This window comes from Bos grunniens, chromosome 10, assembly GCF_055505025.1.
Source record: "Bos grunniens cultivar Pamir isolate PY7600 chromosome 10, Bosgru_T2T1.0, whole genome shotgun sequence".
NCBI classification, from domain to species: Eukaryota; Metazoa; Chordata; class Mammalia; order Artiodactyla; family Bovidae; genus Bos; species Bos grunniens.
This window is the reverse complement of record NC_141174.1, coordinates 9,372,403-9,444,491: the sequence shown is the minus strand read 5'-3', so window position 1 is coordinate 9,444,491 and position 72,089 is coordinate 9,372,403. Positions and strand designations below refer to the sequence as shown.

Sequence of the window (72,089 nt, the reverse complement as noted above, 5' to 3'; positions counted from 1 at the left end):
TCAGCACCATCCACCTCTGCAGTGACTCATCTCATATTATCAGACAATTCTTTCGTATGGATACATTGAATATTATCCAAATAATCCTCTCATTTTAATTACTTAGATGGAGTCCAATCATTTGCATGGGATCTTAACTGACCAGGAATGCAACCCATGCCCCCTTCAGTGGAAGGGCAGAGTCCCAACCACTGCACTGCCTGGGAATTCCCCAGGAATTCTTTGTTCTTGAACCAACATTATTGTCTTTTGTAAGAGAAGCTGAGTCATTTGCAGTAACTAAAACAGTCACAAAGCCCATAATAAGTGTGTGTCATCTGGCTTATCTGTTGCGATCTCAATTCATATGTGTTTCTAAGTAGGAAAAACTGTGCTTTCAAGAATCATTTCTCCCGTGTTGTCTCAAGTTTAGAGTTTACCAATAAATGGACAACAGACCAGAGGCTGGTTTCCATTTGGAAATCTATGGAGTGGGAATGTGACTGACCATTTGCCTTGGGCATCAGGGATACTGGAACATTTGTTATTAACTTTCAGTGTGTTTCAGAATCACCGGGAGGGCTACAAAAGCAGATTGCCAAGCATACCCCCCAGAGTCTCCAATTCAGCAGACTTGGGGTGGGTTCTGAGAGCATGTATTTTTAACAGATTCTCAGGTAATGCTGTTGCTGCTGGTCCTGAGATTGCATATTAAGAACCTCTGTTTTTGATGAACCAGAGCTTAGTTCTTTCAGAATGGCAGGGGGGGGAGTAAAGAAAATAAAACCTTCCCAAGTCTATTTCTGTGAGTAGTTTTTTACAGGAACTTTATAGAGTCAGCATTTTCTCCATGCAACAATAATTATTTGAGCTATTTCACTTGTCTTTATATCTCTAAATAGGTGGCAAATACTTGGACCATCAGTCTGATGGCTGTCTTTTGCTTTTTTCCTTCCTTGAGGAAGCTTTAGTGATCATGTGGATAAACTAACACTGCTGAATCAGATGATCTCCATATCTACTGGGCCACTGGTCTGTGACAGAGACTGCTTTTTTCCCTACTAGCTTGTTCCAACCATCAGATGGTTAGCTTATCACTGATGCTTAACACTTTAAATGATCCACCTGTCAAGTAGGGCTATTAATCTTCATGGCTTAAGAGAGGATTCCAGACATCAAAAAGTAGGAGAAACATCTGATCACTGAAACTACAGCACAACACTTTTCACTTCTGCATTTTGGCCATTTCATTGGCTTATAGAACAGAACTGCTTAGTTCAGAGTGTGGGAGGGTAAATTTTAGCGACATTCATTGGAAAGACTGATGCTGAAGCTCCAATACTTTGGCCACCTGATGTGAAGAGCCAACTCATTAGAAAAGATCCTGATGCTGGGAAAGATTGAAGGTGGGAGGAGAAGGGGATGATGGAGGATGAGATGATTGGATGGCATCACTGACTCGATGGACATGAATTTGAGCAAGCTCCAGGAGTTGGTGATGGACAGGGAAGCCTGGCGTGTTACAGTCCACGGGGTCACAAAGAATCAGGCATGACTGAGTGACTGAAATGATCAAGACTACAAAGTATTCATTTGCAAGAGCAACTGCCTTTCAGCAGATCTTTCTCTGACATTTTATATTGCAAAACTACTCACAAAACTTTTTTTTTTTTAATGTCACTTTCCCATTAAGAAGACTACAATGTCATTCTTATTGTCCTCTGGATCAAAGTGAATTTTTCTGTTATTATTCTGCCAAATTAGGATTTGGTGTTGGAATGGGTATCTCATTTCAGTCATCAATACCAGCTACTTCTACAGTGACTCATAACACTTAATAACACAAAACAGATATTTGTGCTTATTTTTAGTCCAATCTTTATCTTTTGAAGCATGTGGTATTATACAAAAATGATCATTTGTTTTACTTATGGCATATCTTAGGGAAGGAGGAGAAGAAGCCCACAGAGGATGAGATGGTTGGATGGCATCACTGACTCAATGAACAAGAGTTTGAGCAAACTCTGGGAGATAGTGAAGGGCAAGAAAGCCTGGTGTGCTGCAGTCCATGGGGTCACAATGAGTTGGACATGACTCAGTGACTGAACAACAATACCAATCTCCTGCAGAGAATAAAGAGATAGTTACCTATATAAATGAATCAAAAATCTTTGTACTTTCTGGTTAAAACTCACCTGTTTTAGGTATGACTTTGCCAAGAAAATATATAAAGTACCCTTTATAATATCATATGTAATCATATGCTCCATACTCTGGGAGGGCCAGTGCATGAAAAGGAAAACTGTGTTGGCAACTGTGAAATTTTGTTGGACAAAAATCCTCAGAGAAGTAAATCATAGGTTTCTAATTCAGATCTTTTAATCAAGTAAGTTTTACTTTCTGTATCTTCATGCTCTGTACTTTTTTAATGTAAATTCACATTAGGCACTTGCCCTGAAAGTGAGGTTAAGTCACAGTCATCCTGTGTTTCCAGGCCTAAGAATTACTGCAGTTCACTGGTATGACCAAGATAGAAAATCATCATAGCTTTGCTTTTAAAAAATGTAAACAGGTCACAGTAGTAGTGACAGTTATTAGCATCTGGCAGATTCCCTGGAGGCATTGGAAGAGTGTCTGAGTATGAGTGGCCTGAGGGACAGCAGCTGAATCAGGAAACCGTGGATACCACCTTCCACGCTCCAATAAACCTGTGTTGAGATTGTCGGGCTGGGACAAGTCTCCCTGGGAGAGGCTCTCTGGCAGGCACTGCATCTGCTACCATGCAACCATAATCAATATATTTAATTCAAAGGGAAAGCAATAATAATTGTCATACACACTTGGTGCCAATTATTTGAGTTTATTGAGAGTTTAGGTCAACTTCTATTTCTATCATATCCTTCTTAAAATTTGAGTTGATTCTTTCTTAGAATGTTTCAAAACACCATCCTCATAAGAATGACCTTTCTGATACAATGTTTAATTGGGCAAGCCCTTTATGTTGTCCCATCACAAGTTACTCACAGCTCTGGAGTCAGATATCTGGGGATAGAGACCTCTGTATTGCTGTTTACTAAGCTCTCTGGCCTTAGACAAATAACTTAAATCTCCTGATTTGTGTCTTTAGCGTACAGTATTTGGAGGATAAGATGAGGTAATGAAGGAACCACACACAGCAGGTACCTAATGCAAGTCAGGTACTATGTAAATATAGCCAGTATTATTAGATCACAATAAATCTTTTTATCTAAACCTGTGTAAGGTTATATACATGAGATCGATGAACGTATCTTTCTCATTGAGCAGTTGTTTACACAATAAAGTTGCTTTGGTTAGAAGAAATTATCTCTGATTAGCATGTAGATGAAACTGCAGATATAAAACTTTGGTATCAGTTATGTATTCTCTAAGATAGTTTTTGTCATAATTTCTGATAGCAGAAAGAGCTAAGAACACATGTTTTTCAAGGGAAAGAAATATCTTGAAACTGTCTGCACAATGATTTGGTACATAGTTAAGCAAACTGTTTTTGCTTTAGTCATTTATCTAGTATAGAATTATTGAGTGACTGTTAATGTGCTAGTCAAGCAAGCAAGTCATCGAGGGTAAAACCGTAGTCATTGCACGCTAATGCCTGTCCCCATGCACTTGTGTTCTGCTTCAAACCTTTTCCAAAGCGCTGTCCCCAGTTGAATATGACAACTCTAATTTCCACTAAAGCTGTGAGTTGTACATTGTCTGTTGTAATTGTCAGAAAGGCTTGACGTAGGATTTTTTTTAAAAGGAAATTGAATGAATGCTCTTATTTATGTGATAAATACATCACCACTTATTCTCTGCTATTTTAAAAATGTAAATTGTATTTTCATAACAAGCATATTTACTAGGTATTATTATTCTTCTCATTTTATAGATTGGAAACTGAAACACTGAAAGTTTAAGTAAGGTTAAGTAACTTGCCAAAAGTCAAACAGCCAGAAGTGATAGGCACAAGATTCTAATCTGGGGAATTTGACTTGAGAGTTTGGGATCTGAACCATTCAGTTTGTTCAGGCAATGTTATTCTTGACTGTAGCAGGAACTAAAAATGTTGGTGTGAGAAAGATGAATGACATCTGTTCAATGTCATGAGGGATTTCACCTTCATTTCTAGGATCCTGTCTTGTTCTGACTGTATATCCTCATTCTTTAGACAAGTACCATTGGTTGACACTGTGCTTATTTCTGCATTTCTTTTCCTTATGCCCCAAACAACCTCTATAGGAATATGTGAGATTTGCTTGAATGTTGACATGCATGACCTTTTCAACATTAGTTTTGACCTCGACTTCTAAGTTATTCCAAACTTTTCTTCTTTCGTCTTCCTTCTTAACAGCCCCGAAACAGCTTGTTTTCATTTGCATTATAGGAAGAGACAGCTTGATATGCTGGGATATTAATAGCTAATACACAGGGATTTTTTTTTACCTTATATTGTCACTAGAAAAGGTGCTGGATCCATATTATCTTATTTAATTCTCAAAATAATTCACTAAGTTTGGATTTGCTTTTATTCACATTTTATGAGATATAAAACCAAGACTTTTAAAACAGAAATGTAGGCCAAAACATTCAACAAAGTTTCTGGTGTGTAGAATGGAATATTGACATGTCAGAATTTGAGTACAAGTTCATGAGATGTCAAAGTCCAAACTCTTAACCAACGATGATACTTAAAAAGAAAGACCTGGCTCGACGCCTGAGTCCTAACCAGGCATTGCGTTCTTAAGCGAGTTACTCAGAGTACTTGCCCTTCAGTTTAGTGATCTTTAAAGTACAAAGCATTCCTTCATTAATTATACATTTATTCATCGTAACTCTATGCCAAAACCTATGGTATAAATAGACTGTACAAGGATGAATAAAATATCTTTCATTAATGACCTTGGAAAGTAATGGTAATATAGTGTTTACATCATAGAGTTATGTAAAGATTGAATAAATCAACAGATAAGCTCTTCAGAATAAAATCCATGTTATAATGATACATGCACATGCATTATTAATGTATTGGTAAAGACTAAGGGTGGTAATAATGTGTGTGTATGTGTGAGGGTCTAAAATAGAAAAGAGCCTCTCTCTGTGTGTTTGCCTTCTAAGTATAGGGCAGAAATTCATGCCAAGGAGAATATTGTGAATGATACAGAAGGTCAGTTTTGAAAATGCTTTTCTTCATGGATGCTGCCATGAAGTCACCTACCTACAAAGAAATGATACTTTGTACTTCCCAACTATTAGTACATTTCATGGAGGATGTAGAGAGATAGGAGGAAATGTATGCCAGGTTGCATGCTGTGTAGTTTTAGTTTGCTAGTCAAATTTATAGCCTACACAAGTAACTAAGATTCTTAAGTGACTTAAATATTTTTATGACTTTTGCAGTGTTAATAATGAGTTATGAATGATTAAGCATGCATTAAGGTAGCTATTTTGTGTTTGGAGACATGTTAGTAACTGAGGACCACTTACTAGATATTATAGCATCATTCACAAAGAATACTAAACATTTGACAAAATAAAGATATCTGAATCATCTCTTCAGAGACTTGAAATGATTATGTTAAGAAGTGCTGCAGAGAAATCTAAGTTCCATGAGTGACTAATGAAATGAAAGGCTTCTTTGCATACAGATATTAATGTAAATATCATTTTCCTTAAGAAACATTCCACAAAATTATATCACTTATGTTAAATTTAGATAACTTTTGGCCTGTACTAACAAACCCCGTGGATGGAGGAGCCTGGAAGGCTGCAGTCCATGGGGTTGCTAAGAATCTGACACGACTGAGTGACTTCACTTTCACTTTTCACTTGCATGCATTGGAGAAGGAAATGGCAACCCACTCCAGTGTTCTTGCCTGGAGAATCCCAGGGACAGAGAAGCCTGGTGGGCTGCCGTCTATGGGGTCGCACAGAGTCGGACATGACTGAAGTGACTTAGCAGCAGTAGCAGCAACAATATCTAAATTGGCATTTCAAAACTGTCCTTAAAACTAACACTTTCTTTTTTTTTCCTTTTAAATATAAATTTATTTATTTTAATTGGAGGTTAAATACTTTACAATATGTATTGGTTTTGCCATACATCAACGTGAATCTGCCACAGGTATACACGTGGTCCCCATCCCAAACCCCCCTCCCTCCTCCCTCCCAGTGCACCAGCCCCAAGCAACCAGTATCACGAATCGAACTTGGACTGGCGATTCGTTTCACCGAAGAAACCAGAATTGAAAGAGACACGTGTACCCCAATGTTCATCGCAGCACTGTTTATAATAGCCAGGACATGGAAGCAACCTAGATGTCCATTAGCAGATGAATGGATAAAACTAACACTTTCTATACCACCATAAGGCAGTGTCACACGAGAATTGCAAAGAAAGAATTGACATTTATTTTAAAAAAATACCCATAGCTTTGATTTAAAACAATAAAACAATGGGTGACATTTTCCTCTGAGATCTGATTTATTTTTGGTTTGGTAGCTGATTCTATTACTACTTTCTATCATGTACTTGGTTTTGACCTTTGGACTTCATTCCCTTTCAGTTCATTGTTTAATTACAGGACCTGGAATCTTCTGGGCTTTATCCTCAGCTTCTGCAGTTCCCTCCTCTCTTGACCTCACTAACTAACTCAGAGCTCCATTTTCTCATCTTGACCTTGAGTTGGAGAGATTAGCAACAGAAGCCCACCTCTCTCGGGCTTAGCATCTTTTCAATTATGCTGCTAGTGTGGTCCTGCCTGGTCCCACCTCCTTTCTAATCCTTCTGATTCTGGGTCCTGTCCAGTTGCATCAGTTTCTCTTTTTCTCTGCATCTGAGTCCCTTTTTAAATGTGGTAAGGCAAAGCAATGTTTCTCAAACTTTATTTTGCCACTCGCATGATTTTTTGCTATTCAAGCTCCACTTATATTGTTGTTAAATGGTACACTATTTTTAAATTAAAAGAATTCACTTTTTTCTTTACTTTTTAAAGACTCACACTGGTTTAGAAATCCTTAAATCCTTCATATCCGTCTGTTATATGGAAAAGAAATATCCCTTATCTTTAAAAAAGAGTGACTATAGAATGAAATTTAATGAAGACAAAAATCGTGGGGTTGAACTCTCTCCAGATACTGTTTCAGGTCTGAGGACTAGTCTCTGAGACTAGCAAGAGGCGGAGTGAAGTTATTGAGCTTAGTGACAGTAAACTGAGCTTTCTTTCCACAACCAGAAAGACTAAAAGATAATCAAGATCTGACTAAGGTGATAAATTGCGACAACAGTGCAGAGTTGCCCTGTTGTCAGTCACCACTAGCAAGTAAGCCAGGAAAGGGGCATGAGAATGCAATCAGCTCATGATGGGGGCAGGCAGGAGGCAGGGTGCAGGAGACTCGGGAGCAGGGCAGAAAGGTGCGGAAGAATTTAATTCTAAATTAAATCCTTCCCCTAATGCTGGTCCCCAGAAGCCACAGTGATGAGATGATGCTCCTTAGTTTCTGATATGGACAAAATATTAAAAAATAGATATTAAAAAACTGTTCCATTTTAAGGGGAGAATGATTCCTAGTTTATGACTATGTATGATATATTTTATATAGGGTGTTCTGGCTAGCTTTCAGCATTTTTTTGTTTTTGCAATGCAACTTCATAAAATATAAAAATATATATTTTTAAAATATATATATTTTTTAAAATTATATTTTAAAAATATATTTATATACAAAATATAAAAATTCTTAAGGTAAGTCCTGGTCAAAAGGAAGGTTATGTACCAACCATTTCCATGATTAATTGAAAAGTCTTCAAACTACAGAATGCTTGCCTTTGTGGTCTCTGAAGTTCATTTTAATTTATGTACCCTAAACTATGCTCAGGTTCAGTTATAGAATCCCTCAGTAAACAGAGTTGCCAAAACTTTACACTATTCAAAAGGAAGTCCTTCCAAGCTGAAATGCTACAAAGCCTGTCTTATAGGTGATGATATATTAAATAAAAGGTTACTTTAATAATATTTTTTTTGCCAGCACAGCTTCAATACCATATAAATGTTTCCTATTCAATTACCTGCTCACATTTTTCATCCTCACTGATTTTGCAGTGATCAGAATATTTCTCTTAAATCCCACCATGTTAATCCATCAGAGTGCTTTTTTCATTAGGTGATGAAGTTTCCCACCCAGAATATTACCAGGAAGGATGATTGCATCTCCTATTGTTCTGCCTCTAGACTGTTAACTTGTGAGGATATTTTTATTCCTCCAACCTCCTCTTATTCAGGAAATATAAGGGGTTTACTATGCAGAAGGGAAAATTGGAAACCAACTAGAATCAGACTCCTTAAATCCTTCAAAGGAAACTTTTCTTGGAAATCAGCCTCTTGCTGATTAATTATGGCTTACTTTATCACCTTTTCATTGATTATTCAATGCATTTAGTAACTGGAATGTTCATTTAATGCAGAGTTAAGCTCAAAATTAAAAAATAAAAATAAACAGTCCACATTGTGGTAGGCATCAGGACCTCAAGCAAAACAGATATCAAAAACTCCTCTAAGAAGGTGAATGGCTGAAAAGGATAAATAAAATCTCTTGAAAGACCGGACTCAACCAGACAGCCCCTTATACCAGAATGTAGGCAAAGAACATTCATGTCTTTGATGTAACTTTCAAGTTGTTGGTTTCTTCTTTTGTTTATTAAAAGTTATCTTAATATTTAGATGACACAGAGTTAACTGATTTTCTAGTAACATCCACAAGGATCCATCAAAAGAAAGAATTGTAAACAACTGCAGCAGACTGCTATTCTGGACTGGCACCGAGATCAATGGCCTCTGTATTGAATTGAGAATAAATAAAAGAAAACTCTTTCCAAAAATCTTTTTTTTTTAATTTAATTTTATTTTTTAACTTTACAATATTGTATTGGTTTTGCCATATATCAACATGAATCCACCACAGGTATACACGTGTTCCCTATCCTGAACCCTCCTCCCTCCTCCCTCTCTGTACCATCCCTCTGGGTTTCTTTTTGCCTCCTAAGACTCCTGTAAGGGCTTCCCAGGTGGTGCTGGTGGTAAAGAACCTGTCTGCCAAAGCAGGAGAAGTAAGAGATGCAGGTTCCATCCCTGTGATGGGAAGATCCCTGGAGGACAGCAGGGCAACTCACTCTAGTACTTCTGCCTGGAGAATCCCATGGACAGTTAAGCCTGGTGGGCTATAGTCCATACAGTCACAAAGAGTAAGACATGACTGAAGAGACTTGGCATGAATGTACACTATATGACAAATGTTCGTATAGTCAGAGCTATGGTTTTTGTAGTAGTCATGTGTGGATGTGAGAATTGGACTATAAAGAAAGTTGAGCACTGAAGAACTGATACTTTTGAACTGTGATGCTGGAGAAAAATCTTAAGAGTCCCTTGGACTGCAAGGACATTAAACCAGTCAATCCTAAAGGAAATCAGTCTTGACTGTTCATTGGAAGGACTGATGCTGAAGCTCCAATACTTTGGCCACCTGACGCAGAGAGCTGACTCACTGGAAAGACCTTGATGATGGGAAAGATTGAGGGCAGGAGGAGAAGGGGATGATTGAGGATGAGGTGGTTAGATGGCATCACCGACTCGACGGACATGAGTTTGAGCAAACTCAGGGAGATAGTGAAGGACAGGGAAGCCTGGAGTGTTGCAGTCTGTGAGGTCACAAAGAATCGGACACTACAGAGCGACTGAAAATGGACGTGAATAAGAATATTTGCATCATTCCCTCTTTATTATATTATTGAAAGTTATACAGTTTGACCTTTGGACACACTGGAAGAGCACTTGATTGGGGGCATAATATGGTTTGAGCAATTTATTATTTTGAAAAAGTAAGAAAGTGGGAAGCATAAGGTCATAGGACATCTGAAGTACTGCATCATCTATTTTCCAGTTTAGTTTAGACTAGTTCTGTTAATGGAACAGTTCTTCAAATAGTAGGTATTTACTAAGTTCTGTATTGGAAGGTCGACTATTGAAGAAAGGAGCCTTCTTTCTCTACAACAATATGCTTTAGTTGAGAGAATGTATAAATAAAAGATGATGTACTGCTGAGTAAGATGGTGACTCTTCATGCAAAGGAGGTTTTGAAAGGGAAAGTTCAACATGAGCTAAAACAGGCAGAGATACTTCCTTGGAAAACTACCAGTTAAACAGACCCTGGAACATAGGCAGGGTTTTATAGGCAGGGGTTGTGTTTGGTTGAGAGGAACACAGAATGAGAAAATGAAAAAGAGCTAGGGGTCTAACAGTGGTTACAACTAGGCAGAGCAATTCTTGCTTTCTCAAGTCTGGATTTAATGCTTAAAGCCCTGCCTGAGTATGGAAGGAACGGGAAAAAAACTGAGCTTTAGACAGTTAATAAAAGACATTGTTCAATTTTATTCATTAGGTATACGTTCATTTGGTTAATAATTGTATATAGGTGGATATTCATGATTGGAGATGAAACAGGACCAGGGATGGCCCCAAACTTTATGCTCAACATATAATGAATGGCCTATTGGAATATGGTACATTTGTTGCTCTGAGCCTCAGAGTCTCCTAAGACTTGGTAGGTCTTCTGGGAAATTCTACAAATCTTCCCCTCTGCCCTGGGTTTATTTATTTATTTTTCTTCTGGGGCTTCTTGCAATATTAGAAGCCATTGTATTGAGGGTACTCAAGAACTTGAAAAAGAACTGGATTGCAATTGCAGATATTTGATACAAGAGATTAAACACAAATACACAAATCAAACATAAGACTAAATAAATGTGTACCAAGAGAACAACCAGTTCTCACAAGGCACATGCAAAATGCTGAGTTTGTTATAAAATACACACAAGGGCAAGCATGCCTTCTATGTTTAACACTGGGGATTATTAACAGGATAAAACTAGGGAGGAGTCCTCCTCCTGGGCCTTTAGGAAGCTTTTTCTGATTCCCAACACAAACTCTTAACCTTCACCACCCCTCTCTCCATTCAAAACCATCCTCTCTAGCATTTCTTCAAGAGGTATTTCTTCATGACAATGTCACTATGAAATGATTTCATTTATTGTCTTTCTTTCATAGTAGAATAAAACTCCATGAAAGCAGAGACTTTGATTACCTTGGTTACTATACTTAGAATAGGGTCAGTCACATTATGGGTGTTAATAAATATTTGTTGAGTCACAAGAGACTGAGCCAGACCTGCCTGTGTGTGTCTGAGCGTTTCCCGTGGAGGCAAGGGTCAGTGGTGGCCTGCCGCAGGAACAGGACCCCTGGCAGGAGTCCTGGGATGTGTGGCATGTGGCTTAAGTCCTCTCGGAGGAGGTCACCATTAGCCTCACCATCATAGAGCCACCAGGAGGGCGATTCACAAACCGGACAACAATTATACCAAAGAGGTATAACTTTCCACACTGTTGTGAAAGTTCTAGGTCCCATAATAGGCTTCCCGACCTGGGAATCCAGCAAAGGGACTGAGAATCCCCAGGAGACCTGCCTTTGAAGGTCAGCAGGGTTTGATTACAGAACTTCCACAGGCCTGGGGAAAAAGAGACTCCTGCAGGGCACAAACAAAAACTTGTGTGCACCAGGACCTAGGAGAAAGGAGCCATGACCCCACAAGAGACTTGGCCAGACTTGCCTGGGAGTGTCTGGGAGTCTCCTGTGGAGGCGTGGGTCAACAATGGCCCGCTGTGCAGTCAGCGGCACTGGTGGCATATGTAGAGGAGGTCCCCATCACCTCCACCATAGCTTAGCCTGAGGCCAAAGTACAGGCAGGGAGCACAGCCCCACCCATCTGCAGAAAACTGAATTAAAGATTTACTGAGCATGGCTCTGCCCATCAGAGCAAAACCCAGGTTTCCTCACAGCCAGTCCTTCCCATCAGGAAGCTTGAATAAGCCTTTTATCCTTATTCATCAGAGGGCAGACAGAATGAAAACTACAATCACAGAAAACTAACCAAAATAATGACATGGATCATAGCTTTGTGTAACTCAATGAAACTATGAGCCATGCCATGTAGGGCCACCCAAGATGGATGAGTTATGGTGGAGAGTTCTGACAAAAAGTGATCCACTAGAGAAGGGAATGGCAAAACACTTTGGAACTATTGCCTTGAGAACCCCACGAACAGTATGAAGAGACAAAAGGATATGACACAGAAAGATGAACCCCCTAGGTCAGTTGGTGCCCAATATGCTACTAGAGAAAAGCTGAGAAACAGTCTAAGAAGGAATGAAGAGTCTAAGCAAAAGCATAAGTTATGCCCAGTTGTGGATACGTCTGGTGATGAAAGTAAAGTTCGATGCTGTAAAGAGCAATATTGCATAGGAACCTAGAATGTTAATCTGTGAATCAAGGTAAATTGGAAGTGGTCAAGCAGGAGATGGCAAGAATAAACATCAACATTTTAGAAACCAGTGAACTAAAATGGATGGGAACGGGCAAATTTAATTCAGATGACCACTGTTTATCTACTATTGTGGGCAAGAATCAGTTAGATGAAACAGAGTAGCCCTCATAGCCAAAAAGAGAGTCTGAAATGCAATACTTGGGTGCAATCTCAAAAAAACGACAGAATGATCTCAAATCATTTCCAAGGCAAACTGTTTATTATCACGGTAATTCAAGTCTATGCCCCAACCACTAATGCTGAAGATGAAGATGAACAGTTCTATGAAGACCCACAAGTCCTTCTAGAACTATCACCAAAAAAAAAAAAAAAAAAGATGTCATTTTCATCAGAGGAGGCTGGAATGCGTAGGAAGTCAAGAGACACCTGGAGTAACAGACAAGTTTGGCCTTGAAGCTCAAAATGAAGCAGGGCAAAGACCAACATAGTTTTGTCAAGAGAACGCACTGGTCACAGCAAACATTTTTTTCCTAACAACACAAAAGGCAACTCTACATGGACATCACCAGAAGGTCAATACTAAAATCAGATTGATTACATTATTTGTAGCAGAAGATGGAGAAGCTTTATACAGTGACCAAAAAAAAAAGATTGGAACTGACCGTGGCTCAGATCATGAACTCCTTATTGCAAATTTCAGACTTAAATTGAACAAAGTAGGAAAAAACACTAGACCATTCAGGTATGACCTAAATCAAGTCCCTTATGATTATACAGTGGAGGTAACAAAAAGATTCCAGGGATTAGATCTGATAAGTGTGCCTGAAGAACTATGGACTGAGGTTTACAACATTGTACAGGGTACAGGAGGCAGTGATCAAAACCATTCAAGAAAAAGAAATGCAATAAGGCAAAATGTTTGTCTGAGGAGGCCTTACAAATAGCTCAGAAAAGATGAGAAGCCAAGGCCTGAGGAGAAAAGGAAAGATACCCATGTGAATGCAGAGTTCCAAAAATAGCAAGGAGAGAGAAGAAAATTTTCTTAAGTTAACAGTGCAAAGCAATAGAGGAAAACAGCAGAATGGGAAAGACTAGAGATGTCTTCAAGAAAATTAGAGATACCAAGGAACATTTCATTCAGAGATGGGTACAATAAAGGACAAAAACAGTAAAGACCTAACAGAAGCAGAAGATATTAAGAGGAGGTGGGAAGAATATACAAAAGAACTGTTAAAAAAAAAAAAAAAAGTCTTAATGACCCAGATAACCACGATGGTGTGATCACTCACTTAGAAACCACACATCCTGGAGTGTGAAGTCAAGTGGACTGTAGTAAGCATTATGACGAACAAAGCTAGTGGAGATGATGGAACTCCAGCTGAGCTATTTCAAATCCTAAAAGATGATGCTATGAAAGTGCTGCACTCAATATGTCAACAAATTTGGAAAACTCAGCAGTGGCCACAGGATTAGAAAAGGTCAGTTTTCATTCTGATCCAAAGAAAGGCAATGCCAAAGAATTTTCAAACTACTGAACAATTGCACTCATTTCACATGCTAGCAAGGTAATACTCAAAGTCCTTCAAGCTAAGTTTAAACACTATGTGAACTGATAACTTCCAGATGTACAAGATGGATTCATAAAAGGCAGAGGAACCAGAGATCAAATTGCCAACATCCATTGGATCATAAAAATAGCAAGAGAGTTCCAGAAAAAAAAAAAAATCTACTTCTGCTTCGTTGATTATGCTTAAGCCTTTGACTGCATGGATCACAACAAACTGTGGAAAAGTCTTCAAGATACTGGGATACCAGACCATCTGGCCTGCCTCCTGTGAAACCTGTATGCAGGTCAGCAAGCAACAGAACCAGACATGGAACAATGGACTGATTTAATATAGAGAAAGAATCATGTCAAAGTTATATATCGTTACCTGCTTATTTAACTTACATGCAGAGTATATCATGCAAAATGCTCAAATGGATGAAGCTCAAGCTGGAATCAAGATTGCTGGGAGAATATCAATAATCTCAAATATGCAGATGACACCACCATTATGGCAGAAAGTGAAGAGGAACAAACAGCCTCTTGATAAAGGTTAAAGAAGATAGTGAAAAAGCCAGCTTAAAACTCAACATTCAAAAAATGAAGTTCGTGGCATCGAGTCCCATCACTTCACGGCAAATATAAGGGGAAAAAGTGGAAATAGTGAGAGACTTTATTTTCTTGGGCTCCAAAATCACTGCAGAAGGTGACTGCAGTCATGAAATTAAAAGATGCTTGCTCCTTGATAGAAAAGCTATTATCAACCTAGACAGTGTATTAAAAAACAGAGACATCACTTTGCCAACAAAGGTCCATCTAGTCAAAATTATGGTTTTTCCAGTAATCATGTATGGAAATGAGAGTTGGACCATAATGTAGGCAGAGTGCCAAAGAATTGATGCTTTTGAACTATGGTATTGGAAAAGACTCTTGAGAGTCCCTTGAACTGCAAGCACATCCAACCATTCAATCCTAGGGGAACTCAGCCCTGATTGTTCATTGGAAAGACTGATGCTGAAGCCCCATACTTTGGCCTCCTGATGGGAAAAGCCAACTTATTTGCAAAGACCCTGAAGCTGGGAAAGATTGAAGACAGGAGGAAAAGGGTCAACAGAGGGTGAGCTGGTTGGATGGCATCACCCACTCGATGGACATGGGTTTGAGTAAACTCTGGGTGACAGTCAAAGACAGTGAGGCCTGGCGTGCGCAGTCCAAAGGGTCAGAAAGAGTCGGACACAACTGAGTGACTGAACAGCAACAAAGAGTTTACATTTTTTCCTGATCTCTTCCTTTAGAAAGAATGTGGAACAATAACTGAATTAGTAGTAACAACTTCTTGATGGTTCTTTACCATGAAAGTGAGATAGAAAAATAAGTATAGAGGATAAAGACATAATCTATTTTGGAAAAATAAGGAAGATGATTGATGACAATAATAGACACAAAGGAACTGAACAGCAGTAGAAAAGGGAAATTGATAGCTGCTCCTGCCCCATAGTAAGCACTCATTAAATGCATAAAGTCTTTACCATGTTTAACTTCAAAAGTTGTAGAGTGCCTTATAATGCCTGTCATAATATGTTAGATTCTTTTGCCCTTCATAAAAATCCTTAAAATGTTAGAATACAGTACCTAAAGATTTATTACAACATCTTCCCTAATAGAGAGAACTGGTACTGTCTTACCTAGGGTACAAACTAATATGAAGGGACTTTACCAATCTCATTCACCAAGTTTTACAAGTACTGTAAAGATTATCCGTGGTGGGCTACAGTTCATGGGGTTGCAAAGTCAGACACGAGTGAGCAACTAAACCACCAAAGATTATCTGACACAATGAAGGTCTTGATTTTGGTCAAATTAATAACAACAACAAAAAAACCATTAGTTATTCAGACTGTACACTTTGGTGCAGTTATGACATGAAATCTCCCAGTAGTGTAGGGAAAAGAGTCTAATAAATTAATTATATAATATTCTCCACATGCAAAAACTACATGATTTAGTTGTTTTTAAAACAGCATATTAAAAAGCAGAGACATTACTTTGCCAACAAAGGTCCATCTAGTCAAGGCTATGGTTTTTCCAGTGGTCATGTATGGATGTGAGAGTTGAACTGTGAAGAAAGCTGAGCGCCAAAGAATTGATGCTTTTGAACTGTGGTGTTGGAGAAGACTCTTGAGAGTCTCTTGGACTGCAAAGAGATCCAACCAGTCCATCCTAAAGGAGATCAGTCCTGGGTGTTCATTGGAAGGACTGATGCTAAAGCTGAAACTCCAATACTTTGGCCACCTCATGCGAAGAGGTGACTCATTGGAAAAGACCCTGAAGCTGGGAAAGATTGAGGGCAGGAGGAGAAGGGGAATGACAGAGGATGAGATGGTTGGATGTCATCATTGGTTTGATGGACATCGATTTGGGTGGACTCCGGGAGTTGGTGATGGACAGGGAGGCCTGGTGTGCTGAGGTTCATGGGGTCACAAAGAATCAGACACGACTGAGCATCTTAACTCAACTGAACTGAAACAGCATTATCACAATTTTAAAGGTAGACCTTGAGAACATCATGGAATCATGGAGGTAATAAGATTAATTAGTTAGATTTGACCTGACTTTCAATCAGTGACTTTGAGATAAATTATTTCCAGGTAAAAAATTAGCTTAAACAACTCTCCGGTGACTTAATTTTTTTTAGGTGATTGTTTTTATTTTCCTCATTTTCATTGCCAACTTTAGACTCTGGACAAAAATCTCAAAATTTACAACTGAAATTTTACAGGAAGGCTTAATATTACAAGGTTTATTGCTCAGTTTGTGAGATTTAAGAGTTGTGGACAGTTCGGATTAGGTTCTGCTAGAAAAGCATCAGTGAAAAAAAAAATCAAATAATTTTTTAAAGAAAAAAGCGACTTTTCTCCTATCAATAAAACTTCTAAAAGTCAGTACCTATGACTTTGTCTTCAAAAACAGACATTAAAAATGGCAGATATAGGGCCTGTTCAGGCAAAGACTGCAAACAGAAGATAAAGGAAATTGGCTGAAAGAGGAATGTTTCTCCAGTAGAACTGGCAATGAAACTGACCAGGCCCAGGGTAATGGTCCACACAGCTAAGATTTGTGTGTAGTGGGAGGGTCTCAGGAAACTAAAGAAAGGTTTAGAAAAGAGCAGGATTGGGCAGGGGAAGTTGAAGTGCAAAGCTATTGAAAAGGAGGCCTCAGACAATCCTATGGGGAGTTCCCAACCTGGCAGAACCCTTTAAGACTTGTTCCAGTTTGAGGTCAAGGCCCAGTCCCTTATTCGGCTGCATGAGGCAGCTATGAGATTAGGACTACCTTCTCAGGGGACATCACAGTGGGTCTGCCTGAAGATAAGACCTGAAGAGGGACTCAGTTCTAAGAGCCATCAGCTGCACCACCATCAGCTAAGGCAATAAACAACTTAGTTTTGGTAGAGAATCTGGGTCACATATCACAGGATCCAGGCAGAGAATATTATGTTATTGAAAATGATAGCACTTAAAAAAACCTTCTTTTGATTTTATTCAGGAAGCTCTAGTACACACAAAAAACACATGATGAAATAATAACATGCTGCCATTAAAAAAAAAGAAGAAGAAGAAAAAGAAAGAAAGAAAGGAAAGAGAAAGCACAACACAGAGAAAAGGAATTGCCTCGGTGTGAGATTCTTGAGATAAAGGGCCCTGCCTAGATAGTTCACCACTTACGAGTATTTGAAAATATTCTGACACATACATGTGTTCAAAACTTACCGTTTCACATAATCAATGCATTCATTATTCTTAGGCTGTTTTAAAATCAACAGAAACAGTTTTCCATGAAAACAATAGGTGGAAAAAATCTCCTTTGATTGCTTGGTTGATACTCTTGAAGCCTCCTTTCTGTAATGAACTACTTTTTTTTTCCTGTTGAAAGCAACCCAACCAACACAGCTGGCTCAGCGGTCTTCTCAAAAAAGAAAGGAAAGAATCATCTAAAGGGATCATTGTGGATTTTCTTTAGGTTCACGTTAACTTGCCCACTGCTCTGAGCAGTTTGGTTTCAAACTTGGGCTCAGTCACTTAAGAGCTCTGTGACCAAAAGCTAGCTTCTCAACCTATCTCAGTCTCAGTTACCAGATTTCAAAAGTGGAATGTTAGTACAAAGTTGCAGGCTTGCTGTTAACTTTTAATTAAAGCTTTTTTGCAGAGCTAAAAGGATACTTGGGAAATTTTGTTAATAATTCTATTGAAGTGGGAAATTTCTTTACACAAAGCACAGAACCTAGAAATCACAAAGGACAACTTTGTGTGTGGTATCTTTTTTAGTCTTGCAGAGAGATTCAATTTATAAAACAAGAAAATATTTGTAACATTTAACAGAAGGCCGATATTTTAAATACATCAAAGCATTCTGGGCTTCCCCAGTGGCTCAGTGGTAAAGAATCCACTTGCAATGCAGGATATCCAGGCTTGACGCCTAGGTTGGGAAGATCCTCTGGAGGAGGAAATGGCAACCCACTGCAGTATTCTTCCCTGGAGAATCCCATGGACAGAAGAGCCTACAGTCCATAACTTCACAAAGAATTGGACACGACTGAGCATACACACACACACACACACACACACACAAAGCATTTCATGAAATACTGAGGATAAAGCCAAGAACCCAATTGAAAGTTGAGTAAAGGACATACAGATGTAGTTCCAAGAAAACAAAATATAAATGATTCATAAATATGTGGCAAAGATTCAGTCTAGTGTCTCATTTAAAGATAAAATTTGCAATAATGATACAAGTTTTCACTTTTCAAAAAGCAAAATGTAAAAAAAGAAAGAGAAGGGACAGCATACACTGTGTCGTTGAAGGTCCAGCTATTCATGTTCATGGCTAGTAGAAGTGTAAATTAGTGTGATCTCATTGGAGAATAACTTGGAAATAGGTATTAAAATAAAGATAAACATTTTTTGACTCAGAAATTTAATCTCTAGGAATGTGTATTATTGATAAACTTATTCCTATATAAATATTTGTTGCAATATTATTTGCAGCAAGAAAAGACCAAAACAAACCTGTATTTATCTTAGGAAGACATTTATTCAATAACAATATATGTATATACTCACAGCACTTATATATATATATGTGTGTGTGTATATATATAATATATATATATATACACACATATATAAATTTATGTTCTGAAAACAATAAGTAACTTATTGTACATGTTCCTGTGGAAAGAATTTAAAATTAAATAAGAAATAAAAGCAACATATGGAAGACTGTAATATACTTCCAGTTACATAACTATATAAGAATATTCATATTTGTAGATAAATTATATTGAAAAGAAAAGAACTTGGAGGCTTATTTGCAAATATTCACCTCAAGGAGGAGACTGGGGGCTTGGGATGAGAAAGAGAGATACTTTTTCATTGTATACACTTTATACAGCTTGATTTGTGAACTATACATGTATTGTTTTTTAATATAAATTTATTTATTTTAATTGGAGGTTAATTACTTTACAATATTATATTGGTTTTGTTTTTAAATTTCAATTACAGCAACTCAAAATGAAAACTTTAGAGAGCACTTATCTAGTCTATTTCATTTAGTGCTATATGCTTACTACCTGAATCTCAGTCTGGCACATAGTAAACATTCAATATTGCTGCATTAATCCACATTGGAAAATTACATAGGAAATTTAGGATTCCCCCTTTATACCTCCAGCCCAGATTCTTCTCTTGAGCTTTCAAAAAGCATTTCAACTATGCTTTTGGAACCGCTACCTAAGTGTGCCATAGTTACCGCATTCTCAGCTCACTCAAGACCTTGGGTCCACAGTCACCTCTCCTCTAATATCTCCTGATCTCTTCAACTCTATCTCACTTAATGGTATGACCACCCACTGAAAACAGAAGCCAAGATTTTGATTCCTTTTTATCACTAATGTTACTGACATTGATTTAATTCACTTAAGCTGGTGCAATCGAATCTTTCCCCTCTTCTTTTGCATTATAGATTTATGTAGCCAGAGAAGGATTGCTAAAGCATAATTATCATCATATAATTCCTGAGTTTACAACTCTTTCATGATCTCCCACTAACTGCAAGATAAAGGCCCAACTATTACCTACGGCCTATGTGGTGCTTCGTGTTTGAGATCCTTCCCAACTGCAGCTTTACCTATGGGCACTCTCACAGATACTGTCCTACTTGTATTCTTCTGGTCACATGCTGTTTCACACTTATATACCTGTAACGCTCTCTCAACAGCCTCAGATATGGAGATGATACAACTCTAATGGCAGAAAGTGAAGAGGAACGGAGGAGTCTATTGATGAAGGTGAAAAGGGGGAGTGAAAAAGCTGGCATCAAACTCAACATTCAAAAAATTAAGATCATCACATCTGATCCCATCACACATGGCAATTAAATGGAGAAAACGTAGAAGCAGTGATGGATTTTCTTGGGCTCCAAAATCACTCTGGACAGTGATCCAGAAGACGCTTGATCCTTGGAAAGGAAGCTATGACAAACCTAGACAGCATGTTAAAAAGTAGAGACATCATTTTGCCGACAAAGGCCTGCATAGTCAAAGCTGTGGTTTTTCCACTAGTCATACAGATGTGAAAGTTGAACCATAAAGAAGGTTGAATGCTGAAGATTGATGCTTTCCAATTGTGGCACTGAAGAGGATTCTTGACAGTCTCTTGGATTGCAAGGAGTTCAGAGCAGTCCATCCTAAAGGAAATCAGTCCTGAATATTCATTGGAAGGACTGATGCTGAAGCTGAAGCTCCAATACTTTGGCCACTTGATGCAAAGAAGAACTGACTCATCAGAAAAGACCCTGATGCTCAGCTTCCCTGGTGGCTCAGGGGTAAAGAATTTGCCTGCAATATAGGAGATGCAGGTTCAATCCCTGGGTCAGAAAGATTCCCTGGAGAAGGAAATGGAAACCCACTCCAGTATTCTTGCCTGGGAAATCGCACGGACAGAGGAGCCTGGTGGGCTACAGTCCATGGGGTTGCAAATGTGTCAGACACAGCTGAGTCATTAAGCAACAAATAACAACTGATGCTGGGAAAGACTGAGGGCAGGAGGAGAAGGGGTTGAAAGAGGATGACATGGTTGGATGACTCAATGTACTTGAGTTTAAGGTAACTCTGGGAGATAATGAATGACAGGGAAGCCAGGCATGGTCTATGGGGCTGCAAAGAGTTGAACATGACTTAGTAAGTGAACAGCAACAATAGTATGCCTGTAGACACACTTCTCTCCGGCTAAATTACCCACTCCCTGTTTTATCCTAAAAAAATACTATCTCAACCCTTAAAGTACAGCAGAGGTGTCCTTTGAGAGGCCGTTAGTCAGACTAGCTGTTCTCACATTTCTCAAGTGGGCTTCTATAAATATATGTACAAAATAATCAGGTAATTCTCTGCCTGTCTGGTTCTTCACTAGACTATCATTTAGAGGGTTAACTAGTCCTGAGCTAAAAGCAAATAGGGAGACTACTGTAGGTGAACATCAGGCAGGCAAAATTGGAACGGATGGAATATGTGTTATAATTTACAGAAAGGAGTTAAAAATTTATTATCTACTATATGCAAGTCTTTGTGACATTCCTAAAACCTTCCCCAATTTTTGTTAATAGTATCTTTGTTGTTGCTAAGTTGCTAAGTCACTTCAGTCATGTCTGACTCTGTGCGACCCCATAGATGGCAGCCCACCAGGCTCCCCCGTCCCTGGGATTCTCCAGGCAAGAACACTGGAGTGGGTTGCCATTTCCTTCTCCAATGAATGAGAGTGAAAAGGGAAAGTGAAGTTGCTCAGTCATGTCTGACCCTCAGCGACCCCATGGACTGCAGCCTTCTAGGCTCCTCCGTCCATGGGATTTTCCAGTTAAATTACCCAACTTTGATGGAGCCATCTATTCTCTGCCTGTGGTGTGACTGATATGCAGTCTCACTCCTAGTTGGTGATTATGAGTTCATACTGCTAAACTCTGTTAAATTACTAATGTGTTTTCTCTAATTGATCTTATTAAAAAGAAAGTATTTGTGAGTGTTCTCACAGTTACTTTGTTTTGTATGACAGATTTTGTAAGAACTAGTTTATAAGTCAATTTTGGTACTTCTAAGGACAGTTTTGTAAAGAGTTGTTACTGATATTCTGGCATATAGGTTTAACCTTATTGAGGAACTGTCTCATCTTTCCTCTCACTTTTTACAGTCTCTGTCCTGTGTTCTTATCCTCAAAACCCACATCTTTATGTATCTTTATAAGAACAGACTTAATTATTCATCAATTTATTCACTTAAAACTATTTCCCCCATCTAATTTACATTATTGGCTATAAGCACTAAGTTCCTTTATCAGAATTCAGTCTCCTTCGTGTAAATCCAGTATCAAGAAAATTCTAAAAAGCAATTCATTCAAATTCAGTATTTCTGTTAATGATCTGCTAATATTTGATAAGAATTATTGATATAGAAATGGAGGACATTTTTTATTTACATTGATTACCAATCAAGCTATAATTACAAAACAAATTTTAATCAAAGAATTTTTATTGTTCCTGTTAATTCTAGGTGAGAATAACTGATTTTGTGGTTTATTCTCAATAATGTTGAAATATGGAAAACTAATGCTAAAATAATAAACAGTTTAAGTTAGCAAAAATAGAACTAAAAAAGAGAAACTATTCTATGCAATAAAGAGAATTAGATTTGTTTCTTTAATGGAAGAAAATTAATATCAGTTGAGCACATTAACTAGATATTGTTTAGTATTTTCATGTAGCATTTCATTTAATCAGCAGAGCAATTTTCTGAGAAAGTATTACTATTTTGCTTTTGTTGTTGATGGAAAGAATCATGGCTCAGAGAGATGTTGAATCTTGACAACAACCATATTCAGCAGGTCAGTACTCAAATCTCAGACCCTACATGTATTTGTTACCATAACTATCTGCTATAACAATTCCCAGATCCTGATTTTCCCTTTAAAAAAAAAAACAAAAAAAAAACGCTGGGCTATTTCTCTTTATCAACTTGTCTAGCTATTTGAAGTAGCTATGTATGTACGTAAGAATGAATGTATGGAAAACTGTCTGAAATGGTATTTATCTATTGTTAATCATGGATAGCTTATATGGTAGGTTTCAAATGACTTTTAAAATATTGTTCTTTATTCTGGTTAATACTGATTCTTTAAAAAAATGAGCATGCATTTCTTTTACAATTTCTCAACCCCAAATAACTAAAGAACACACTGCTTCTATACATATTTAGAAGGTCCCATAAAAGCAGAGATATTACTTTGCCAACAAAGTTCTGTCTAGTCAAGGCTATGGTGTTTCCTGTGGTCATGTATGGATGTGAGAGTTGTCCTGTGAAGAAAGCTGAGCTCTGAAGAATTGATGCTTTTGAACTGTGGTGTTGGAGAAGACTCTTGAGAGTCCCTTGGACTGCACAGAGATCCAACCAGTCCATCCTAAAGGAGATCAGTCCTGGGTGTTCATTGGAAGGACTGATGCTAAAGCTGAAACTCCAATACTTTGGCCACCTCATGAGAAGAGTTGACTCATTGGAAAAGACTCTGATGCTGGGAAGGATTGGGGGCAGGAGGAGAAGGGGATGACAGAGGATGAGATGGCTGGATGGCATCACCAACTCGATGGACATGAGTCTGAGTGAACTCCGGGAGTTGGTGATGGACAGGGAGGCCTGGCGTGCTGCAATTCATGGGGTCGCAAAGAGTCGGAAACGACTGAGCGACTGAACTGACTGACTGATACCGATGCTTCATCTTATGTAAAACTATGTTTGACCTGTCCTATTGTGGATTTTTTTTTCAGTTTTATTGATATATAATTGACATAAAACACTGTACTGTCCAAGTTTCCCAACAAGTAATTTGATATAAGCACACACTACAAAATGATCACCACAGTAAGTTTAGTTAACATCCATTACTTCACAGATATAAACTATTTTTTGTGATGATTATCTTTAAGATTTACTTGATTAGCAACTTTCAAATATATGATACACTGCTGTTAGCTGTAGTCACCATGCTATATATTAGTCTCCAGAACATATTTATCTTATAATAGAAGCTTTTATCTTTTGACTGCCTGCACCTATTTTCCCCAACCCTACCTTCCAGCTCTGGAGACAATCAATCTGTTTTCTGTGTCTGTAAGTTTGCTTCTTTAGATTCCACATATAAATTAGATCATATAGTATTTGTCTTTCTCTGATTATTTCACTAGCATAAAACCCTCAAGGAGATCATCCATGCTGTCACAGATTTCAGGATTCCCTTCTTTTATGGCTAAATAATATTCCATTATTATTCACATCTTTTTACCAATTCATCCAATAGACATCCAACTGTCAATTGTCAAGATACAGTTGCTTCCATATCTCGGCTTTTGTAAACAATGCTATAATAAACATGGGGGTGCGTACATCTTTGTGAGTTTGTGTTTTTATTTTCTTTGCATAAATATGCAGAAGTGAATTACTGGATCATGATAGTTTTGTTTTTAATTTTTTTTTTGAGGAAGCTCCACACTGGTTTTTGTAGTGGCAGCACCAATTTACATTCACACCAACAGTGCACAGGGGTTCTTTTCTACACCTCCTCACCAACACTGGTAGTATTTAAAATAAGAGCCAGTCTAACAAGTGGAGGTTCATATTTCACCCCCCTGCCGAGCAGTGATCTGAGCACTCATATATTTTGACCATCTGTATATATATTTTGAAAATGTATATTTAGATCCTCCACCTATTTTTAATCATTTTTTTGTTCTTGTTTTGTTTTGTTTTGTTTTGCTGTTGCTGTTGTTGAGTCGGATGAGTTCTTTATATATTTTGGATATTAACCCCTTGTCAGATATATGATTTACAAGTAATTTCTTTCATTTTATAGGTTGCTTTATCATTTTGTTGATGGTTTCCTTTGCTGTGTCAAAGGTCTTTAACTTGATGTAGTTCCTTTTTTTTTTTTTTTTTGCTTTTGTTGTCTTTATTTTTGGTGTCAATGTCCAATCTTGGTAGTTTGACTACATTTTTCATCTTGTTTATACTGTGAGTACAACTGGGATGCGGTGAGAAAAAAACCAAGCTGCCGCCCATTCTATGCAATCATGCAAGATTCCCAAAAGGAGGCGGTGCCGTATTTATTAATAACACGTGGCTGCATGGTCTCTTAGGACATCAACATCAGTTGGCAAAAATGGAGAGAGAGAGATAGAAGAGAAAGAATCACATGGGAGGTTTTATGGGCCAGGCTGACAGTGGTGCATGTCAAACCCATACACATCCTCTTGGCTAGAATTCAGTCACATGGTAATATTTAAATAAAAGAAGCCCTGAAGAATAAGTCTAGATATGTGCCCAGTGAAAAAGGGAAATGGATGCTGTGAACAGCTAATTGGTTTCTGCCATTAAAAAAAAAAAAAAAAATTTGGAGACCTTTACTAAAATTCATCTATAGTATCCTCTTATCCTCTTATAAGTTACCAACTTTACTGATAAACCACCAATTACATTAACATGTATTGAAGTAAGTGAAGTCCCTCAGTCGTGTCCAACTCTTTGCGACCCCACAAACTGTAGCCCACCAGGATCCTCCGTCCATGGGATTTTCCAGGCAAGAAGGCTGGAGTGGGCTGCCATTTCCTTCTCCAGAGGATCTTCCTGACGCAGGGATCAAATCCAGGTCTCCCACATTGTAGGCAGACACTTTACCGTCTGAGCCACCTAAGTCAAAAGGACTGTATCAAAATTAGGGTTTTTAAGAGTTTCCATGACTGACTGCTTTATTTTTGGCGGCAGAGTCTCTCTAATGATATGGATCTGCTATTTATCATTGCGTTAACTTCCTGTGAGGATGCGATAATGACTAGCATCGTTTCCAACTTTATCTATTACTTGTACTTTTTCAATAAATTCCATGTGAATACTATCTAGCAAACTCTGACCTATTTCTATCCCCAACCCTCAAGCCTAAGAATTTAATTTGCCTCAAGTATTTAAAAAAGTGAATCATTCTCCTAACCTATTTCAACAGCTTACTAGAATGAATACATTGGACAAAAATTATCTAAACCGCTGTCTTTTTCACACTCCTCAGTGCTTATCATGAAAATGGGATTACTACATAAAAAAAAACAAAAAAGGCACTTGGCAAAGTCCCCTTCAATGAAAACACCAACTTAGCCTCATTAAATAAATACACTTATCACATTTGTATTACAAACATCCATTTTATCACATGTGAAAAATATCAGGTATAAAAATAATAAATTTGCTGATCCTAGTAGGTTTAATAAAAATTTAAAGATATACTGGGGTATTTTCCATATAATATAAGTAATGATTTAACTTTTTGAAAGATTGAATTTTCAATCATGGCTATAAAAGAAAATATTAATCAATAAATATTCTAGCATTCAGGTTTATGATTTGGGCTTAAGATCTGAAAATGGATCCTGAATTAAGCAGGTCTTAAGGAATTTGATTCAAAATTTCTGAGGTAGGTAAGGTTCTACAACATCTGGGGCTTTTTTTTGTTGTTTTTTTCTTGTATTAACTGACCAGGGAAAATATGTTTTAGCCAAACATCTGCTTGGTTAACCCCAGGATTGAATTGGTTTCATTTTAGAGTCTAATTTTCTAGTAGAAGATAGTAATGAATCAACCATAGAAAACTAACTACCTATTGTATTTAATTTCCTAATTCTTAGGAAGAAAATATATAATTCTTTTTACAACTTTCTGATCTTAAATACATGTTTTGCTTTATATCAGCTTGCTGTGGTCCACATGGTAGAAATACTTATCTCAAAGTCCACTGAATCGAACCTGGGTCTCCCGCATTGCAGGCAGACGCTTTACCGTCTGAGCCACCAGGGAAGCCCAAATATAAAAATACAATGTCCAAATCTTTGTACTTAAACTTGTAAAGTCTGCTTTGAACAATACAAAATACAACAGGCAAGTTACAACAACTACACAAATATCGGTTATCTCAGAGTTGAATATATGTGAAAATTTTACTTGGTTTACTTCATCCTAGAGAAACAGAAATGGCTTCCTCATGAACAGAATTGTTTTCATAATAGAGCATTCTGCACTTACGGTACAAGACCTTTCAGTCAGACTGAGCACATTGTTATTGACAATTGAATGGTGACTTTCAAAAGGACTAAAACTGAAGGTCATTTTTGCCTTTCTCATTTTCTAGGACTTCACAAAAGTGCAGAAAATGTTGAGGCATTATTTTTTCCTACTGTACGTGTAGAAATTAAGCCAGAGAGCTAATGAGTTCATTGTCATATGAACTTCAAATTTAAAGAAATTAGAGTATCCTCTCGTTTTGTTTTTTTGCACTGACCAACACTAATAGAAAGGGCTTGACTGGTTTCTGAAAAGACATGAGTTTTTATAACTATCTAAGCATATGTCACTAAACTATGACCCATGGGCCACATATAGCCATCTACCTGTTTTTGTCTTAAGCAAATGGAACCATTTAAAAGCTTATTTAAAAGCTACATTATAGTTTATCAAAAAGAATAACACCTTTTGTCTTTTTTTTCATTCATAAAGGAGGGTTCAGCGCAGGACATGGAAATATGTGCTGTAAAATCAGAATGGGTATGACACTGTGTGCCCAGGTTACATAATTAAGAATGAGTTTGCATTTTACAGAAATGTTCTGTGCTAAGTCTCTCAACATTAGTCTCGTACTCACTCCTTATATATTCAACTTCTGAATGCTGATTCCTGAGGAAGTGTATGGAGAAGAGGAGGTGAAAGGACATAAAGATTACATCTGAAATGATGTCTAGAAATAATACAAACATATTCTCCAATAATAAAGTGAGCACATCCCAGGTGGTTATAATTACTTTTGATTTACAAAAAAATTACTGATTTGGTATAAAGGATCTTCATTTTATGACAGTGACAACTTGATACCCCTTCTTAGGGGAATACATAGTATATTTCATCTGCGAAACATGTATGAATTTTATAACAGTGTCAACAGTGATGCAGGAAGATGGTTAAGCAAAATCAAAAGAGATTACGCAAACATATAGGCACTGGAAAAAACTGCAAAGCTCATTACTTCTGTGGTTCTGTGATGTGGCTTAAATATATTCATCCATCATTGAAACCTATAGAACTTCCAGCGTTAATTTAGGCTTGCTGACAGTTGTGTGGGAGGACTAGTGTCAAAAACACAGCCGTATACTTTGCACCCCTTAGTTAAATGTCACTCACATTTTCCAATATGAACCTTTTATTGACTGAGATTTCACCTCGGAGGTGAAGACTGGCAGTGCAGAATGCTTGGTTGTTTTGAATTGGTTATTTGTTTGATGCAGAGTCAAATAAATGTCCAAGTCAATCAAGAGATTTCCAAATGCCTTTGAATTTTCAGGGCATAAATAAAGCTTTGCCTTTGAAAGGACAGCAAATTTAACTTCGTGTTACAAGACCTGCATCTATGTCACTAGAAGCACCATTTTTCAAATGGTTCCTAGGGAGAAGATTAAAAAAAGAAGTCAATCCCCCCAACATTCTGACATCTTCTTTCCTCAGGGATTTAGAACAAAATTGTCGCCATTAGTTCAGTGTGAATTGATGCCTCTGGATATTTTTAGGAAAAAGAAACTTTAAAATAAGTGAGACATTATATCCATCCAAAAGAGCTACAGGCAAAAGGTGTTATGCTTTGTGACAAATTGTGATATGGCTTTTGAATAAGTGACTCTCAATTTTCTGTTATAACTCTTTCTGTTATTATATATGCTGGGAATTATGGGTAAGTTGTCCCTAAAGAACATTGCTTATCATATTAGTACCCATGATGCAGGTAAACAAGTGGCTCATCTTTACACTTTAAACATAAACTATCTTAAAAATTTAAAAGTCTAGAAAAAAATTCTGAAAAATTTGGCTTACACCATAACTTGTTACCATCAAAAAGTAGATGTGAAAACAGTGGGTACTTATTGGAAAATGTCTTTTGAATAATACATTCATTTTTTTTAAAATTTTATTTTATTTTTAATCTTTACAATATTGTATTAGTTTTGCCAAATATCAAAATGAATCTGCCACAGGTATACCCCAATTGATACATTCAGAAATAAAATATAAGATTATTAAACAACATGATTCTAATAAATATTATTTTATCTAGTTTATTTTGATAAAACTGCTTTCATAGGCTTTTTTATTTAATGCTTGGTAAATGATCCCCAGTTGAATTATGAAAGTCCAGCTGTAACTCCTGTTAGTCAACCAGGCAGAATGATGTTGTGAAGATGGTGACAACTATGAGAAGGAAGCTACTATTACTAGCAGAAACATCAACTAACCTGCTATTGAGGGCTTACTATATGTCTGACCCAGTTCTACATAAATACTTATTAATATCCCTAATGTAAATACTATGAATAACCACATTTCACAGATGACAACTTTGATATTTAGAAAAGCTAAGAAGTACTGCTAAGTTTACATACTAGAAAATCGTATGGATATAAAGAATGACATGATCTGGCTAATCCAACATCTCGCATAACATAATCAATACACACTTCTCATGGATTTTAATAGTGATACGTTCTGGACTTATTATAAAACCATATACCACCAAAATTACATTTATAATTATATATTTACTGATAGAAGAAGATCCATTAGAAAGAACAAGTTCCAGATTTATCATGCATACTAGTCACTAATATTTTGACTTTCCCTAATACAACTGAGTTTGTCTTTTGGAATTCTAAGAATGATAGAAGTCCCATGTACCTTTATTAGCTTTGGGACATTAATTAATCTCTGAGTAAGTTTTTTGTCTTTCAAGTAAGCATAATGAAAACATCCACATCATATTCTTATGAGAATTAAAGAAGAAATGTAATTAGAATGAGCCTGGTAAGGTATAAAGTGCAAACAATTATATATTATTGTTAATAGACACAAAAATATCATATTCATAATTCTATATAACAGGAAATATGTGCTTAGTGGCTCAATGGTGTCTGACTCTCTGTGACTCCATGGACTATAGCCCACCAGGCTCCTCTGTCTATAGAATTTCCCAGGCAAGAACACTGGAGTGGGGTTGCCATTTCCTTCTTCAGGGGATCTTCCTGACCCAGGGATCAAACTCATATTTCTTGCATCTCCTGCATTGGCAGGTGGATTCTTTACCACTACCACCAGCTGGGAATGCTACCAATAAATATATGGTTTAATGCACATTAAAAAGCAGAGACATTACTTTGCCAACAAAGGTCCATCTAGTCAAGGTTATGGTTTCTCCAGTGGTCATGTACGGATGTGAGAGTTGGACTATAAAGAAAGCTGAGCGCCAAAGAATTGATGCTTTTGAACTGTGGTGTTGGAGAAGACTCTTGAGAGTCCCTTGGACAAAAAGGAGATCCAACCAGTCCATCCTAAAGGAAATCAGTCCTGGGTGTTCATTGGAAGGATTGATGTTGAAGCTGAAACTCCAATACTTTGGCCACCTCTTGTGAAGAGCTGACTCATTGGAAAAGACCCTGATTCTGGCAAAGATTGAGGGAAGGAGGAGAAGGGGATGACAGAGGATGAGATGGCTGGATGGCATCACTAACTCAATGGACATGGGTTTGGGTGGACTCCGGGAGTTGGTGATGGACAGGGAGGCCTGGTGTGCTGCAGTTCATGGGGTTGCAAAGAGTCGGACATGACTGAGCCACTGAACTGAACTGATACAAACCTCCAGGCCATATATAAACCTAAAATATAGCATCAAATAAATAGCAGCCAGAAGAGAAATATTAAATAGCTGGGTCTAGAAATTCTAGAACTTCTCTTTAATGAAGTGATAGATTTAGCAGGAAAAACAGAATTAAATATAATTTGAATAATACATTATTAGCCTAATAAAGATTATACATCTATAAAGATTACTACAAAACAATGCAAATAAAATATATTCTGAAAAATGGAAATGTAGCCCATGTTCTTGAATGGAACAACTCATAAATCTTTCATTTTCTCCCAGACTAATCCATATGCTTAATGAAATGTGTAAATTAATGAGCCTACCAAATTAAAACAGGCAACATTTATTTTTGCAGAGCTTGTGTATACGAAGGGAGTTCACCACCACCATCACTAGCCTTTAGCAGACTCAAAACGAAGGCAGGCAGAAAAGCAAGACAGCTTTATCGAGAGAAACTAAAGGCAGGCTAAACAGAAGTGGATTCCACTTGACTGGTTATGGGTACACATTTGGCCTTCTCAGGTTGGTCCTAAGTTAGAAGTGGGGACAGAATTAGGAAAGGTATCAGTTATTAATCAGGCCCTGGCTGTTAGAGCCTACCATTTCAGTAGTTATTATTTGTTTTTCTTGACTAGACAAAGTGGTCTGACTTCCCATAAGTCTAAGTTGTAGATTAACAGGCTGGCTTATTGGGCTGATTACTGTAGATAATGGCTTTGTTTCCTGGGCTGGTTATGGTAGTTTGAGTCAGAATTCTATTTTTATAAATGATCTGGACATTATTTTTATGTATAGTCTTTCACTATCATAATCAATGATTCTGGTGGATGTAGGGGGAAAGCTTAATGAATTCATTAAAAATTTTGTATTGAAGAATTAAGGACCATAGAAAGCTTATTTAACTTTGAAAATGGAGTAAAGAAAGATTCATGGTGAAATACATACTCAAATTCATATTAATAAAAAGTCACAACAGGACTTAAGTAAACAAGTAAGCCCTGTGCTGCAGTCTGTGGGGTCACAAAGAGTAGGACCTGGCTTAGCCCCTGAATGACAATGAACAAAACAAAGCTGGTAACTGATGGATGTACAAGCAAAGGGATCCCAGGCTGTTTGCATGTTCCCTCTGAGAGCCTTTCATGTTGCACATCATTGGGGTTAAGCTGGTGACTCACTCACAACAACATTATCAAAATAGTCCTTAGATCTCTGCAGAAAGAGATGGATTTTATGTGGAGCTTTTTTCTTTAAAAAAAAAAAAAAAAAGCTGGTGCACTGGGATGACCCTGAGGGATGGGATGGGGAGGGAGGTGGGAAGAGGGATTCAGGATGGGGAACACATGTACACCCATGGCTGACTCATGTCAACGTATGGCAAAAATCACTACACTATTGTAAAGTGATTAGCTTCCAATTAAAATAAATTAATTAATTTAAAAGAAAAAAAAACTTCCTTTTCTAGAAATTTAGGGAAAAAGATGCATTCATTACTGAGTTATTTAGAAATGAAATGCAGATTTTCAACAACTGCACCTGCTTCATTTTAACACTGTCTGCCAACATGCATGCCTCATTTCATCCCTAATCCCATCACTATCTATTAATAATTTGGACCAGACACTGTGCTGGGTGCTAAGATTATGAGTATGAATTTTTTTTTTCCTTTAGGAACTCACAAATGTAAATATTTTTCATGCACAATTAGAGCCAAAATTGTAAATAGAGGAAAAAGAGAAATCTCAGTACCAGGTGAAGTAAAGGGACTAAGTACACTGAATAAGACGTGCAAAAACACAAATTTGAAAGTTTGGTTTGTTTGGAATGTTGAGAATTTTTTTCTAGCAAGAGGGTTAGTTAGGATGGAGTCAGAGGTGTTGTTAATGCAGGTGTAGCTGTGTTATAAATGGTTGGATATCATCCTCATGGATCTAGCCATTCCTTGGAAGAAAAGCTATGACAAACCTAGAGAGCATATTAAAAAGCAGAGACATACTTTGCCAACAAAGGTCCATATAGTCAAAGCTATGGTTTTCCCCAGTAGTCATGTATGGATGTGAGAGTTGGACAGTGAAGAAAGCTGAGCGCCAAAGAATTGATGCTTTTGACCTGTGGTGTTGGAGAAGACTCTTGAGAATTCCTTGGACTGCAAGGAGATCCAACCAGTCCATTCTAAAGGAAATGAGTCCTGAATATTCATTGAAAGGACTAATGCTGAAGCTCTAATACTTCGACCACCTGATGTGAAGAACTGACTCATTTGAAAAGACCCTGATGCTGGGAAAGACTGAAAGCAGGAGGACAAGGGGACGACAGAAGATGAAATGGTTGAATGGCATCACCGACTCAACGGATATGAGTTTGAGCAAGCTCTGGGAGTTGGTGATGGACAGGGAAGCCTGGCATGCTGCAGTCCATGGGGTCACAGAGTCAGACAAGACTGGGCAACTGAACAACCACCACCACCAGAAGAAAATGAAGGAAATATCTCAGGTTCTATACAGACTGTCAAGATCTATTCTGCATTTTGAACAATAACTCTGGCAATGAACATATAGGCTGAGAATTAGGGTAGAGTATAAGTAAGGGCAAAGGGCCGAATAATAAGTACATTTCTAGAGAGAAAGAACAGACTCCTATCATTCCTTTGCTCACTCCAAATACTCATTAACACATTCCTTTTAAAACTGTGCATTCTGAAATCTATTCATCTCTCATAGCCACATTCCAAATTCTAAATATTTACCAAACCACCATATTGAATATGAACATTGAATATTTTTTCTCTATTTGTCTATTATATATATAATAGGGGTTGTTCTTCTGACTCTCTTATTTGATATTTACATACATATATGTATATAGATTTGGTTCTGAAAAGTTCAATTAAGAATTAGGATCTTGTGTTTCTTGTACCAAACCATTTTACCCTGGGCGGTGTCAAGGAGAAAGTTAAAGGCCTGTGGCTCTATGGCAAATGGTTTTATTCCTCTTTGTCTAATTTCTGTCTTTTGCCTTAAAAAACAAACTGAAGGAGAAATAGGAAGAGGAAAAACACAGATCAACGGTTCAACATTTTGGAAGAATATCTTGAACCCTTGAAATCTGACAAAGTACACTGAAGTAGAAAAACTGAGATATTGTTTTTTATGCACGTTAATTTTGTGGTCCTGGGAATCTTTTTTGTTTTTTAACATTCAAGTTCAGCAAGTTTTTTTTAGTTTCTCTTTTTAGAAAGAATGTATATCATTTTTAGTTCTGTGTCCACCCCCACACTCAGCTCTTATTCAGATTTAGACTTGTTATTCAGATTTAGACTGATTTCTTGCCATACAATTTTTAAAAAACTAGTCTTGAATAATTATGGTATCAATAAGAATAAATATATGTATACTTTATAGGCACCATTCCAGGAACTTCTGGGTGCTGTTTATTTGACTGTTCAATATATCAGTATTACTAAATGATAAAGATACCATATAGTAGACAGATTATGGTATAAAATACTGATCATTTACTGCCACAATTATTATGTGTTTTTATTGAAGTAAATTTATTTTAGAAATGTTGGGAAATTCACAAGATATAAAATTATTATGAATTATCTATACCTTCCTCTCTGGCAGTACCCTTTGTATAAATCATCCCTGTCATGGTTTTATATATTCATATATCTTACACAGTAAAATTTTATTGCACTTACCAATATCATGGACATTTTCTCATTTTCTTGAAAAACCTTTTAATATCATACTTCCATGGATACAAATTATTCTTTAATAATGGATGCTTTCATTTAAAAAACTTTACAGCATACAGAGATTATGAAACTGAGCCTCAGGGCCAGATTGCCTGAGCTTTAATCACTGCTTTACCATTATTGACTTTTGAACTTGAGCAAATTCATTAATTTCTCACTTTCTCAGTTCCCATAAATGAAAATAAGGAGTAAAAACAATTCTACTTCATCGGCTTGTTCTTCTAATCAGATGGTTTTATATATATGTTGATTGATTTAATCAATGCCTTGAACATGATACATATTATTTAAAACACTAGATTGCATTATTGTCATTTATTTTTAAAACTCCATATTGTGAGACATTTATATTGTTTCCAACTTTATGGACTTTTGGATAATGATATGCTCAATAAATAAATCTGAATATAAATCTTTCTAAGACTACCATGGCCAAATGATCCTTGATTTTGATATACAATGCAAAATTGCCTTCTAGAAAAGTTATAAAATTTATCTACCATCTGTCAGCTTGAAAGATAATGCTTGATGAGCATTAAGAGGCCCCCAATTAAGTGGAATGCATTTTATTGGTGGAAAAATTAAATCTTTGTTTTACTGATTTATATATTTCACTTTTAAAATTGCCTATTTCTTTTTAAAGATTTATTTTTATAGTTTCAATATTCTGTAGATGATGATGCTTGTCTTATTACAAAATATCACTCATTATTTGGTTTATATTTGAATATCTTGGGTGGAAAATATCTTTTATGCTTTGTGCTTAAGCCTACTTCTTAACATTAACTTTGTGTTTTTCTCATTTACATGCTTTCCTGGCATGTTTGTGATCAGCATCTCACTTAGTTTCCCAGTGTTTTCTGTTTTAAATAACTTCCTGAAAGCACCATACATTTAGACTGTTTCTGTCCAGTCTGTCTTCTAATAGTGAAATTTAATCCATTCACATTTGTTGCTTATTTAATATATTTGCTCTTTAATTGATCATCTTTTTGGTCTTAATATTGGATACCTCATTGTTTTCCCCATCCTCTTAATTTTGATAAATATAACTAATGCCTTCCTTTGTCTTTCAGAAATTACATCTGTTAGTATAATCAGTTCAGTTCAGTTGCTCAGTCATGTCCAACTCTTTGCGACCCCATGGACTGCCACAAGCCAGGTCTCCCTGTCCATCACCAACTCCCAGAGTTTACTCCAACTCATGTCCATTGAGTCGGTGATGCCATCCAGCCATCTCATCCTCTGTCATCCACTTCTCCTCCTGACTGCAATCTTTCCCAGCATCAGGGTCTTTTCAAATGAGTCAGCTCTTCGCATTAGGTGGCCAAAATATTGGAGTTTCAGCTTCAACATCAGTCCTTCCAATGTATATTCAGGACTGATTTTCTTTAGGATGGACTGGTTGGATCTCCTTTCTGTCCAAGGGACTCTCAAGAGTCTTCTCCAACACCACAGTTCAAAAGCATCATTCTTTGGTGCTCAGCTTTCTTTATAGTCCAACTCTCACATCCGTACACGACTACTGGGAAAACAATAACTTTGACTAGATGGACCTTTGTTGGCAAAGTCATGTCTCTGCTTTTTAATATGCTGTCTAGGTTGCTCATATCTTGAATTCCAAGGAGCAAGCATCTTTTAATTTCATGGCTGCAGTCACCATCTGCAGTGATTTTGGAGCCCCCCCAAAATAAAAAGTCTCTCTATTCCCATTGTTTCCTTATCTATTTGCCACGAAGGGATGGGACTGGATGCTATGATAGTATATATATTTAGTAAAATGTTAGGTAGTATAATATATAGTTAGTATACATAATTAGATATTTAGTATAATGGCTATTATTAAATTTATTTTTATCTAATTTCAAAGCCAGTACTGAAACTATCAGTTTTCTGGTTCTCAGTCAGTTCAGTTCAGTTGCTCAGTCATGTCCGACTCTTTGCGACCCCAGGAATCGCAGCATGCCAGGCCTCCCTGTCCATCACCAACTCCCGGAGTTCATTCAGACTCATGTCCATCGAGTCAGTGATGCCATCCAGCCATCTCATCCTCTGTTGTCCCCTTCTCCTCCTGCCCTCAATCCCTCCCAGCATCAGAGTCTTTTCCAATGAGTCAACTCTTTGCATGTAGTGTGTGGCTAATTGGCTCAGTGGTAAAGAATCTGCCTGCAATGCAGGAGACATGGATTTGATGCCTGGGTCAGGAAGATCCCCTGGAGGAGGAAATGGCAATCCACTCCAGTATTCTTGCCTGCACATTTCTATGGCCAGAGAGCCTGGTGAGTTACAGTCCAAAGGGTTGCAAAAAGTTGGACCAGACTGAGAGCAAGCCCTAAAAAAGCCTTTACTAGAATTTCTTCAGTATGTCGATTAAAAATGTATACAAAATTGAAAACAATCTTTGCTAGGTAAGTGGAGTCTAGAATATTTGAGGAATGTCCACTACCTGTAAGTATAATCTTTCTGACACAGATGTTACTCCAGAGAAAGACTGCTAGAGAAAAGGGAAGCTGGAAACATTATGTATCTCTTTCCATGTCTGACTGATACAAAAGCTAAGACCCTGAGTTACTGGGAAAAGCAGACAACATTTCATTGAAAATTGAAGAAAATATGATAGACATAAGCAGAGAGAGTGGTGTTTTTCTAGAAGAGAAAGAGCAGATAAAAATATATAAAAAAAGAAGTTATCTTTTATTTAAAAAAGAGAAAGAATAGATTAAAGGAAACTATCTTTTATTTAAAAAGGAAAAAGAAAAAAGAAAGAAAACCTAATGAACAGCCCAGGAACACAGAAGAGCAGCAGTACAGCTGTCATACTTCCAGGACCTGGGGTTTGATTGCTCTACATTAAAGAAGGGAATGTCAGATGAAGCACGGACACGCACAGTTTTATGTTACTCTTGACAAATTTTTACTCTGGAAGTGAAGTATAATATTAATAGTAGTCAATACTGACAATTACTAAAAGCTATCCATTCTCATGTATAAAACTAGCTTGAAAAAGCCACATTCCCAATTTATCAAGACAGAAACAATAAATTTTTTATTATAACACATTTTAAGCTATTTGGCCTCTCAGCTAAGGGGTAAATGTGTTCACTTGAAAAAAAATATTTATTATATTCTGGATCCAAAGTGAGGGAACAGAATATACTAAAAGCGAACATGTTAGCAAGGATCAGAACTCTGAACTTGAGGCAGTTTATAAATGTTCATAGGTACAAAAATACCTAGTTGGAGTGCTTTGTTGAGCTGGCATTCCAATCAATACAATATGTACAATATCAATATGCCACTAAGGTCAATCAGTTATGTAAGATCATCAAATGCTGTGTAGTTGATATTTGAGGGAAAAGGGGAAAAAATCCTTTCCTGAAATCTGTGAATTTCCATTACTTCACAAAGTATGTATTTCACATTGTTAAGCCCTAGGGTCTTTCACTAAAGATATTAATAGTTAACCTCAAATCATTGCATATTGATTTGCTAAACATGAATCTTATAAGGAAAAATGGATGGTGATTATGATGAAGATGGTAATGAACCCATCATTTAATGAGACATCTATGTGCCTAATTTTGTGGTAAGTTGGTTCCAAATAGGAAAAGGAGTACATCAAGGCTGTATATTGTCACCCTGTTTATTTAGCTTATATGCAGAGTACATCATGAGAAACACTGGACTGGAAGAAACACAAGTTGGAATCAAGATTGATGGGAGAAATATCAATAACCTCAGAAATGCAGATGACACCACCCTTATGGCAGAAAGTGAAGAGGAACTCAAAAGCCTCTTGATGAAAGTGAAAGTGGAGAGTGAAAAAGTTGGCTTAAAGCTCAACATTCAGAAAACGAAGATCATGGCATCCGGTCCCATCAGTTCATGGGAAATAGATGGGGAAACAGTGGAAACAGTGTCAGACTTTATTTTTCTGGGCTCCAAAATCACTGCAGATGGTGACTGCAGCCATGAAATTAAAAGACGCTTACTCCTTGGAAGGAAAGTTATGACCAACCTAGATAGCATATTCAAAAGCAGAGTGTTCAGGATGGGCAACACATGTATACCTGTGGCAGATTCATTTTGATACATGGCAAAACCAATACAACATTGTAAAGTTAAATAGAATAAAATTAAAAAAATAAAAATAAAATTACCCAAAAAATAAATAAATAAAATCTGAAGAAAAAAAAAAGCAGAGACATTACTTTGCCAACAAAGGTTCGTCTAGTCGAGGCTATGGTGTTTCCAGTGGTCATGTATGGATGTAAGAGCTGGACTGTGAAGAAGGCTGAGTGCCGAAGAATTGATGCTTTTGAACTGTGGTGTTGGAGAAGACTCTTGAGAGTCCCTTGGACTGCAAGGAGTCCAACCAGTCCATTCTGAAGGAGATCAGCCCTGGGATTTCTTTGGAAGGAATGATGCTAAAGCTGAAACTCCAGTACTTTGGCCACCTCATGCGAAGAGTTGACTCATTGGAAAAGACTCTGATGCTGGGAGGGATTGGGGGCAGGAGGAGAAGGGGACGACAGAGGATGAGATGGCTGGATGGCATCGCTGACTTGATGGACGTGAGTCTGGGAGAACTCCGGGAGTTGCTGATGGACAGGGAGGCCTGGCATGCTGCGATTCATGGGGTCGCAGAGTCAGACACGACTGAGCGACTAAACTAATCTGATTTATGTGTACGTGTGTGTGTCTGTGTGTGTGTGTGTGTGTGTGCGCTCACTTGTGTCTGACTCTCTATGACTGTAGCCCACCAGGCTCTTCTGTCCACGGGATTTTCTAGGCAAGAATATTAGAGTGAGTTGCCATTTCCTCATCTAGGGGATTTTTCCTTACCCAAGGAACAAACCCAAGTCTCCTGCATTGACAGGCAGATTCTTTACCACTGAGTAGGTCTTTCAGAAAAAATGTAAGATTCCTTCCATTGTCTTTTCCTACAAAGAGTATAATTGTATTTCACTTCTTTTTCACTATATCAGTCTTTTTTAATTCCTTAAGGAAAATGGAACTATTTCTAATGATAAACTGTCAGGGGAAAAAAAATCAGTTTTCTTTCAATGACATTTCATTTATATTTAAGGGTGACAAAATAACTCATTTACTAGAACGTAGAGATTTGCCAATGCTTTTGTATTTTCCTGGCTTCTGGTCTTCATATTACCAATTAAATCGCTCTGAATTTTTGTCCTTATAAAACATGATGATTGGAACACATGAGTTAAAATAATACTATTAGAGAGTAGATTATTTATATTTTAGTAGGAGATTCTGAAAAAGTGGTCTGCAGTTCAAGACCCTAGGATGACTATTTGGGTCTTTAGAGGGACTGCAAAAAGGCAATTTGGAACGAAAGAAAAACCCTATCACAGAAGCAACCATCTACTTTTTTAAAAATTAATATATTTTTATTGAAGGATAATTGCTTCACAGAATTTTGTTGTTTTCTGTCAAACCTCAACATGAATCAGCCATAGCTACACATATATCTCCTCTCTCCAGAACCCACCTCCCATCTCATTCCCCATCCCACCCCTCCAGGTTGACATAGAGCCCTGTTTGAGTTTCCTGAGCCATACAGCAAATTCCCATCTGCCATCTACTTTATACATGGTAATGTAAGTTTCCATGTTACTGTCTCCATACATCTCACCATCTCCTCCCCTCCCCCCACATCCATAAGTCTATTCTCTACGTCTGTTTCTCCACTGCTGCTCTGCAAATAAATTCTTCAGTACCATTTTTCTAGATTTCATATCTATGTGTTAGACTATGATATTTATCTTTCTCTTTCTGACTTACTTCACTCTGTATAATAGGCCCTAGTTTCATCCACCTTATTAGAACTGACTCAAAGGTGTTCCTTTTTATGGCTGAGTAATATTCCATTGTGTATATGTACCACAGCTTCTTTATCCATTCATCTGTCAATGGGCATCTAGGTTGCTTCCATGTTCTGCTGCTGCTGCTAAGTCACTTCAGTCGTGTCTGACTCTGTGTGACCCCACAGACGGCAGCCCACCAGGCTCCCCCATCCCTGGGATTCTCCAGGCAAGAACACTGGAGGGGGTTGCCATTTCCTTCTTCAATGCATGAAAGTGAAAAGTGAAAGTGAAGTCACTCAGTTGTGTCCGACTCTTAGCAACCCTATGGACTGCAGCCTACCAGGCTCTTCCATCCATGGGAGTTTCCAGGCAAGAGTACTGGAATGGGGTGCCATTGCCTTCTCTGGCTTCCATGTTCTAGCTATTGTAAATAGTGCTGCAATGAACAATGGGATACATGTTCTTTTTCAATTTTGGTTTCCTCAGGGTATATGCCTAGGAGTGGAATTGCTGGGTCACATGGTGTTTTTATTCCTAGTTTTGTTTGTTTGTTTGTTTGTTTTGTTTTTTAAGGAATCTCCATACCGTCTTTCATAGTGGCTGTATCAATTTACATTCCCACCAACAGTGCAAGACTGTTCCCTTTTCTCCACATCCTCTCCAGTATTTATGTTTGTAGACTTTTTGATGATGGCCAGTCTGATGGGTGTGAGGTGATATCTCATTGTAGTTTTGATTTGCATTTCTCTTATAATAAGCAATGTTGAGCATCTTTTCATGTGTTTGCTAGCCATCTGTATGTCTTCTTTGGAGAAATGTCTGTTTAGGTCTTTTTCTGACTTTTTGATTGGGTTTTTTGTTTTTCTGGTATTGAGTTGTATGAGCTGCTTGTACACTTTGGAAATTAATCCTTTGTCAGTTTTTTCATTTGCTATTGTTTTCTCCCCTTCTGAGGGTTGTTTTTTCACTGTGCTTATAGTTTCTTTGCTGTGCAAAAGCTTTTCAGTCTAATCAGGCCCCACTTGTTTACTTTTGTTTTTATTTCCATTACTCTAGGAGGTGGATCATAGAGGATCTTGCTTTGATTTACATCATCGAGGGTTCTGGCTATGTTTTCCTCTAAGAGTTTAATAGTTTCTGGTCCTATATTTAGGTCTTTAATCCATTTTTTCTTTGTGTATGCATTAGGAAGTATTCAAATTTCATTCCTCTACTTGTAGCTGTCCAGTTTTCCCAGCATCATTTATTGAAGAGGCTGGCTTTGCCCCACTGTATATTTTTGCTTCATCAAAAATAAGGTATCTATAGGTGCATGGGTTTATTTCTGGGCTTTCTATCTTGGTCCATTGTTCTATATTTCTGTTTCTGTGCCAGTACCATACTGGCTTGATGACTGTAGCTTTGTAGTATAATCTGAAGTTAGGAAGGTTGATTCCTCCAGCTCCAATCTTCTTTCTCAAGACTGCTTTGACTATTCGGGGTCTTTTGTGTTTCCATATGAATTGTGAAACTTTTTGTTCTATTTCTGTGAAAAATGTCATTGGTAATTTGATAGGGATCACACTGAATCTGTAGATTGCATAATAATCGTTATCACAATATGGAATCTTCCTACCCAGGAACATGGAATATCTCTCCATCTGTTTATGTCATTTTTGATTTCTTTCATTAGTGTCTTATAATTTTTTGTGTACAGTTCTTTTGTCTCCTTAGGTAAGTTTATTCCTAGATTTTAATTCTTTTCATTGCAATGGTGAATGAGATTTATTCCTTAATTTCTCTTTTTGATTTTTCATTGTTAGTATATAGAAATGCATATGATTTCTGTGTATTGATTTTGTATCCTGAAACTTTGCTAAATTCATTGATCAGCTCTAGTAATTTTCTGATACTATCTTCAGGGTTTTCTATTTACAGTATCACGTCAACTACAAACAGGGAGAGCTTTACTTCTTTCCTGATATGGATTCCTTTTATTTCTTTTTCTTCTCTGATTGCTGTAGCTAGGACTTCCAGAACTATATTGAATAATAGTGGTCAAAGTGGACACCCTTGTCTTGTTCCTGATCTTAGGGAAATGCTTTCAGTTTTTCATCATTGAGAATAATGTTTGGTGTAGGCTTATCATCTATGACCTTTACTATGTTGAAGTAGGTTCCTTCTATGCCCATTTTTTGAAGAGTTTTAATCATAAATGGTTGCTGAATTTTGTCAAAGGCTATTTTTGCATCTATTGAGATTATCACATGGTTTTTATCTTTCAATTTGTTAATATGGTGTATCACATTGATTGATTTGAGTATATTGAAGAATCCTTGCATCCCTGGAATAAACCCAACTTGATCATGGTGTATCAGCTTTTTGATGTGTTGCTGAATTCTGTTTGCTAAAATTTTGTTGAGGATTTTTGCTTCTATGTTCATCATTGATATTGGCTGGTAGTTTTCTTTTTTGTGTGTTGTCTGTTTCTGCTTTTGGTGTCAGGGTGATGGTGGCCTCATAGAATGAGTTTAGAAGTGTTTCTTCCTCTGCAATTTTTAAAAAGAGTTTTAGAAGTATAGGCATTCTCTGTTCTCTAAATGTTTGATAGAATTCTCCTGTGAAGCCATCTGGTCCTGGGCTTTTCTTTTTGGAAGATTTTTTATCACAGCTTCAATTTCAGCACTTGCAATTGGGTTGTTAATAATTTATATTTCTTCCTGGTTCAGTCTTCGAAGATTGAACTTTTCTAAGAATCTATCCATTTCTTCCAGGTTATTCATTTTATTGCCATATAGTTGTTCATAATAGTCTCTTATAATCTTTTGTATTTCTGCATTGTCTGTTGTAACCTCTCCTTTTTCATTTCTAATTTTGTTGATTTGATTATTCTCTTTTCCTTGATGAGTCTGGCTAAAGGTTTGTCAATTTTGCGTATTTTCATGAATAACCAGCTTTTAGTTTTATTAATCTTTACTATTGTTCCTTTCATTTCTTTTTCACTTATTTCTACACAGATCTTTATGGTATCTTTTCCTATACTAATTTTTTTGTTGTTCTTCTTCTTTTTCCAGTTGTAAAAAGTTAAGTTGTGTATTTCCAGGTGTAAAGTTAAGCTGTCTATTTGATGTTTTTCTTATTTCTTGATATAGGATTGTATTGCTGTAAACTTCCTCTTATAACTGCTTTTGCTGCATCTCATAGGTTTTGAGTTGTCATGTTTTCATTGTCATTTGTTTCTAGAAATTTTTTGATTTCAATTTTGATTTCTTCAGTAACCTGTTATTTAGAAACATATTGTTTAATCTCCATGTGTTTGTGTGTCTTACAGATTTTTCTTGTAATTGATATCTATTCTTATAGTGTTGTGGTCAGAGAAGATGTTTGATATGATTTCAATTTTCTTAAATTTACTGAGATTTGATTTGTGACCCAAGATGTGGTCTATCCTGGAGACTGTTCCATGTGCACCTGAGAAGAAGGTGTATTCTTCTGCATTTGGATGGAATGTTCTGAAGATATCAATGAGATCCATCTCATCTAATGTATCATTTAAGACTTATGTTTCCTTATTAAGTTTCTATTTTGATGATCTGTCCATTGGAGTGAGTGGGTATTAAAGTCTCCAACTATTACTGTTTTATTGTCAATTTCTCCTTTTATGTCTGTTAGTGTTTGTCTTATGTATCAAGGTGCTTCTATGTTGGGTGCATAGATATTTAAAATTGTTATGTCTTTCTCTTTGATCAACCATCTACTTTTAATTTGTGGATTATCAAAATGATTGTATTTTATCCACATTTTAAGCTTCCGTTTCTCTACCCCTAAATAAGGGGGTAATTATACACACAGGATTGGAGAATTAGACATCATAAAAGTACCTAGCACCAATCTTATTATTTCAGTGCATTTCTTAGAAGCAATCTTTTATTCTTCTTCTTTTTCCTCCTCCTTTTCTTTTTACTCTGTTTCTCCCATGCTGCCTTATTATTATATAATTTCTATAAAAGAACAATGTTATGGCATTTTTATTTATGTGTATTTATTTATACATGCTTGATTTTTCTGCAACCTAATGATCTACATTATCCCCCTACATAGGGCAGTGACCCAAACCAAATCATAACTAAAACAGAGATGTTATTTTTGTGGAGTATAAAGTATAAGGGACACAGTTTTCTATGACGTGGTTATTGGAGGCAGGTACTTTAATCATGGCATTGCAAAGTTCTAGTTCCACATCTGTTCTATAACATTACTGAGACAGAGCAGGATTCTGTGGTACTCACCCACAATGTCCTTTGCCTGACTTTTGTCTGTGGAAAAGCTTCAGCCAAAGAAAACGTTTAATCAGAGAAGTGAGAAAATGCAGAAGCAAAGGAAAACAGTCAAAGGAGAACAAATAATAATAATGGAGTCATTAAGCATAGTCGAGGACATTTAGTTCCTTATCAAAACCTTTAGCTACTTCTCAAGGGCTATAGATAATATTTTGAGCCATATCTTGTGAGCTGTTCTGCAGATACTAAAACCTCCACCAGCTGGGAGAAGTTAACTATTAATACACGATGACCAGACCATAGCCATGACATAAGCTGCTACAATTCTAAGAGCTGGCCTCAAAAAAAGGGGGGAAAATGACTCTGTAACTGAAGATGAACTGTACATAAAACAACCAAAATGATGCTGGTCAGACCATCGAGATGACTAATTTCAAAATGACCTTCAGAGCTGGCAATGTCTTTTCAGTATGTAGCCTCCTCCCTCTGTCTGTAAAAGCTCCTGACCACTGATTATCAGCAGAGGGTGGGAAGTCAGCCTTTGGACAGGCATCCATCCTCTCCCCTCTCTCCCTCTCCTAGTGGGTGGCATCCAAAATAAAGCAAACTTTCCTTTCCATGAACCTTGAATCTTTATTGACTTTTGAGTGGTAAATAGCTGTACCCCACTTTCAGTTACAACATCTAGACCCGACTCATCACCGACTCAACTGGAAATGAGTTTGGGTAAACTCTGGGAGTTTGTGATGGACAGGGAGGCCTGGCATGCTGTGGTCTATGGGGTCACAAAGAGTCGGACAAAACTGAGCGACTGAACTGAACTGATACCCAATATAGAGATTGTCTTATGAGACTTAGCAACAGAAGCATATCCTTATTAAACTTTTATAAACATTAGCTATGTATTTAAAGATATACACTTGTTCATATATTATACATACACACACACACATATATTTTACATTGCATCAAAATAATCTATGATTTCTTTAGAATGAAATACATATAAATTCAAAATCTTGCCATCTACATTAATACATGTGTTTTATAGATAAACTGAACACAGCTAAGTTTGCTCTGACATTTCTGTGAGCCACATGGGTGCAGTTGGTGTAAGCTCCTTCTGTGTTACTGTTGTCGTTCAGTTGCTCGGTCGTGTCTGACTCTTGGTGAACCCCATATTACTGTACTGATTATCATATCCATCCTGGAAAATTCTACAATTAATGTATCTAAAGATCCATTTTTAATATTTGTCTTTAAATCTACACTCTATATGCTTTCTACGAATTTAAAGATAAGGAGAGATAAGAAAGCCTTCCTCAGCGATCAGCAAAGAAATAGAGGAAAACAACAGAATGGGAAAGACTAGACATATCTTCAAGAAAACTAGAGATACCAAGGGAATATTTCATTCAAAGATGGGCACAATAAAGGACAAAAATGACATGGACCTAACAGAAGCAGAATATATTAAGAAGAGGTGGCAGGAATACACATGTGGTCCACTGGAGAAGGGAATGGCAAACCACTTCAGTATTCTTGCCTTGAGAATCCCATGAACAGTATGAAAAGGCAAAATGATAGGATACTGAAAGAGGAACTCCCCAGGTCAGTAGGTGCCCAATATGCTACTGGAGATCAATGTAGAAATAGCTTCAGAAAGAATGAAGGGATGGAGCCAAAGCAAAAACAATACCCAGCTGTGGATGTGACTGGTGATAGAAGCAAGGTCCGATGCTGTAAAGAGCAATATTGCATAGGAACCTGAAATGTCAGGTCCATGAATCAAGGCAAATTGGAAGTGGTCAAACAGGAGATGGCAAGAGTGAACGTCGACATTCTAGGAATCAGCGAACTAAAATGGACTGGAATGGGTGAATTTAACTCAGATGACCATTATATCTACTACTGCAGGCAGGAATCCCTCAGAAGAAATGGAGTAGCCCATCATGGTCAACAAGAGTCTGAAATGCAGTACTTGGATGAAATCTCAAAAATGATAGCATGGTCTCTGTTCGTTTCCAAGGCAAACCATTCAAGATCACAGTAATCCAAGTCTATGCCCCAACCAGTAACACTGAAGAAGCTGAAGTTGAATGGTTCTATGAAGACCTACAAGACCTTTTAGAACTAACACCCAAAAAAGATGTCCTTTTCATTATAGGGGGCTGGAATGCAAAAGTAGGAAGTCAAGAAACACCTGGAGTAACGACAAATTTGGCCTTGGAATACGGAATGAAGCAGGGCAAAGACTAATAGAGTTTTGCCAAGAAAATGCACTGGTTATAGCAAACACCCTCTTCCAACAACACAAGAAAAGACTCTACACATGGACATCACCAGATGGTCAACACCAAAATCAGATTGATTATGTTCTTTGCAGCCAAAGATGGAGAAACTCAATAGAGTCAGCAACAACACAAGAGAAGACTCTACACATGGACATCACCAGATGGTCAACACCAAAATCAGATTGATTATGTTCTTTGCAGCCAAAGATGGAGAAACTCAATAGAGTCAGCAAAAACAACACCAGGAGCTGACTGTGGCTTAGATCATGAACTCCTTATTGCCAAATTCAGACTTAAATTGAAGAAAGTAGGGAAAACCACTAGACCATTCAGATATGACCTAAACCAAATCCCTTATTATTATACAGTGGAAGTGAGAAGTAGATTTAAGGGACTAGATCTGATAGATAGAGTGCCTGATGAACTATGGGCTGAGGTTCGTGACATTGTACAGGTGACAGGGATCAAGACCATCCTCATGGAAAAGAGATGCAAAAAAGCAAAATGGCTGTCTGAAGAGGCCTTACAAACAGCTGTGAAAAGAAGAGAAGCAAAAAGCAAAGGAGAAAAGGAAAGATATAAGCATCTGAATGCAGAATTCCAAAGAATAGCAAGAAGAGATAAGAAAGCCTTCTTCAGTGATCAATGCAAAGAAATAGAGGAAAACAACAGAATGGGAAAGACTAGAGATCTCTTCAAGAAAATTAGAGATACCAAGGGAACATTTCATGCATAGATGGGCTCGATAAAGGACAGAAATGGTATGGACCTAACAAAAGCAGAAGATATTAAGAAGAGGTGGCAAGAATACACAGAAGAACTGTACAAAAAAGATCTTCATGACCCAGATAATCATGATGGTGTGATCACTCACCTAGAGCTGATATCCTGGAATGTGAAGTCAAGTGGGCCTTAGAACATCACTACGAACAAAGCTAGTGGAAGTGATGGAATTCCAGTTGAGCTATTTTAAATCCTGAAAGATGATGCTGTGAAAGTGCTGCACTCAATATGCCAACAAATATGGAAAACTCAGCAGTGGCCACAGGACTGGAAAAGGTCGGTTTTCATTCCAATCCCAAAGAAAGGCAATGCCAAAGAGTGCTCAAACTACTGCACAATTGCTTTCATCTCACATGCTAGTAAAGTAATGCTCAAAATTCTCCAAGCCAGACTTCAGCAATACGTGAACCGTGAAATTCCGGATGTTCAAGCTGGTTTTAGAAAAGGCAGAGGAACCAGAGACCAAATTGCCAACATCTGCTGGATCATGGAAAAAGTAAGAGAGTTCCAGAAAAACATCTATTTCTGCTTTATTGACTATGCCAAAGCCTTTGACTGTGTGGATCACAATAAACTGTGGAAAATTCTGAAAGAGATGGGAATACCAGACCACTTGACCTGCCTCTTGAGAAATTTGTATGCAGGTCAGGAAGCAACAGTTAGAACTGGACATGGAACAACAGACTGGTTCCAAACAGGAAAAGGAGTACATCAAGGCTGTATATTGTCACCCTACTTATTTAACTTATGTGCAGAGTACATCATGAGAAACGCTGGGCTGGAAGAAGCAGAAGCTGGAATCAAGATTGCTGGGAGAAATATCAATCACCTCAGATATGCAGATGACACCACCCTTATGGCAGAAAGTGAAGAGGAAGTAAAAAGCCTCTTGATGAAGGTGAAAGAGGAGAGTGAAAAAGTTGGCTTAAAACTCAACGTTCAGAAAACGAAGATCATGGCATCTGGTCCCATCACTTCATGGGAAGTAGATGGGGAAACAGTGGAAACAGTGTCAGACTTTATTTTTGGGGGGATCCAAAATCACTGCAGATGGTGACTCTAGTCATGAAATTAAAAGACACTTACTCCTTGGAAGAAAAGTTATGACTAACCTAGATAGCATATTCAAAAGCAGAGACATTACTTTGCCAACAAAGGTCCATCTAGTCAAGGCTCTGGTTTTTCCAGTGGTCATGTATGGATGTGAGAGTTGGACTGTGAAGAAAGCTGAGCACCAAAAAATTGATGCTTTTGATCTATGGTGTGGAGAAGACTCTTGAGAGTCCCTTGGACTGCAAGGAGATCCAACCAGTCCATTCTAAAGGAGATCAGCCCTGGGTGTTCTTTAGAAGCAATGATGTTAAAGCTGCTTTAGCTGCTAATGATGCTAAGATGACTTTCGCCACCTCATGCAAAGAGTTGACTCATTGGAAAAGACCCTGATGCTGGGAGGGATTGGAGGCAGGAGGAGAAGGGGACAACGGAGGATGAGATGGCTGGATGGCATCACTGACTCAATGGACGTGAGTCTGAGTGAACTCCGGGAATTGGTGATGGACAGGGAGGCCTGGCGTTCTGCGATTCATGGGGTCGCAAAGAGTCGGACATGACTGAGCGACTGAACTGAACTGAACTGAACTGAACACACATGTCTCTATTTGCATCATTGTCCAAGTTCAAGAACATCATATTCTGTATACATGCAACACTAGAACTTTCAATACTGAACAAGTGTTGACATGGTTGGATGGTACCACTGATGCAATGGACATGAACTTGGGCAAATTCCAGGAGATGGTGAAAGACAGGGAAGCCTGGTGTGCTGCAGTCCATGGGATCATGAAGAGGTCAGACATGACTTGGCAACTGTTCAATACAAACAATTGTTTAGTATTAGTAAAATATCCATCCTCCCATTGATGCCAATGAAACATGAAGAGAAGAAACATTTACATTTTGCTTCCATGTCCTACAATTCACTTTTTCCATTCATCTTGCTAAGGTGATAACTGGTGTTGATTAAAGGATGAATAAATGGTCCTTGTTGCATAAGCAGAGTGAAGGAATTGTATGAGCATTTCCAATTTTGCTACTGTTCTCCTTTTTACTTCAGAACTTTAGACAATCTATATTCTTTGTTGTAGACTCCAAAACATACTGAAGCACCCCTCCCTTTCTCCAATTCTCACTCTTTTGTTTTCGCTCAGTCCCTTTCCTCCTTTGTTAGTCTTCTCCCAAACCATACCATACCATGACCGGGTCACCACACAATCCCACTCTCCCTCACTTGAGTGGACTCTAGAATCCCACCCATTCCCCAGCTAAGCAATGATTAATTAAATCACAGAGCAATGTCCCATATCTCTACCACTCCTTTATTGCTCTGCCTAAATACCTAAATATTCATGTTTTTGAACTTCCCTTTCACTCACCACTTCACAAAGTCTCCTGACTTCAGTGTTCATATATAATGTTAGGAGTTTATTTTATGTGACTGTTTAATGTTTCCAGAGTTGTCTGGATGGGGCCCTTCATCTTTCCACACAAATCAACAGACATTTCACATTATGTCAATGGGTTGTTTCTAATGGCATGTGGGCTCAGATGGAATGTGAAAACGAGCCTGCAGAAAGTTTGATCCACATGTGCCAAGAAAAATAATTTTTTTTTTGTTAATACTCATAGTCTCAGCTAACTATTAGCAGTATGTGTTCATCAACCCACTGTAAGGGGTCAAGAATTTTATCGGAAACAGAGGACACAGCCTCTGACATTTGGGAGTTTACAGTATAAGTGAATGCACATGACCAGAAATAAGAAACCATACAGAGAAAATTAGAGAAATTCGGGCATTTGTTGGAGTCGTGGTGCATGAATTATCTACTTGCAGATGGATCTGAAGAGTTTTGAGATGTCACAGATGTGTGGTAGGGTTGTCATCATGAGGCAGACAGGGGAGTTACTGAAACTTGGCTCCAATACTCATAATTGTATATTCCAGAGTTTCCTATTTTTCATCTGTAACATGGGAATTCTGGTACCTTCCCTTCCCAGGAGTATCCTGAATATGAAATGAATATGTATATGAAAAATACTTGGGGTATAGAGTACTTGCTTCTATGTTCTCTGCCATCTTCACCTCAACCTAGATATAGACTTGGTGTCAGTAACATAAACTCAGCATCTCAAGATTTTTGCTTGAAGAGGGTGATATCAATGTGGCTATAGAACCTATAATCATAAGAAAGACAAGCATCCAACAAAAAAATCTAGGGAGGTACCTATATATACAAAATTTTACTACCTAATTTTTAATAAAAAGTTTATGACATGAACATAACCAAGTGAATATATTCAAATGTAATCTTATGTATTCAGAAATAAATATGTCAGTTTTTACTATTTTTTAGGGACAGTACCATTTAAATAGAAATGATAGAGACCTAGTTGATGCTGAAGAGATCTAGAACAGATGGAAATAATATATGGAAGATCTGTACAAAAGAGATCTTAATGAACTGGTTTACTATGATGGTGTGGTCAGTCACCCAGAGCCAGACATTCTGAAGTCAAGTGGGCCTTAGGAAGCACTGCTGTGAATAAAGCTAGTGGATGTGATGGAATCCCAGTAGCACTATTCAAAACCCTAAAGGATGATGCCATTAAGGTGTTGCATTCAATATGTCAGCAGATATGGAAGACCCAGCAATGGCCAAAGGACTAGAAAAGGTCAATCCTCTATCCCAATTCCAAGAAAGGTAGTACTAAAGAATACTCTCACCTTCAGACAGTTGCACTCATCTCCCATGCTAGTAAGGTCATGCTTAAAATCTGGCATGCTAGGCTTCAGCATTATGGGAACCAAAAACTTTCAGATGCCTAACCGGGTTTTAGAAAAGGAACAGGAACCAGAGATCAAACTGCCAACATACTCTGGGTCATAGAAAAAGCAAGGGATTCCAGAAAAAACACCTACCTCTGTTTCATGGACTACCCCAAAGTTTTTGACTGTGTTGATCATAACAACCTGTGGAAAGCTCTTAAAGAGATGGGAATACCAGATGATCTTACCTGTCTCCTGAGAAACCTGTATGCAGGTCAAGAAGCAACAGTTAGAACACTGTATAGAACTGATTGGTTCAAGATTGAGAAAGGAGTATGGCAGGGCTGTCTGCTGTCACTTTGTTTATTTAGCCTATAAACTGACAACATCATGAAAAATGCCAGACTGGATGAATTATAAGTTGGAATCAAAATAGTTGGGAGAAACATCAATAACATCAGATATGCAGGGGATACCACTCTAATGGCAGAAAGTGAAGAGGAACTAAAGAGCCTCTTGATGAGGGTGAAGGAGGAGAGTGAAAGAGCTGGCTTAAAACTAAATATTATAAAAACTAAGGTCATGGCATCCGACCCATTACTTCATGGCAAATAGATGGGATAAAAGTGGAAGCAGTGACAGATTTCATTTTCTTGGGCTCTAAGATTACTATGGATGGTGACTGCAGCCATGAAATCAAAAGATGATTGCTTCTTGGCAGGAGCTATGTCAAATCTAGACAGTGTGTTGAAAAGCAGAGACATTAGCCTGCTGACAAAGGTCCTTATAGTCAAGGCTATGGTCTTCCCAGTGGTCTTGTATGGTTGTGAGAGTTGGACTATAAAGTAGGCAGAGAACCAAAGAATTGATGCCTTTGAATTATGGTGCTAGAGAAGACTCTTGAAAATTCCCTTGGACAGCAAGGAATCAAACCAGTCAATCTTAAGGGAAATCAACCCTGAATACTCATTGGAAGAACAGATGTTGAAGCCCCAGTATTTTGGTCACCTGATGCAAAAAACTGACTCATTGAAAAAGCCCCTGATGCTGGGAAAGACTGAGGGCAAAAGGATAAGAGGGCATCGGAAAATGAGATGACTGGATGGCATTACCAATGCAATGGACATGAACTTGGGCAAACTTAGGGAGATAGTGAGAGACACGGAGGCCTGGTGTGCTGCAGTTCATGGGGTTGCAAAGAGTTGGACATGACTGGGCAGATGAACACTACTTAAATGGTCCATTTTTTTTTTTTGCCAATTAAACATTTAAACCAGTGATTTTTTTACATATAATATCCATAAAATTAAATACAGATATCATGAAAATATATACCTAATGTATTATTGTAATACTTTTATAAGCAATGTAGATGGCCAGACAATGTGTGATTAAATATGTATTTTTTGCAGTTATATAATATCTTATGCATTTATTTTAGGTTAATTAAGCTTTCTGACTTACATCCTAATACTGAAAAAATAAGATCATTGATCCTGATCATGTATCATGAGATACATCATAACATAACATCTTTTTCTTAAAGGATAAAATATCCCAGGGAATGAGGACAAGAGATTGTATGGAGGGAATGAGAGTTACAAAAAGACTAAAGCTCATTTCAGTCACTTAATCCTGCCCAATTCTTCGTGACCCCATGGACTGCTGCACGTCAGGCTTCCCCGTCCGTCACCAACTCCAGGAACATGCTCAAACTCATCAACTCAGTGATGCTATCCAACCATCTAATCTTCTGTCATCCCTTCTCCTCCCGCCTTCAGTCTTTCTCAGCATGAGGGTCCCTTCCAATGAGTCAGTTATTCACATCAGGTGGCCAAAGTATTGGAGTTTCAGTTTCAACATCAGTCCTTCCAATGAACATTTAACTGATTTTGTTGGATCTCCTTGCAGTCCAAGGGAACCTTAAGAGTCTTCTCCAACACCACCATTCAAAAGCATCAATTCTTCAGTGCTCAGCTTTCTTTATAGTCCAACTCTCACATCCATACTTGACTATTGGAAAAACCAAGGCTTTGACTAGACAGATCTTTGTTAGCACAGTAATGTCTCTGCTTTTTAATATGCTGTCTAGGTTCGTCTAAACTTTTCTTGCAAGGAGCAAGAATCTTTTAATTTCATGGCTGCAGTCACCATCTGCAGTGATTTTGGAGCCCCCCAAAATAAAGCCTGTCACTGTTTCCACTGTTTCCCCATCTATTTGCCATGAAGTGATGGGACCAGATTCCATGATCTTTGTTTTCTGAATACTGAGTTTTAAGCCAACTTTTTCATTCTCTTCTTTCACTTTCATCAAGAGACTTTTTAGTTCTTCTTCACTTTCTGCCATTTATTGATATTTCTCCCAGCAATCTTGATTCCAGCTTGTGCTTCATCCAGCCCAGTGCTTCTCATGATGTACTCTGCAAATAAGTTAAATAAGCAGGGTGACAATATACAACCTTGACATACTCCTTTCCCAATTTGTAACCAGTCTGTTGTTCCATGTCCAGTACTAACTGTTGCTTCTAGACCTGCATACAGATTTCTCAGGAGGCAGGACGGGTGGTCTGGTATTTCCATCTTTTAAGAATTTTCCACAGTTTGTTGTGATCCACACAGTCAAAGGCTTTGGCATAGTCAATAAAGCAGAAATAGATGTTTTTCTGGAACTCTCTTCCTTTTTTGATGATCCAACAGATGTTGGCAATTTGATCCCTAGTTCCTCTGCCTTTCCTAAAACCAGCTTGAACATCTGGAATTCCACGTTTCATGTATTACTGAAGCCTAGCTTGGAGAGTTTTGAGCATTACTTTGCTAACGTGTGAGATGAGTGCAAGTATGTGGAAGTTTGAACATTCTTTGGCAATGCCTTTCTTCATTTTTAAGAATTTGAAATAGCTCAACTGGAGTGAAGGCACCCCCACTAGCTTTTTGTCTAGTAATGCTTCCTAAGGCCCATTTGACTTCAGATTCCAGGATGTCTGGCTCTAAGTCAGTGATCACACCATCGTGGTTATCTGGATCATGAAGATCTTTTTTGAATAGTTCTTGTGTGTATTCTTGCCACCTCTTCTTAATATCTTCTGCTTCTGTTAGGTCCATACCATTTCTGTCCTTTCTTTTGCCCATCTTTGCATGACAATTTCCCTTGGTATCTCTAATTTTCTTGAAGAGATCTCCAGTCTTTCCCATTCTGTTGTTTTCCTCTATTTCTTAGCATTGATCACGGAGAAAAGCTTTCTTATCTCTCCTTGCTATTCTTTGGAGCTTTTCATTCAAATGGGTATATGCTTCCTTTTCTCCTTTGCCTTTCACTTCTCTTCTTTTCACAGCTATTTGCAAGGCCTCCTCAGACAACCATTTTGCCTTTTCGCATTTCTTTTTCTTGAGGATGGTCTTGATCCCTGCCTTCTGTACAATGTCACGAAGCTCCGTCCATAGTTCTTCAGGAACTCTATCAGATCTAATACCTTGAATCAATTTCTCCCTTCCACTGTATAATCGTAGGGATTTGATTTAGGTCATACCTGAATGGTCTAGTGGTTTTCCCTAATTTCTTCAATTTATGTCTGAATTTAGCATTAAGGAGTTCATGATCTGAGCCACAATCGGCTCCTGTTCTTGTTTTTGCTGACTATATAGAACTTCTCCATCTTTGTCTGCAAAGAATGTAATCAATCTGATTTCGGTATTGATGATCAGGTGGTATCCATGTGTGGAGTCTACTCTTGTGTTGTTTGCTATGACCAGTGCATTCTCTTGGTAAAACTCTGTTAGCCTTTGTCCTGCTTAATTCTGTACTCCAAGGCCAAATTTGCCTGTTACTCCAGGTGTTTCATGGCTTCCTACTTTTGTATTCCAGCCCCCTGTAATGAAAGGGACATCTTTTTTGGGTGTTAGTTCTAGAAGGTCTTGTAGGTCTTCATAGAACTGTTCAACTTCAGCTTCTTCAGTATTATTAGTCAGGGTATAGACTTGGATCAGTGTGATATTGAGTGGTTTGCCTTGGAAATTAATGGAGATCATTCTGTCATTTTTGAGATTACATCCAAGTACTGCATTTTGGACTCTCTTGTTGACTATGATGGCTACTCCATTTCATCTAAAGGATTCTTGCCCACAGTAGTAGACATAGTGGTCATCTGAGTTAAATTGACCCATTCCAGTCCATTTTAGTTCACTGAGTGGTAAAAGTCCTAAATAATATTATAGGAATTAAAAAGAACCAAACTGATGTCTTCTTTATGAATTAACTAAAATAAATAGGAATGCATTTATATTGCTTTCAGATTAAGATTAAAGCATATTTATGATTCTGCAGTGTTTCTCCTATTCACCAACTCAGTCACTCCTATGAGGATGTCAAAGTTCACTATTACAAAAAATGAAAATTCCTACTCTATCATCTGAAAATTGTTCTCAGTTAGTCCTTAAGTCTGTAAACCAACCCTGATAGGGTGAAGCGAAAGCCCTGGTGACCAGCAGGCATCACTGCATAATGGTGAGCACAGTGACTTTGAGAATTAGAAAACATGAGTCCAAATTCCAGTTCTACAATTTAATCACTGCCATCTCAAGCAATCATACAGCTATTTGGAGTATCAGATGCTACATTTCTAAAATATGGATGATACATGAAAATGGTATCTCAGAGGATCAAATGGCAGGGTAGTTTGGCATCAGAACCTAGCTATTCATTCATTCAAAGAAAATCATTTTTCTCCTCCCTGAATCAAATCTAATCTAAACTCCAGACAAATGAGCTCAGGCCCAAATACTTATGTGTGTAATAATTGATTCCATAGATCATCTGTATGGTACTTTTAGTGGGAAATCAGCCATGGGCATACTCTGGAAATCATGTTGGAAATTTACCACCATCATTACCCATGCTTGAAGTGATATTGCCCTTGATCACTGCCTATTTTGAAGACAGCAAATCTAGTGATAAACTCTGCACAGAACTTATAATTTTAAGTTTCCATAATAGAGGAATATTATATCATGCATTTTTTATTAACTTTCAGGAATTTGGTATAAAACAAGGGCTCTGTAACAAGCTAGAGAGCTGTGAAGGGGTTGAAAGTGGGATGGAGGTTCAAGAGAGAGGGAACATATGTATACCTATGAATGATTCATGTTGATGTATGGCAGAAACCAACGTGGTATTGTAAAGTAATTATCCTTCAACTGAAAATAAATAAATTAAAAACAATAAAATAGTGTCAAATCTCTGAGAAGTTAAAAAAAAAAGAGTAATAATAAAAATGGTTAATCATGCTTACTTGGGTATGGTTCAGAGGAAGGGCTATTGAGGCAAAGTACTTTTCCAAATGTGAAATGTCTTATATGTCTTTCAGTAATGCTATAAAATTAAACTTCTAAGGCGGCATGGCCTCACATGCGTCTCTCCCTTTAGAATAAGTATTGTGTGATTGATGATGGTATGTTACACCACTTGCTTGTGTTGGAGTAGAAAGTGGTTAAGGAATCATTGATGTTAAAAGCATAATTTTTGTTTTTTTTTAATAAAATAACTATCAATTATGTGGCTTCTTATACATGCCTCTCCATTTCTTGACTTCTAGTTTACATTAGTAATATTTTATACATATCAGTAATATTTTTTTTTACACTCTACTACAATCACCTACTCACAGAGATTCTATCCTTAGTCATCACCAGATTGGCAACAACTACAGAATCTGTTTCAACTCCTCCACTCTCTAAATATTTTTGTCTTATTTCTCCAGCTTGCTCTTTGAGGTGTTTCAATCCATTAACTCTAAGACTTGTTTTTTATAATGCCTTTTCTCCACAGATCTTCATATCCCTACTAGGACAATATTCCATATTTTAATATTATTTCGGTTTTTCCATAACATCTTATAGAAAAACGTGAGTGGACTTTTTTGCCAACCCAAGAGAAAAACTTAAATGTATTTAATTTGAATAAAATGGATAAATTGAAAATTTATTTCTTTTCCCTTTCCTGTCTCAAGAAAGTGCTTGCTTGACAAACCTATTAACAATACATGCAATCATATATAGCATCAGAACATTGCTTGCAAAAAATATATATATATTTTGATGAGTAGATTCATTTCAAATTTATAACCACAAACTTCAAATGGATACTCAACGTTGCCAGACAATCCTTAAATACTTGCCTGGTTAATTCATTCCCTTATTCTCAAAGATGACTCTTTCACAGCCTCTCAAATCCCTCTTATTCTTTTCCAACCCTCTGTCATAACTTTTAGCTGATGGCACTACAACATCTTTTATCAAGAAAATCCATATGAACAAGTTCCTACTGTATTGCACAGGAAACTATATTCGATATCCTATAGTAAACCATAATGGAAAATATGAAGAAGAATGTATATATACATATATATCTGAGTCATTTTGCTCTACAGCAATAAATAACATAAAATTAGACAGTCCCTTGGACTGCAAGGAGATCCAACCGGTCCATTCTAAAGGAGATCAGCCCTGGGTGTTCTTTGGAAGGAATGATGCTAAAGCTGAAACTCTAGTACTTTGGCCACCTCATGTGAAGAGTTGACTCATTGGAAAAGACTCTGATGCTGGGAGGGATTGGGGGAAGTAGGAAAAGGGGATGACAGAGGATGAGATGGCTGGATGGCATCACCGACTCGATGGACGTGAGTTTGAGTGAACTCCGGGAGTTGGTGATGGATAGGGAGGCCTGGTGTGCTGCGATTCATGGGGTCGCAGAGTCAGACACGACTGAGCGACTGAACTGAACGGATACTTCAATAATAAAATCCATGCGGGTATTGCCACAAATTACCAGTTTTACGAACCTGCACGACTACAGTTTGACTTCCTTATTGCTACAGTGGATGCGTCCCTTTGGTCTCTAAACTGAATCTGCCATTTGTGCTGCTCTGTTTCCCATCTCCTTGCAATTTTTCAGGAATGGTATTCCTGAAATTAGCTCCTATATTTCTTGCATCAACATTTTATCCTTCTCTCCTGGGCTACTCTCATTTATTTCAAAACTCTGTCAGGTTTACACTCATCAGAATATCTTGTCTACACTTTCCTTCAACCATCCTCAAAACTCGTTTGCTTCCATTCATGGTAAATAGCTCTCTCTGAGTTATCTATGTCTCTATTTTGTCTCCTCCTATTCTCTCTCAACCCCCTTTAACTGGGGTTTTATCCCACTGCACCATAGGAGGTGACCAGTGTCACTAGGAATAAAAGCTTGTGAAAACCAAATTTTCCCTCATTTTATTGAACTCTCAGAAAAATTTTACACTGCTGAACACTCCCCATCCCTATCTCAATAAGCATGCTGTGCTCTAGTCTTCTATGCCTCTACACAATCATATTTTCCTCCTGCCTTGAACACTCCTTCTAAGGCTTTTTTCAGGCAATTATTCCTACGTTGTTGTTGTTCAGTAGTGAAGTCATGTCTGATTCTTTTGCAACCCCATGGACTGTAGCCTTCCAGCCTCCTCTGTCCATGTGATATCCCAGACAAGAATACATGAGTGGATTGCCATTTACATCTTCAGGGGATCTTTTTGACCCAAACATCAAACCAATGTCTCCTGCATTGGCAAGCAGATTCTTTACCACTGAGCCACAAGAGAAGCCCAATTATTCCTGTACTTTTAATAGATCTCTATTTTTTTGCAGAGATTCTTATCCTTCTTCTGAATCCTTTTCTCGCTTTAAGCCCTCTGTCTAGGAAATTTTATCCACTTTTATGGTTTCAAAGGCCACTCTCTAGCTTGCTGAATCTCCAGTTTAGTTCTCTAACCTTTATCTCTTCCTTACAATCTGGACATATGCCCAGATATCTTCTTGGAACTTCTGCTTAGAAGCTAAAATGCTTTCAAATTGAATATGTCCAAAACACATTCCAAATATTTTCCCGTGTAATACACTGAATGTTTTGCTTTCAAAATAGATGACACCATCCATTGAACCAGACCAAAACTATACAATTCACTCCTTATTCATTCTTTATTTTTACTTCTAACATCATATCCAGTTGCCTCTACCTCCAAAAACGTCTTAAATCTTACCATCTTCCAAATGATAGGCCTCTGTTACCTACACAGCAATCTAACTGGTTTTATTATCTACATTTTTGCATCTGATGCTCCCAAACACCAGTTTATCAACCATTTTTCCCATTTATAATAGTTGCATTTGCATAGTTTTATCTACCAATATTTTTTAGCTGCTGTCACTACTTTAAAGAGTTAATTATTAGTACATATATTTTTAGATACATTACACTTCTTAATATTTCTAATTTATTATTGTATGATGCTTTTTGCCTTCAATTCCTTTGTTTTCAAATCTCCCTTGTCATTTAATTTTATCATTAACTATAGTTTGAGCTCTTTATGAAGTTTATATTTTTATTGTATAATTATAAAGCATTAAATGGTCTTTCCATTGGTCATGTATGGATGTGAGAGTTGGACTATAAAGAAAGCGCAGAAGAACTGATGCTTTTGAACTGTGGTGTTGGAGAAGACTCTTTGAGAGTCCCTTGGACTGTCAGGAGATCAAACCAGTACATCCTAAAGGAGATCAGTCCTAGGTGTTCATTGGAGGGACTGATGTTGAAGCTGAAACTCCAATACTTTGGCCACCTGATGCCAAGACCTGACTCATTTGAAAAGACCCTGATGCTGGGAAAGATTGAGGGCAGGAGGAAAAGGGGACAACAGAGGATGATATGGTTGGATGGCATCACCGACTCGATGGACATGGGTTTGGGTGAACTCCGGGAGTTGGTGATGGACAGGGAGGCCTGGCGTGCTGAGGTTCATGGGGTCACAAAGAGTTGGCCATGACTGACTGAACTGAACTGAACTGAAAGTAAGAAATGATAAAGAGGTTTACATTCTATTCTTTGTGCTATAATTTTTCTAGGATGATTCTTTGTCTTTTTGTTTCCTTCTTTCTTCCATCCCTCCCGCCTTCCTTCCAATACATCAAGCTCTCATTAATAGGTAGCAGAGAAAAAATAAACTGCCCTCTGGCGAGTGGAAACAGAATCATGATCAATTAACCAGTCAATCAAAATTTCTTATAAAAGCAAGGTCTGAACAAAGCTGCAGAATGAAAGTCTGCTAATTTTTGTGTTGTAGCCACTCCTGTGTGACCAGGGAAATGGAGGAGCGAGCAGCAAAATTGAGTTGAAACAACTCTGTCTTTTGAATGAATTTTCTTTCTCTCCACTTGAAGTGACATATATCATCTTACTAGGTGAAGTGGTAAGGCTGTGGGTCATTTCTCTAACCCTTGTGTTTTACTGTTTGGTTTTCAGTTACTCTCGTTAACAAGGTATATTATGAGAACTGTCAGAGCTTTGTCAAATCTTAAGTAGGACTTCTATAGAATCACTCCTTACTCTTTATGTGTGTGTGGTGATCTTACTGGCCATCACCTTTAAGAGTATTGTAGGAGATTGTGCCTATTTTCTAAATTGATTGCTGCTGATGATTTTATTGCCCCCCTTTTTAATAAGCATCAGGGGAAGGACATGATCCAAGGAATTTTCTGTCTTCTGGTTCAATGGTGAAACCCTACTAAACAATGTTGTTTATTTCCCCAATATAAAGATATATTCGTATTTTGTGCTAGTTTGCAGGTCGGTTGCCTCCATATGTTAAAATGCATTGTTTATTTTGCCGTTTACTCAAACCTAACCCCTTACCTAGCTCATCTCATAAATTTTTGAGCACAAATTGCTGAAGGAATGTGCCCTGAAGCTATCTTTTCTTACTTTTCAGTTTCTCACTAGTTCCAGCTCAGACCCATGGGTATCAGGAGAATGTCTCAGCTGCAGGAAAGCCTAGAAACCATTTCACTTACAAACATCCTTGAATAAAAGCCTCTACCACCACTTGGCATTGTTAAATTTGTTCTCTAGACCTGTGTGGAGATTTCTTGGACAGGAATGAAATATAAGCACATAATTTAAGATTTTCTATTTTCCATAGTTTGGTTTGTATAAAATATTTTATAGACAGAGCTTAGTTATTATTATTAGGACACCTTTACTTCCTTCCGCTTAATGAGCTACTGCTGCTGCTGCTGCTGCTAAGTCGCTTCAGTCGTGTCCGACTCTGTGCGACCCCAAAGACGGCAGCCCACCAGGCTCCCCCGTCCCTGGGATTCTCCAGGCAAGAACACTGGAGTGGGTTGCCATTTCCTTCTCCAATGCATGAAAGTGAAAAGTGAAAGTGAAGTCGCTCAGTCGTATCTGACTCTTAGCGACCCCATGGACTGCAGCCCACCAGGCTCCTCTGTCCATGGGATTCTCCAGGCAAGAGTACTGGAGTGGGGTGCTATTGCCTTCTCCGCTTAATGAGCTAGCTTCATTTTTCTCTTAAGAAAATCATGGGCATATATACAGACAATAAGGAGGTATGGCTTGTGTGATGAAAGGAAAGTCAAATATGGAAATACTAACGGTTTCCTATCCCATGCACATTTATTGACACACAGCGACAGCTTTAAAAGATGAGCAGATTATGCATTTCATCATGGTCTACCTACAGATTAATACTGAATCACATTTACTCCGTTGAACAGAATAAAGAAATTCCTCTTAAAGGAGCACTTTGTGACATATTATGGAAAATTCCTTAAAACGAAAATACTTGGACCAATGGTTTTTGACTAGCTTGTGAAGTTTTATAGAATGAAAAAAAATCAATAATCACTACTCATATAACTTCTAACTCATTTATTAAGCATATCCACTAGTATACAAAAACTTATAGAGGTATGTTTGATGAGACATGAAAGATTCTGCTCATAATTATAAACACTATTATGAAAATACTGCTTTAATCATGGAAGAGAACCTGGTAAGCAGTGGCATATTAAAAAATGTTATTCCTCTTGCAGAAGTTACACCTCAGTTACACTGAGGCCTTTGTCAGTCTTGCTAACCTTTTTCCTTGATCTCATCTTTTCCCAGCTTCTAAATACCATCTCCTATCATAAGTTCGTGACTTTTAAAAATTAAGACAACATAAATTTAATGTTTATTTTAGCCACTCTTCTCTCATTCTCTGTTATTAAGACTCAAGGCCAATAGACAAGATAAATTAATAGAAAACTCCACCTTTTGTACCATTCAGCGCTTTATTTTGGTAAATTTTAAATCATTTTAGTAGCAAAGTTATTATTCAGTTGGGACTAAAGACTATAAACACTTCAAGATTTACACCTACTTCAGGTATGAAATTTACTGTTCTTTGTTGAAAAAAATTTATAGAATTAAAATGTCAGAAAGGCCAAAAAATTAATCTCACTTTCCTTATTATCTTCTCTGGTAGGGTACCAATGCAACTGAATGGATGTGGTATACAATATAATGAATAACTACATTTTTGTGAGAAGTAGTTGCAATTGTAGATTTTGAAAGCCCGTGAGATAATTTAACTGCAGGGAGATTTTCAGATTAGGTTGTTAGAAGAAACATATGTAAAATAACAGGACAAGGATTTCCTAAGCTTGTGGGGCATTACATCTAAATTCAGGTATTGCTATTTTAATTGAATGCAAGTCATTAAAAAAAAAAACACTAAAATTTCAGAAAATATATTTACTACTACCACCATTTAGTAAAATCTAGTAGTTATGTCGTTTTGCAATTCTAATGAATCATTCTTTCTTGAATTGGATTTATGAACCTTTCTGATGGTATGTTTTGTTCTCAGGGACACAGGGCAGTGAGACTATTTTACTGATTATTACTTAGTCTGAATATTCTGGACATACTTCTCCTTCCTTCTTCTGATCTTTGGAGAAACAGTGCAAGCCTATCAACCCTCCCTCCAATACAGAGACAGCAGCTGAAAAAGGCTTTAGGCATTTGTTTTGCTTTGCAAGTTCATAGCCAATTTTTTTTTTTAAATAATAAAGAAGGCACTTTCCTGTATTGTTTATAAAAGGTCCTTATTCCTATGCCTACTTTCCTTATTTTCCTAATGTCATAAAATAATATATACAACAAACTCTTTAAATCCATATTTTACCCACTCACCATTTATTTATTTATTTAATTTTAATTGGAGGCTAATTACTTTACAATATTGTATTGGTTTTGCCATCACCATTTATTTTTGAGAAGTCCTTTTGGAGATTCACTTGCAATCAAAAATGTTCCAGACTCTGAAAGGTGCTCTGAAGCAGCTTTAATTTAATTATATGAATTATTTAAGAACATCCTCTGATGTACTGATGTTGCTCCTGGAAATTTGTGTGTGCTAAATCAGGCAGCAGAAGCACAGAAACATCTTTATAACTGCCAAGTGTTTTTTTTTTTTTTTTTTAAGGAACAGAAAAGCCTACACAAAGTCAAACATCCTAACATTCCTTATGCTAAAAATTAAAGCTATGCATTTCCATAAATATAGTGGTTAAAACAAGCCAAAAGATATAGCTGTTTGGAGATTCAACAAGAAATAATAATGATTATAATTATTCGAGATTGAACCGGACCAGGACACACAGAACCTCCTGGAGTCCATGAGCAAACATGGAATTAACAGAACCAGAACCTTCTGGAGTTCACTGAGAAGTCGAAATTAAACGAAACCAGAACCTTCCGGAGTCCACTGAGCAAACTCTGAATTAAACGGAACCAGAACCTTCCAGAGGCCACTGAGTAAACACTGATTAAGGCAACCGGAACTCACCGGGAGACATGGGGCTTGCAGAACCACCGTGCAAACTTCCTGGGCAGGCTTGGCCATCTGGCTGGTCACCGTCGCTGTGTGAGGCTGTCCTGGCCTGTCCTCGGGGGTCCTGTCCTGTCCTGGCCTGTCCTCGGGGGTCCTGGCCTGTCCTCGGGGGTCCTCTCCTGTCCTCGGGGGTCCTGGCCTGTCCTCGCCGCCTGGCTGCACTGACCCTCCTGCGGAGGCCGGAGTGCCGGGGCGGCTGCTCATGCCACACTGGTTTGTGCAACTGGTTTGTGCGTCTCGCTGGAGGCGGGATGGGAGCTGAAGCCACTGCCCTGGCTCCTCGTGGACCACGTGTAGGTCCATTGGCATCACCTGCATCTTATTAAAGGACCGAATCCCAGGTCTGCAGCAGCCGCAACGGATTGTTAGAGAATCTGCTTTTGACAAGGTTTCTCAGTTTTTGAGAGCCACATAACAAATCATGCCAAGGCGAAGAGGCTAAAAACAGAAAACATTTATGATCTCACACTTTATGAGAGTGAGGGAGCATCTTTGCTGGGTGACTCTGGCTCAGTCCTTCCTGAAGCTGCGGGAAGATTGGCCAAGGCTGGTGGGGAGCTGCAGGGCGCCCTCGCTGCCTCTCCAGTTTAATAGGGGTGCGGCTGGAGGAGACAGCTTCTCACCATAGAGCCCTCCACCCCATGGGACAATTCCAGTGTTCTGGAGTCAGCTGGGGCCCCGCAGCAGGTGGTCCAGGAGAGCAAAGAGGAAGCCCTGGTGCCTCCGAAGTCGCGTGTTATTAAACAGGTTGGCCCCACTCAGACTGGGAGGGATGGCTTGGCCAGATTGCCACGAGCAGCTCACTGGTGCCGACGTGAGCTGCCAGTCATACGTGTTAGGGGTGTAGAAACACTAGCTTCTCTGTGAGCTCAGGTCCCTGATGCACACGGACTGGGAAGGTTTCTGAGATTCGTTGGTGGTGGTGGCATGGGGCCTTCTTCAGGACGGTGGATGGCTCTCACAGGCCAATCCAGACGCCGATGGCTGGGCACAGCCTACTCACAGAGCCGCCGACAGTGGAGCTATTTGAACAGCACGTGGCCAGTGAGCACCACTGTCTTTCCAGGGGGTCGAGGCGACTTGCTTTCCCACCAGCATCACCATTCCTCCAGATCGCATCGACACCTGGTTTTGTCCAGTTTCTAGTTTTTACCCATGTGATGAGCATAAATCGGGTCTCATATTTTTCATGTGGATTTCTAACATTACTAGTAAGGTTTATTAGCCATTTTAGATTTCCTTTGTGTGAAATGCCCATTTTTCTACTACAGTGTTTCAGTCCTAACCATTGGCATCCTTTGTATGGTTTGGATATTAACCTTTTACAGTTACATGGATTACAAATTTTTAAAAAATGCTCATGGCTTCCCTGGTGGCTCAGACGGTAAGGAATCTGCCTGCAATGCAGGAGACCTGGGTTTAATCCCTAGGTCAGGACATGGCAACCCACTCCAGTGTCCTTACCTGGAGAATCCCATGGACAGAGGAGCCTGGCAGGCTACCATCCATGGGGTCACAAAGAGTCGGACATGACTGAATGACTAACACACACACACACACACACAAAATATGCTGGGTAAAACTACCAGATGCTGGGGATGATGCAAATGGCTGACAACTCTCCTCTCATGTGTATCCAAGCCCTGAATCATGATTACCTGGCCTCACTCAATACTCATAGTCTTGGAGCAGACTTTTCTTTATGAAAAGTTAGTATTGGAATGAAGTACCAATTCTACTCTATAGCCAGGAACAGTCCCTTGGAGGATATTGCTTCACTGTAAAGAAGGATTTAAATTTTCTAAGTTATGAAAATTTAAGGCAAGTAGGCAATCCTTGACAGTGAAAGTTTCTGTGTAGGTATATATATATATATTTGTGTAAAAGGACTGTGTGTTTGTTGTCTTTCCCCTTTATGTGCAGTGTAGGGATCCCTTGTTGAAATGTGCTGAGATGGGCCACTGGAGGGAGGGGAGCAGCACACGAGGCTCCATGGGGAAGACTTACTCCAGTCCCTCAGGAGCTGGGGCCAGGTTCTTCTCCAATGTGACCCACCTGGCACCAGGCTAAGCTTTAGTGGGGAATGTCTGAACATGTGAGTGTGATATAAAAGAGGCATCTTCAGAGCTTCAGGGGGAGCTGCTGGGGTGATGGGAAGAAAAGAGCTGAATTAGTAGGTATACGGTAGGAGGAGAACAGGTTTCCTGCCATCAGAATGTGCAGCACCGCCTGTTATCTCATGTGGCTGAGACCAAAGCTGTGGTGTTAGTGGACTGGCCACGTTTCCCGGTTTTCTCTTGCTTCCTGGCTTTTTGCAGCAGGAGTAACTCCCTCATGTTCCTGCCCCAGAAGGGTGGTTTAGGGAGGCCTTGGGCGATGAGGGGGCTTCTATCACTAAGGGCAGGTGGGTGCTCAAGCAATAACCTTAAAAAAACATAATTTGTTTTGTTCCTTATGATTTTAAAAATTCTTAAAAAAAAAATCTGATGTTGGATGCTGGGAACAACTCTCTGAAGTAGGCATTATTAAATCCCAAATTGTTAAGTGAGGGAGCTGAGACGAAGGAAGATGAAAGGCTCTAAATTCACAGAGAGGAGACTGAAATTCAGTCTCCCAGAGAGCTAAACTCAGTGTTTCAAGAGATTCAAAAATACTACTTCACTTTATTGACCCTTTCCTTAAATACACATTAATACTCTAGCAATGGTTGCCACTCTCATCTGAGAACATGATGTCCTTGTTTAATCATCCAGTAAATGATCCTAGTCACTCTGGTAGTGGGGTGTCTACATGTCCCCTGTCATTCCTGACCACTGATATGGACAGACTGTATAAACTTGAGGGAGAGCAGACTCTGTGAGCCTGAGGAGGTCTCTCTTTTATGATGATGTTGTGTTACATGCCAGAAGGAAGTTTAGCCAGGGGGTCGCTACGAGTGGGATACGACTGAGCGACTTCACTTTCACTTTTCACTTTCATGCACTGGAGAAGGAAATGGCAACCCACTCCAGTGTTCTTGCCTGGAGATCCCAGGGACGGGAGAGCCTGGTGGGCTGCCATCTATGGGGTCACACAGAGTCAGACATGACTGAAGTGACTTAGCAGCAGCAGCAGCAATCAGGTAGGGGAGAGAAGGCAATGGCACCCCACTCCAGTACTCTTGCCTGGAAAATCCCATGGATGGAGGAGCCTGGTAGGCTGCAGTCCATGGGGTCGCTAAATCAGACACGACTGAGCGACTTAACTTTCACTTTTTGCTTTCACGCATTGGAGAAGAAAATGGCAACCCACTCCAGTGTTCTTGCCTGGAGAATCCCAGGGACAGGGGAGCCTGGTGGGCTGCCATCTATGGGGTTACACAGGATCGGCCACGACTGACCAAGTCTGGTATGGGGGCTTCCCAGGTGGCACTAATGGTAAAGAATCCACTTGCCAATGCAGAAGACTTAAGAGATGTGAGTTTGATCCCTGGGTTGGGAACTTGCCCTGATGGAGAAAATGGTACTCCACTCCAGTATTCTTCCTGGGAGAATCCCACAGACAGATGAGCTTGGCAGGCTATAGTCCGTGGGGTCGCAAAAAAGTCGGACATGACTTAGCAACTAAATAGCAACAACAAATCAGGTATGGTTTCAGTTCAGTTCAGTCCAGTCACTCAGTCATGTCCGACTCTTTGTGACCCCATGAACCGCAGCATGCCAGGCCTCCCTGTCCATCACCAACTCCTGGAGTTTACTCAATCTCATGTCCATCGAGTCAGTGATGCCATACAGCCATCTCATCCTCTGTCATCCCCTTCTCCTCCTGCCTTCAATCTTTCCCAGAATCAGGGTCTTTTCAAATAAGCCAGCTCTTCACATGAGGTGGCCAAAGTATTGGAGTTTCAGCTTCAACATCAGTCCTTCCAATAAACACCTAGGACTGATCTCCTTTAGGAGGGACTGGTTGGATCTCCTTGCAGTCCAAGGGACTCTCAAGGGTCTTCTCCAACACCACAGTTCAAAAGCATTAATTCTTCGGCACTCAGCTTTCTTTGTAGTCTAACTCTCACATCCTTACATGACGCCTGACCTAATCAAGTGAGCCCTTAAAAAGCAGACAGCATTCTCTGGCTGGTTGTAGAGGAAGACGTCAGAGAAACACACTCCTGTTGGCTTGGAGGAAGTAACATCCATGTTGACTTCTATGGGACACATGTGCTAAGGAACTGTGAGGGTATTTAGGCACTAAACATCAGGCCTCTGCCTGACAACTGACAGGTAAAAGAGACCTCAGTTATTCAGGTACATGGAGATGAATTCTAACAACCAAGGAACTTGGAAGAGGGCTCCAAGCCTCACATAATTTTTGCTGGTTTATATCTTCATTAGAGCCTAGTGATCCCCTGAGCAGTCCAGCTAACCCACACCCAGACTCCTGAGCCATAGAAACCTTGAGCTGATCAGTCTGTGTTGTTTTAAGGTACTGAGTCTGTGGTCATTTGTTAGATGGCCATAGAAAATAAATACAGTTCTCTTTCCTGATGATATTAGTATGCATGTCAAATTCCCAAGTGACTATAATGTTCAGTCAGTTTAGTTCATTCACTCAGTCATGTCTGACTCTTTGGACCCCGGACCCCGTGGACTGCAGCGGGCAGGCCTCCCTGTCCATCACCAACTCCTGGAGCCTATTCAAATTCATGTCTGTCACTTTGGTGATGCCATCCAACCATCTCATCCTCTGTCATCCCCTTCTCCTCCCACCTTCAATATTTCCCCAGCATCAGAGTCTGTTCCAATGAGTCAGTTCTTCACATCAGATGGCCAAAGTACTGGAGTTTCAGCTTTAGCATCAGTCCTTCCAAAGAATATTTAGGTTTAGGATTGACTACATGGATTTCCTTACACCCTCTTCCAACAACAAAGAGAAGACTCTGCATATGGACATCACCAGATGGTCAATACTGAAGTCAGATTGATTATATTCTTTTCAGACAAAGATGAAGAAGCTGTATACAGTCAGCAAAAACAGGACCAGGAGTTGACTGTGGCTCAGATCATGAACTCCTTATTGCCAAATTCAGACTTAAATTGAAGAAAGTAGGGAAAACCACTAGACCATTCAGGTATGACCTAAATCAAATCCCTTATGATTATACAGTGGAAATGAGAAATAGATTTAAGGGATTAGATCTGATAGAGTGCCTGAAGAACTGTGGATGGAAGTTCATGACGTTGTACCAGAGGCAGTGATCAAGATCATCCCCAAGGGAAAAAAAAAATGGGAAAAGGCAAAATGGTTGTCTGAGGAGGCCTTACAAACAGCTGAGAAAAGAAGAGAAGCTAAAGGCAAAGGAGAAAAGGAAAGATAATATTCAATAGTGAACAAAAAAAATTAAGAAAATTTTAGACTATTGATGGAGATTTTGAGTTTTTCCTCATTTTACTGTCACCAGCCAGCTTTTGAAGATAGATTTCCTGAAAAGATACAAAAATTTCTAAGTATCGTGTACTAGCAATTACTTCCCCACTGATATGGTGCATCATCGACTTTCCCTGTTACAGATTCCCTACATTGTTATCCTCCTCTTAATTCTTTTCTCTGGATATTCCTGCTATATTTTTCTCTGGTAAATTCTGGTTACTTGGATAGCTTTACCTTCACTATGTTCGAATGAATGATATTTTCTTGGTCCAAGTGTAAAGGTTGCTTTGATTCTTTCTTATAGGTGAAGTAATTATTCAGGGTTTCCACAATTTGCAAACAAATGGGAACGTAACTGGTATTTGCCTATAGTACCTCTGAGGAAGGAGTCATGGGATCACTAGTTTCACAAGCAAAGCCCGTCATGCTGGGAATGAACTTCACTACTGAGGTTTTGTGGGCTGCTTAAACAAGGAGAAACATATCTTGGGCCTCTAAGGATCTGAACAGGGAGCCCCGCAGTCTTTTGTGGTGCTTTTGTCTCTTAAGAACAATGCTACCTTTGGCTGTCTTCTTCTGGACTTGATAAACTGTAAGATGAAATGGCAGCTTGGTTGATCGCAGTGATTGATTAGTAATATCTGCAGTGGTCATGACATAGGAAAATGTTTATACTCACAAGAATTACATGAACGATAACCCTGAAATAACTATAACTATCTATAAAATTGAATTGAAAATATGAATCATTTATATGAAAGATTTCAAGGAATAAAAACATGTAATTGGAGAAATTATCATATTTCAGTTTTATGTTCTTTATTATCTAAATTTATCTGAGTCAATGAATATTTGTTCTTTCTTTAAGTAAACATAGACACCCATACAGTTTTCTTGTTATATCTCATCCTAAGATTTATTCAGACATTTAAGGGAACCATAAATTCCCAAATTGCTTCCTATCTTAAAATTGATTTTATTTTTCCCAGTTTGATAACCCTTCAAATCATGTAATGAATTAATCAGATACTGCATAAAGTATCCTGTTTATCTTTAAATACTTCATTTATATGGTGATATCTGGAAGTCTACATCTGAAAGCTGGTGTCTGGGAAATGAAAATATAATTACCATCCATGTGCAGCTCTCTTCTCCACTTCTAATCTGGTTAGAAATTGCGTAGGAACATTGAAATAAGAGCATGTACATTACTTTCCTACACTATGGAATGGGGCTAATTTCAAAGCTATTTATTTTCCTCCTATTCATAGCATGAGAGTGGGAGTTTGATACGTATTTAACAGATATCTGGGCCGTGAAGTTCTTCGAGCATCCTTATGTTTCCTAGAGAAAATAAAAAGTGGGAATTATGCTACCCACAAAAGGCAGTTGGTGAAACCGGTAAGGCGGTTCATCCCGTCGGCATGAAAGGCCCATCCCTCACTACCTTTTAGTCCCCGTTTCTCGTTATCACGGGCTCCGGATTAGCACTGGGAAGATATAGGTTATACTACGGATTTTGCTTCTGTCCCAGATGACTTTCTACAAGAACAATAAGCTTCACTGAGGGTCTACATAGCAGAACATACTAACTTTCCTAACCCATAGACTACAGAAACTTATGTCATCTTCTTCTGGTCTTAATGACATCTTAGGAAGGCTAAAAAAATATGCCGCTGATTATGCCCGAACACTCCGTCAGTGGTTTACATCTGCAATGTGAAGTTCTACTGTAAGATTTTAGCCCCGATACAACATGGTCCTCATAGGCAGAGAGAAGGTCATATTATGCAGAAAACAGACAGTCTTATGTATAAACAGAGAAGAACAGCTACTCATATACCACGATTTGACAGAGCATAGGAAGAGCCCCTTTTTGAAGACATGAACTTGACTGATGATCAATCCAGCATTGCAGTCATCAGGTCATAAACACAATCTAAACTTCATTGAGATTTTTTTTTTCTTTTTCTTAATTTTCTATCAAAATACAACTCTTACTGATCATAGTCTTAGAAATATCCCCACAATTAATCTGATGCCATTCCCTAAGCACTCAGCATTTCTGGCATGGCTTATTTTTATAAACTTCCTGATATGTTCAACAATGGGTTGTGTTCATCACTCAGTTGTGTCTGACTCTTTGCAGACCCCATGGACTGTAGCCAAACAGGCTCCTCTGTCAATGAGATTCTTGAGGCAAGAATACTGGAGTGGGTTGCCATTCCCTTTTACAGGGAATCTTCCCAACCCACGGATCAAACCCGGGTCTCCTGCATTGTAGGCTGATTTTTTACTGTCTGAGCCACCAGGGAAGCTCATTAGTAACAGTAGTTAGCATTTATTAAGTACCTATTATTTGCCAGACTCTGTGCTAAGTCATGTACATGCATTACATCATTGTAATCCTCAGAGCAACACCATGAGGTAGGTAATA

At 38.3% G+C, this 72,089-nt stretch overlaps 1 protein-coding gene across 1 annotated transcript; it reads right to left on the bottom strand.

Moving 5' to 3' along the window:
• Nucleotides 1-24,746: 24,746 nt before the first annotated feature.
• Nucleotides 24,747-64,800, bottom strand: LOC147363896 (uncharacterized). Its single transcript, XM_086319347.1, has 2 exons — nucleotides 64,202-64,800; nucleotides 24,747-25,703 (listed from the first exon to the last, which is right to left on the bottom strand). The coding sequence occupies exons 1-2, from the start codon at nucleotides 64,562-64,564 to the stop codon at nucleotides 25,653-25,655; spliced, it is 414 nt and encodes a 137-aa protein (XP_086175473.1). The 5' UTR covers nucleotides 64,565-64,800; the 3' UTR covers nucleotides 24,747-25,652.
• Between the last annotated feature and the right edge of the window lie 7,289 nt (nucleotides 64,801-72,089).

Bases quoted from the DNA above. Each gene is read 5' to 3' on its own strand.
- LOC147363896 (XM_086319347.1), bottom strand. From the start codon at position 64,564: ATGCAGGTGATGCCAATGGACCTACACGTGGTCCACGAGGAGCCAGGG. The intron at 25,704-64,201 runs GTGAGTTCCGGT...CTTTTGACTTAG, and splicing joins TGCAAGCCCCATGTCTCCCG to GTGGCTCAGACGGTAAAGTG.